Here is a 72,089-nt window from a genome sequence, read left to right as displayed (position 1 = left end):
CGCACAGATACCTACAGCGGCGTCCTGAAGATGAGGGTGAAAGCCATCGAAAGATTAAAGACTGTGTGTCTGGTACCAACAACAGTTCCGTTTTATTTTATATCCCAATACAGTTGCCAGTTTCTAAACACAAGCGCAAATTTAAGAACAGAGTAAATCTACCAGTGCTACACTAAATGTTTAAAAGATGAAATGAAGTCACTGGATAGTAAGAAAAAAGTGCAGTTGCTTGTTTGGTTCGTCACGAACTTGCTCCCCACATCACGTCTCCCATCGTGCGCACGTTTGCACGAGACTCGGCCAGCGTGGTTTTATTTGCACTCGTACGCGCCAGCAGCATCATTTCAGCGGCCGTAATTTCCAGTAGCCGTTCCGGGTGCAAAAACACGGCGCGATCGGCGCCACTTTGTTCCGGCTAATCGCGGGCGTGAGACGTGGCGGCTTGCGGAGGCGTTTCCCGGTAAGCCGGCCGAGCTGCGAAGCCAATCACGCGCTGAGTGCTGCCGCCGCCGCCGCCGCCGCCGCCACCGCCGCGTTCTATTTGGACCAAGTCCGGCAGGCACATTTTTTTCTTTTTTTCCCTCTGTAACGTGCCTCGAGCTTGTCATTAGCGGAGTCGACGTTGCACGTGGACCACCTCGCGTCGACGCCCGCCACTACGGAGTGGCTTCGCGTAGCGGTACTTTTTGACCATGGACGCGCGCAAATGCGAATCCACAGGAGAGGGCGTCTCTAAGCTCGTGATACTCCCACCCCAACAACGTTTTGGCAGAAGCGCTTATGTTCCTACATACGTCAGTTTCCAAACTGCACAGCTTACTCTCGGAGAATGAAGCAGCATGAAAACTAAAGGGCATCGAAAATGAGCCGGCTGCGGTGGTCTAGCGGTTCTAGGCGCTCAGTCCGGAACCGCGCGACTGCTACGGTCGCAGGTTCGAATCCTGCCTCGGGCATGGATGTGTGTGATGTCCTTAGGTTAGTTAGGTTTAAGTAATTCTAAGTTCTAGGGGACTGATGACCACAGATGTTAAGTCCCATAGTGCTCAGAACCAGCCATCGAAAATGACCAGGAATTCTAGAAATTGGGGGGGGGGGGGGGGGGCTACATGTAACAAGGGATAATTTTCAGTGTTTGAGAAAAAGCCTACCCACGTGGATGTGCTTGCAGCCTGACTCGTAACATTTCCGCGAGGTAAAGGTGTGCATTCATGGGCTGTCTACAAGAAATCCAGCGCAGTTCGTTAGTCGACAAGTACAATCAGCCAACTGCGTGAACCACAGTGAGAGAAGACAGAAAGGAAAGACCTTCCGCCAGGGAAAAAAACAAACAAAATACATAAATACTAACTTCCCAAACGTAGGCGTAAACGACTCAAAAAACTATTGTTACCCACAATCGCAAGCTCGCAGAGCCCGCGTTTGCAGATCTTGGATACTAAGTTTTGTACTTAAAAAAATAATGATAATGATAAACATATGTTTCGATTTTATATTGTGTAAATTATAAGATAGTCAGACCTTTGATAGTTCGTTCATATAAGATTCTCTCGAAAAGTTTCCGTTTTTCAAAAATGGTTCAAATGGCTCTGAGCGCTATGGGACTTAACATCTGAGGTCATCAGTCCTCTAGAACTTATAACTACTTAAACCTAACTAAGCTAAGGACATCACTCACATCCATGCCCGAGGCAGGATTCGAACCTGCGACCGTAGCTGTCGCGCGGTTCCAGACTGAAGCGCCTAGAGCCGCTCGGCCACACCGGCTGGCTTTCCGTTTTTCCAAGCGCCACTCTGGTATATAAACACCGACATTTAAGCAAGGGTGTAGTGTGGCCTTGGCCTTCGAACGGAAAGTTTTCCATCATCCCATATATTGTAATTCTTAAATCAAATTTTCGGAAGGATTCCTCTCAAAAGCTCCGTTATTTTAAATCAATCTGTACACTGAGCAATCATTAAAAGAAATCAAGGTGAAATTTGCGAAAGAAACTAAATTTCTCTGTGAAAAAACAAAATCTTTGAGGTTTGCTGATGTCATTATAATTCTGTCAGAGGCGGCAAAGGACTCGGAAGAGCAGCTGACCGGATCGGGTCTTGAAAAGAGATTGTAAGAGATTGAAAAGAGAGTGTCAACAAAAGTAAAACAGAGATGATGGAATATACTCGAATTAAATCAAACGATGCTGAGGGTATTAGACAAGGAAATCAGACGCTAGAGGTTGTAGACGAGTTTTGCTATTTGGGCAGCAAATTATTGATCATGGCCGAAGTAGAGACGATATAAAAGCAGACTGGATGTAGCAACAGAAGCATTTCCGAAAAAGAGGAAATTGTTCACAGCTAATATAAATTTTGGCAGTAGGAAGTCTTTTCTGAAGAAGCTTGTATAGATCCTTACATTTGTGCGCTTAAAATGTATATATTGTCTGTACTACTTTTTCATTATGGTCTATGTGTTGCTTTAAAGCTGTAGACAATCTGCGAATGTATTTGTGTTTCTTCCCATTTTTGCTGCAGATCTGATGATCGTCATTAAAGACCGAAACCGGTAACCTGTTAACAAAATGTTTGTGACCATAAACGTAAATTAAAGGAAACTTATTGTATATACGGGTCACTGTGTTTTCGCGACAATGTCGCAGCTTGTGAAACCCTAATATTAGTTGTAGGAAGCCTACCTCGATGGCTAATGTACACAATTTTTAATAAGGTCAATGTAAACAAGTGTTTGATATCCTTAAAAACTGTGTAATATAAACAAATTCCAAACGACTTTCTTGTTTGCTCCGTAGTCCAGACTTTATGGCTTCGGCACCACGTTCTCCAGCTATGGGAATTTGAATCACTGATAAGTGGTTTTGGAATTTTTAGCCGACCCTGCAATTCCCTGTTTTTGGAGGAAAGTTCGCGTTGTTTTGCTGCTGACAGGGTTCGCGATTCCGACATTCAGTTATGCAGTAACTTTTGCAGCTGTCATCCTATTCGGCAAGCGGGATTATCCGAGCGGTCTAGGCGCTGCAGTCATGGATTGTGCGGCTGATCCCGGCGGAGGTTCGAGTCCTCCCTAGGGCATGGGTGTGTGTGTTTGTCCTTAGGATAATTTAGGTTAAGTAGCGTGTAAGCTTAGGGACTGATAACCTTAGCAGTTAAGCCCCATAAGATTTCACACACTTTTTTTGTCATCCTATTATTATTCGCCAAAATCCTATTAAAGGACTCAACACACACTTTCGTCATTTCACTTCCTTTGCATGGGGTATAATCTTCGGTGCGGTGCCTCTTGAAACACCACACACCATGGCCACCTTGGTTATGGAAGCATGCACCTCACGAGCACCAAAAATTTGCCCACGTTGGAATTTCCTTAACTCCGATACAGCGCTCTCACAACCACATTGACCACGACCAAGGATTGCAGCGTATTGCGCACGTAGCACAGGTGCCGTTCGTGGTCAAATACACACATAAAAAAAGTTTTGCGTCACCTCGGTTGCGAGAGATCCGGGACCTGTACAGAAAACTGGAACAGAGACCAACATAAACATCATTTTCGCCCTTTTTGTTGCTCGTGAAAACCATACATTGCATGTTGTACCACCATACAGCGAGACCGTCAGAGGTCGTGGTCTAGATTGCTGCACATACCGGTACCTCTAATACCCAGTAGCACGTCCTCTTGCATTGACGCATTTCTTTATTCGTGGTGGCGTACTATCCGCAAGTTCATCAAGGCACTGTTGGTACAGATTGTCCCACTCCTCAACGGCGATTCGGCGTAAAACCCTCCGAGTGGTTGGTGGGTACGTCGTCCATAAACATTCCTTTTCAATCTACCCCAGGCATGTTTGAGAGGGTTCATGTCTGGAGAACATGCTGGCCAGTCTAGTCGAGCGATGTCGTTATCTTCAAGGACGTCAGTCACAAGACGTGGACGATGAGGGTGTGAACTGTCTTCGGTGAAGATGAATACCTCGCCAATATGCTGCCGATGTGGTTGCACTATCGGTTGGTCGATGGCATTCACGTATCGTACAGTCGTTACGGTGCCTTTCATGACCACCAGCGGCGTACGTCGGCCGCGCAGAATGCCATCCGAAAACAGGAGGGAACCTCCACCTTGCTGCACTCGCTGGACAGTGTGTCTAAGGCGTTCTGTCTGACAGGTTTGCCTCCAATCACGTTTCCGACCATTGTCTATTTGAAGGCATATGCGACAGTCATCGGCGAAGAAAATGTTCAAATGTGTGTGAAATCTTAAGGGACTTAACTGCTGAGGTCATCAGTCCCTAAGCTTATACACTACTTAATCTAAATTATCCTAAGGACAAACACACACACCCATACCCAAGGAGGACTCGAACCTCCACCGGGACCAGCCGCACAGTCCATGAATGCAGCACCCTAGACCGCTCGGCTAATCCCACGCGGCCCATCGGTGAAGAGAACGTGATGCCAAACCTGAGAGGTTCATTCGGCAAGTTGTTGGGCGCATCTGTACCGCGCTGCATCATGTTGTGGTTGCAAAGATGGACCTAGCCATGGACGTTGGGAGTGAAGTTGCTCGTCATGCAGCCCAATGCGCACAGTTTGAGGCGTAACACGACGTTCTATGGCTGCACGAAAAGCATTACTCAACACGGTGGCGTTGCTGTCAGGGTTCCTCCGAGCCATAATCCGTACATAGCGGTGATCCAATGGAATAGTAGCCCTTGGGCGGCCTGAGCGAGGCATATCATCGACAGTTCCTGTCTCTCTGTATCTCCTCCATGTCCGAACAACATCGCTTTGGTTCACTCCGAGACGCCTGGACACTTCTCTTGTTGAGAGCCCTTCGTGGCACAAAGTAACAATGCAGACGCGATCGAACCGCGGTATTAACGGTCTAGGCATAGTTGAACTACAGACGACACGAGCCGTGTACCTCCTTTCTGGTTGAATGACTAGAACTGATCGGCCGTCGGATCCCCTCCGTCTAACACACGCTGCTCACGCATGGTTGTTTACAACTTTGGGCGGGTTTGGTGACATCTCTGAACAAAAAAAAAAATGGTTCAAATGGCTCTGAGCACTGTGGGACTTAACATCTGTGGTCATCAGTCCCCTAGAACTTAGAACTACTTAAACCTAACTAACCTAAGGACGTCACACACATCCATGCCCGAGGCAGGATTCGAACCTGCGACCGTAGCGGTCACGCGGTTCCAGACTGAAGCGCCTAGAACCGCTCGGCCACACCGGCCGGCCATCTCTGAACAGTCAAAGGAACTGTGTCTGAGATACAATATCCACAGTCACCGTCTATCTTCAGGAGTTCTGGGAACCGGGGTGATGGAAAACTTTTTTTGGTGTGTGTGAAACAGCGGAACTTGCGGGACTAGCCAGCATGTGCATTTATATTCGGGCGTGCATTTCTCGAGGTGTTTCCATGTATTTGTCCAACTCCAGTAGAGGCCGGCCTGCACTTGTCGGGAGAGCGTGCTGGACACGCTGTGTGCTGCCGTGTCGAACGGCGGCCGCGGGCGCGACGTGCCGCGTCCTTGGTGCAGCTGGCTGCGGCTGCCTGTCTGTCACGCTCGCCACGCCACAGCCAGCCGCGGAGCTGTTGGGTAAGAAGCGCGGCCGTCGTGGCGTGGCGTGGCGTGGCGTGGCGGGTCAGCCAGCCGGCCTCGTGCCGTGCGGAAAAACACGCGCGCGCCCGAAACCCAGCGTCTGCGTGCACGCGAGAGCACGCCACAGATAGGCCGCACAGCAACACCGCGACAGCTGCGCCCGCACGCACTCAGCAGGCTGTCTCTGCACCACGTTACCTACTCGTTCTCGTCCAGCGAAACTTAACAACGCTTCGAGTACTCTATTAGAATATATCGAATTCTTACAAAAAAAGGACTGAGAAAAGGCATTTATACATCTCAAAAAAAAAACATCTGTAAGCTTCGTATAGCCCGCCCGGTTGGCCGTGCAGTCTAACGCACGGTTTCCAGGCGGGAAGTAGTGTCTCGACCCCGGCACGAATCCGCCAGGCGCATTTCTGTCGAGGTCCGATGAACCGGCCAGTCTGTGGTTGGTTTTTATGCGGTTTTCCATGTGCCTCGGCGAATGCGGGCTGGTTCCCCTTATTCCGCCTCAGATACACTATGTCGGCGATTGCTGCGCAAACAAGTTCTCCACGCACGCGTACACCACCATTAGTCTAGCACGCAAGTAATGGAACCCAGTACGTTGTCCTCTATGGTGAGTGTTCATCGGAGGTGAGGGTATCATCTGGTGTGCCCCAGGGAAGCGTGGTAGGTCCGCTGTTGTTTTCTATCTACATAAATGATCTTTTGGATAGGGTGGATAGCAATGTGCGGCTGTTTGCTGATGATGCTGTGGTGTACGGGAAGGTGTCGTCGTGGAGTGACTGTAGGAGGATACAAGATTACTTGAACAGGATTTGTGATTGGTGTAAGGAATGGCAGCTAACTCTAAATATAGATAAATGTAAATTAATGCAGATGAATTGGAAAAAGAATCCCGTAATGTTTGAATACTCCATTAGTTGTGTAGCGCTTTACACAATCATCGATTAAATATTTGAGCGCAACATTGCAGAGCGATATGAAGTGGGACAAGCATGTAATGACAGTTGTGGGGGAGGCAGACAGTCGTCTTCGGTTCATTGGTAGAATTTTGGGAAGATGTGGTTCATCTGTAAAGGAGACCGCTTATAAAACACTAATACGACCTATTCTTGAGTACAGCTCGAGCGTTTGGTTTCCCTATCAGGTAGGATTGAGGGAGGACATAGAAGCAATTCAGAGGCGGGCTGCTAGATTTGTTACTGGTAGGTTTGATCATCACGCGAGTGTTACGGAAATGCTTCAGGAACTCGGGTGCGAGTCTCTAGAGGCGTTCTTTTCGTTAATCGCTACTGATGAAATTTAGAGAACCAGAGTTTGAAGCTACTGCAGTACAATTTTACTGCCGCCAACTTACATTTCGCGGAAAGACCACGAAGATAATATAAGAGAGATTAGGGCTCGTACAGAGGCATATAGGCAGTCACTTTTCCTTCGTTCTGTTAGGGAGTGGAGCAGGGAGAGAAGATGCTAGTTGTGGTACGAGGTACCCTCCGCCACGCACCGTATGATGGATTGCAGAGTATGTATGTAGATGTAGATGATACATAGGGGTTACACTCGTCTGGTGTGAGACGTTCCCTGTGGAGGGCGCGGGGGGGGGGGGGGGGGCTACTGGGGGCCAAACCGCACAATAACCGTGGGTTCGGTGTGGGGCGGAGGAGGGGTTAAGTGGACTGCGGTAATCGTCGTGGGGATGTGGACCACAGCGGCTGAGGCGGGGACGGAGCCTCTCCGTCGTTTCTAGGTCCCCGGTTATAGTGGCATCCGTATCTTATACACTACCCACAAGTACACTGCTGAAAAGAATTAGGTGATCATGAATAGGGACTTCTGCCGTACACCATTGTGCAATAATAGACGGCTGATTATGTTCGAAAATAGTTCAGATGGCTCCAAGCACTATGGGACTTATCATCTGAGGTCATCAGTCCCCTGGACTCAGAACTACTTAAACCTAAGTAACCTAAGAACATCACACACATCTATGCCCGTGGCAGGATTCGAACCAGCGACCGTAGCGGTCTCGCGGTTCCAGACTGAAGCACCTAGAACCGCTCGGCCACAACGGCCGGCGCTGAGTACGTTACCAAATTATATATTTACCTGTCTAAAATAAAATCGCAACAAAACATCATTACTGTCTCCATAGGTACTCCGCAAGCCATTACTAGTCACTTCGTTTCCTGCTCCACTCGCAAACCGAGCGAGGGAAAAACGAATGTCTGTATGCCACTGTACGAGCTTTAATTTCTCGTATCTTATCTTCGTGGTCCTTACGCGCACTGTATGTTGGCGGCAGTGCAATTCTTCTGCAGTCAGATTCAAACGCCGGTTCTCTAAATTTTCTCTATAGCGTTTCTCGAAAAGAACGTCGACTTCGCTCCAGGGATACCCATTTTAGTTCCCGAAGGATCTCCGTAACACTTGTGTGTTATTCGAACCCAGCGGTAACAAATCTAGCAGCCCACATCTGAATTGCTTCGACGTCTTCCTTTAATCCGAGCTACTACGGATCCCAAACACTCGAGTGGTACTCAAGAATAGGTCACAGCAGCTTCCTACATGTGCTCTCCTTTACAGGTGAACCACTCTTGCTTAAAATTCTCTCAATAAACAAAGTCAACCACAGTGGTCACATGCTCGTTCCGCCTCATATCGCGTTGCAGCGTTACGTCTAGATATTTAAACGACTTGACTGTGTCGAGAGGACACTAGTAATACTGTATCCGAACATTACAGGTTTGATATTCCTGCTCATCAGCCTTAGCTTACATTTTTCCACGTCTAGGGCTTCCTGCCATTTATCACACCAACTTGAAATTTTGTCTGTCTTCTTTACATGAAAAGAACTGAAATGTCCGACAGGTGTCGAAACAAAACGGAAACATTCATTCATCACGTCGTCCTGGGGCTTTTTCGTTTGACTTACAGAGCTTCAATTACGTGTGTGCCCTCCGTGAGCGTTTTTCACTGCCTGACACCTAAGTGACTTGCTCCATATAAGTCTGTGGAGGTCACCCTGTGGTATCCGTTGTCATTCTTCAACGCAAGCCCATGCGAGTTCTTAGAGAGTATGTGGTGGAACAGGACGATCCACCGAGCGAGGTGGCGCAGTGGTTGGCACACTGGACTCGCATTCGGGAGGACGATGGTTCAATCCCGCGTCCGGCCATCCCGATTTAGGTTTTCCGTGATATCCCTAAATCGCTCCAGGCAATCGCCGGGAAGGTTCCTTTGAAAGGGCACAGCCGACTTCCTTCCGTGTCCTTTCCTAATCAGATGAGACCGATGACCTCGCTGTCTGGTCTCTTCCCTCAAACAACCCCAACAGGACCACCACGAACATATCTGTCAAGCATGTCCCACGTATGCACAATCGGGTTTAGGTCAGTATTCATCGCTGGCCATTCCGTTATTTCAATGTCCAATTAGCCACATAGACCCTGGCATTAGAAGGAATTCAGTGCCACTACCGTATACAGCAGCCACCGCATGATCCAACAGGATCTGTGCAATGTACTGTTGGTGGTAAGGCGACCATGGACAACGACAAGTTCCGTAAGGCTGTGAAGATCGAACTCTTCACTTAGCATCACAGGACCTTACAAATCTGTCCATTTCCTGGACAACATCTGATAGGTACCACTCACCATGAGTCTCCGCACACGAGCAAAGCCATCACCTTGCGCCAGACGATATCTGGACTTGTTTTGCCAGTGAGGAAGTTACCAGTCGCTATGGGAACGACAGAATTGAAGGCTAGCTGCAAGATGCTCTCATCTCAAGCGGGGTAGTCGAACAGGGCGTCTCCATCAGTTAGGTCCTATGTCGTAACCTGTTCATTACAGTCTGATCGGACACAGCGGTTCCAGTGGCCCTTCTGAGATCGTCTTGCAGAGCTCTGGTGAATCCGTGCGACGCCGCAAAGCAGATACGGACAGATATCGGTCTTCAAGTGGGTGTGTAATGCGTCACCAACCATGTCCAACTCGCCTTTTGTACTGACCTGTCTCACTATCCACAACCAGTGGATGACACGTGGAGAGGCATTTACATCTGCAGCAACCCGACGGAAAGTCCATCCTTTTTGGAGCATACAAACTGCCCTTACAACCTGAACTGGATTAAGATCTCGAATTGCGTCCACAAATGACAACTGCTACCTGCGTACCTCACTAGAAAACACTGGAACGCCAGTATTTGCTTCCTTTTGAGGGGTCACCTGACCCTGTAATGCATAACACAGCCAGTAGGTGGCGACTGGTTTTAATTGTTGCCTAAAATGAAAGCGAAGTTCTCACGCTGTGTAGTAATACCACAGGCACCACCAATATGAAAACAGATTTAACATAACGGACGGTAATCCACGTGTTACACTAACAATATTCTTTTGATCGTTGTATATTCAGGTGTATTAAATGAGAGATTAAAGATTATTATACAAGTGTAACTTCTAGAGGAAGAAAGCAGCTTCATAAGAAGATGGTCATGTAACTATAACATATCTGTTGTGCGATAAGTAATACAAAAAGAAGACAGATTTATTTACCAACCGACGTGGCCATCATAGATTTGGAAAAAGCATTTGACAGTATGGATAGAGAGAGCCTGTGTGAAACTATGGGGAAACGTGGATACCCAAATCACTCGATAAACTGCATCAAGAATCTATAAATGGGCCTTATATTATACACGACATCCCGAGTTACACAGGGAATAAGACTGTAATGAACAAAAGTGTGACACGAGGTTGTACTTTTGTCATCTACTCTTTTTTTTTTTATTTATGTACACGATGCCACCCGAAAATGGAAGTAAAGAGCGCCAAAAGCGTGAATACATAAACGGTGGTGAGAAACAGTGTGAATAGCCTGTAAAAGTGTTGCAGGGTAAGTTGAACTGAATTGCAAATTGATGCGGCCGGCGAAAGACAGTGTCGCCAAACGAGTTCTTCGTCTAGTTACCTAAAATCGAACAAGAGAGTGATACAAAAACTTGACATGGGACGGCAGTAACCGAACCAAAGGCGGATCAGCCTCGAGCGTTAGCATCTACGGTATGAGAACAACTGACGCTAATTGTATCTGGCGGGGTACTTGAGTTTGTAAACGTCAAGGCCTGCTCGAATACTTCAGTGCTAATTAACTGGGAAACGGAGCAACGTATCGAATGTTTTTCTTAACAGTCATTCCTTAACCACAATCTAACGTGCAGCACCTTTACAAGTTTTTCAGACTGTTTCTGCCCACCCTGTAACTGACACACAATTATATGCTGACGACATTGTGTTAATGACAAATTCTGAAGACGAACTATAAATCCAATTCATCTTTTAAACTTGATTGGAAAGGATTATAATTTTAAGACAGCAGAAAATAAAAGTAATACAACGGAATTCCATGGGAAATACCCAGTATCAAACAAAACTGTAATTGAAGATCAAATTTTGAAACACTTCCAGTTCTCAGTTACAAAAGGGGCGTATTACTTTTCACTAAGATGTGGATGTAGATACTAAATTATAAAAGTATAGCCGAGTATGTTCAGATTGGCTCTTGGAAATCTTAGCGTACTAAGCGGTTTTCTTTTTTTTTTTTCTTTTTTTTTTTTGTCTCAGCTCATAGCATTCGCGGGAACACTTTCGGATACTTCTTTCTTCTTTAAACGCCACAGTTCTTTGGTAGTTTATTCACAGTCTTTTTCATCCAGCTTTTTGTATTAATTCAGGTAACATGGAAATTTTCACATTTTAACCCACACATTTTAAAATAAAATAAAGAAAAAGCAAAGAAAGCAAAGTACTTCTACAGACTTCCCTTAGGCGGGCATCATTACGATTTCAGACAGCTAATACGCAGGGGAACCTCGAAATATCACATCAATTATTATGTCATTAACATACAGTTCGAGCATGAATCTACGTCACCTCATTTTCAGTGATGCGAGTACATAGCGCTACCGATATGCAACATGTGATCTGAAAGCGCTCAGTGAAATGGGTTGTGTATTTCCTGCTAGCGTGAACTGAAGCATCAGTCTGCTAATGCGCTTCTAATAGAAGAGCGGATAACCAGTTGTACGTACCTCAGTCTCGCAGACAACTGGGCGATCTTTGCTGTGCTCTTACATGGGCTGCAGCTAATCTTCATTCTGTTCGTACAAACTGTTTCGAGCTGTAGAAAGTCGACCTGCCAAGAGACTCATCAGAATGGTTTCCGCTGTCACAAGTTGTAGCTGTAAACGGTTGCAATAAATTTCAGCGTGCCTATTTTCTGCCAATGTAAAATGTTCTCCGGAAACGAGCTCTATGACATGTAATTGCGTAGGCTTCCGCGGCCAGAGTCAGTCGACAAAAAAGTTTTCTGGGTGTAATACCGCGTCGTATTGTATAAAATTACTGCTGGAGAAAACCAACGTTTCGGCCACGGTTGCAGCGGCCTTCTTCTAGGTCTACTGGTCACAATAGTTTTATACTATAGTAGTTTTATACAATATGACTCGGTACCATAACCAGAAAACTTTTATGTCGTGCTGTATGACTTTAGTGCGTGATAGTAACTGCAAGCGTGGATGGGAAAATATACGCATGCTTGAAGCAGTTTCTTGATTCTATTGAAATATTTGTGTTAAATGTGCATGCTAATTATGTACTCGAATTTAAACTTCAACGAAAGTGTGCAACTTCAGAACAGAACATCTCTTTTGATAATAAGTCAAAAGCCCCGTTTTGTTAGTCGAATATATTACTTCAAAATGAAGTGGTACAGTAATTGGGTTCAAATCATCTCTCCACCATGATTTAGGTAGTTCAAGTAATCACAGTCAATGTTCAATACTGCCTGTCTCCATCCGTGCTCAATTTATTGTTGAAGTTCCACAGTAGCATTTTTCTTGCAGGCATCATCATATTTTACCCTTATTCTGCACGCGCCGATGAGGACTGAACAGTAATGTCGTTCTTTTATTGTTTTCAATTGTTTTATTGTGTTATCATTGCTATGTCGTTACCCTTTAGTGAGCTATCTTCTGTATCACTTCCAATTTATTCTGGCCTTATTCTTGGACTTGTATAATCTTCTGTATCTAAATATCAACATCTACATCTGTACTTACCAATCCACCTTGCCGTAAGTCGGAGACGGGACTCTGTGTATTGCTGTCACTTCCAATCCTTTCTGTTCCAGTCCCGAATGGTCCTCAGAAAAAAGTATTGTTCAAAAGTGTGGACTCGAATTTCTTTAATTTTGCCTTCAAGGAATTTTCGCGAGCTATACGCAGGAGGAAGCAATGAACTGCTTGACTCTTAAAGGAAAGTGCGATCACGAAATTTTAACAATAAACCACTACGTGATGCGTAACGCCTCTCCTGCACTGTCTTCCATAGGGGCTCTGTGAACACCTCCGCGATGCTCTCACGAATGCTAAATGAACCTGGGGCAAAATGCATTGCTGTTATAGGTCTTATCTGTTTGATCTGTCAATACATCTTACATGAATCCCAGACATACGAACAATACTCAGGTACTGGTCGAACGAGGGTTTTGTAAACTGTCTCCTTCATGGGTGGACTTCACATCCTTTCTTTCTTTGAATCTCAGTCTGGCTTCTGCCCTACCTACGATTAGTTTTGGTGGTCCACTTTAAACCGCTCGGTGCACACGTCCACAGACGTTTAATGAATGTGAATACTTCGAGTTATTGCTCTGCAATCATATAATCATACATGTTCTGTAGAACAAAGTACTGTGTCTGCGTAAAGGCTACCATATGCGTTTGTGTTTTCACTTAATTCGTTACGGAAGTTTGTAGTGACAATTGTTAGTAATTAGATCACCTACTTGTATGCCCACAGAGACTATTAAGTAACCGAATCGAACCAGATGGTGAGTCTAAAAACACGACACGATGAGCAACTGAGCGTTGTATTTCAAGAACGATGTCATTAATACTTGTGGAAAACTACGTCACGCAGAGAAGTGATAAGTGATCCACTCTCTGTTCACTATGACAGTCCAATGTGTGTAGTTTTTAAACAGCTGTTCTGAGATCGCTGAGTTCAATTTATGCAACTGTACGCGTTCGGAAAACGATTTATACTACCACTTAGCAAAACAGAAAAGACGGATATGAGGGTATATTACGAGAGGAAGCTGAAAAGCAATGCCTTCCGGTTTCTGAAAACTCCCACTGCTTTTTAAAATAAAACAAATGTTATTATTCTTCCTGTCTACATATTTATTTCTCAACATAGTCACCCTAGCTACGAACACTTTCCTTTCAACGAGAGACCAGTTTGTTGTTACTGTCACTGTAAAAAGTTTGACTTTGGTGACGAGGCCAGGACCTCACCTCTGTTTGCACCGCTTCATAACTATCAAAAAGTAGTGCTCGAAGGTGTTCCTTAACTTAGGAAACAGATGTTAATCGGATGGGGCGAAGTCGGGACTGTGTGGAATATGATCGATGACAGTGAACCCAAGGCGTCGGGTTGTTACAGATGAAGCAGGGCTCGTATGTAGCCTCACATTGTCATGCTGACGGAGAGGGTACCCCAAGTGTGGACGAACTCTTCGAACTAGAGACTTGATTGCAGGACGCTGTTTCTCACCCGTCGTCACAGGTACTATAGACGCCGATATGTTACACGCTATAATTCGGAACCCACCAGCGGCAGAATGTTGCAAAAATGCGCGCATAAAGGATATAGATGTAGAACGTTGCTAACGTTCGTTTTGTTTAAGAAAACTTATAAGTTTTCAGATAACAACTTTGGAGGAATTACTTTTCAGCACGCCCCCGTACTTCTAAGGCTACAAAAATTTAATCACATTGCAGACGCTGAGAATATGAAGTCTCCATCTGCCACAGATGGGGACCTGACAAACCCCACCTGCTTGTCGACGCACGCTTGCTGCCAGTCACGCACTGCTCTCGACTTCTGGTCGCGTCCCGCGAGATGAAGTGTCCGTCACTAACATTTGATTAGTTGATATGATCCTGAAATACATCCCCTAGAGTGGAAAACCACTTTCTAATTAATCGGTTTTTTCACATTAAGATCATTGTTTTCTGGAACATTACCTCAGAATTCCGGAGTTGTTTGTAAGTTCATAGCGTTATCATAAATCATTTACACTTATTCACAGCGATGATGATCCGAAAGAAAGTCCGTCGTAATTAGGTACACAAAATCATACAGCTGCGTGTCATCAAATTTTCCAAGCATAAAAATATGTTTCCGTGACATTGTTTCCCGGTTGTCAGCTCCTATTCTTTCTTTCGGTCCTGCCGCTGGTAAACATATTCGCAAATGTGTTAATTTTGGTGTCACTGCAACAACAGAGCTTCAAGTAAAAAACAATATGTACTGGTAATTCTTTCTTCCTGAGATTGATGATGAGGCAAAGGTTTGTTTGTGGAAAATGTCATCGAAGAAACCAAGACAAAGTTGCGGCGCCATCACGAAGTCCATCGCGCACTGATGAAGATTACCTCAATAATTTAAACCATAATAAGATCAGTCAATCGACGCATTTGCTGATGCAGTATATCATGGTCACTCAGCAATCGTGTTGTATTTTAGTGGTAAAGTTCAGAATTCAGGTATATAGCTGATGAAACCACAAAAACCCCTGGCGTACATTTCTACAACCCCTCTTGTCGTCTCGTAGCTTTTGTACAGTTTCGAACTTTCTTGTCGAAGTCTGAACGTCGAAAAATTATCATTGTTTGTCTACATTTAAGAACCTCAAGAACTACAGCAACATCTAAAAAATGTTTCAAATGGCTCTGAGCACTGTGGGACTTAATATCTGAGGTCATTAGTTCCCTAGAACTTAGAACTACTTAAACCTAATTATCCTAATGACATCACACACATCCATGCCCGAGGCAGGATTCGAACCTGCGACCGTAGCGGTCGCGTGGTTCGAGACTGTAGCGCCTTGAACCACTCGGCCACCCCAGCCGGCACAGCAACATCTAATAGATCTAGGAAAATCGAGGTTATGCGAGTACTTGCAAAAAAAGAAGGTATCATGTACTAATAAATACATAAATAAATAAAATGAAAAGCCCTCAGACAGTCCACCTTTGAAAATAAGAATTACGAGTGCTGAGAAGGACAAAACAGTTCCATTATTCAACAAGATCCCTCGGTAGCGGAGTTTGATTAATAAAAATTTGGGAAAATAACTTTCATCTTAAAAGAGGGTTGTATACATGGAAGAATCCTGGAGATACAAAAAGGTATAAGATAGATTATATAATGGTAAGACAGAGATTTAGGAACCAGGTTTTAAATTGTAGGACATTTCCAGCGGCAGATGTGGACTCTGACCACAATCTGTTGGTCATGAACTGTAGATTGAAACTGAAGAAACTGCAAAAAGGTGGGAATTTAAGGAGATGGGACCTGAATAAACTGAAAGAACCAGAGGTGGTACAGAGTTTGAAGGAGAGCGTAAGGGAACAATTGACAGGAATCTGGGAAAGAAATACAGTAGAAGACGAATGGGTAGCTCTGAGTGATGAAGTAGAGAAGGCAGCAGAGGATCAAGTAGGTAAAAAGACGAGGGCTAGTAGAAATCCTTGGGTAACAGAAGAAATATTGAATTTAATTGATGAAAGGAGAAAATATAAAAATGCAGTAAGTGAAACAGGCAAAAAGGAATACAAACGTCTCAAAAATGAGATCGACAGGAAGTGCAAAATGGCTAAGCAGGGATGGCTAGAGGACAAATGTAAGGATGTAGAGGCCTATCTCACTAGGGGTAAGATAGATACCGCCTACAGGAAAATTAAAGAGACCTTTGGAGATAAGAGAACGACTTGTATGAATATCAAGAGCTCAGACGGAAACCCAGTTCTAAGCAAAGAAGGGAAAGCAGAAAGGTGGAAGGAGTATATAGAGGGTCTATACAAGGGCGATGTACTTGAGGGCAATATTATGGAAATGGAAGAGGATGTAGATGAAGATGAAATGGGAGATACGATACTGCGTGAAGAGTTTGACAGAGCACTGAAAGACCTGAGTCGAAACAAGGCCCCGGGAGTAGACAACATTCCATTAGAACTACTGACGGCCTTGGGAGAGCCAGTCATGTCAAAACTCTACCATCTGGTGAGCAAGATGTACGAGACAGGCGAAATACCCTCAGACGTCAAGACGAATATAATAATTCCAATCCCAAAGAAAGTAGGTGTTGACAGATGTGAAAATTACCGAACTATCAGTTTAATAAGTCACAGCTGCAAAATACTAACGCGAATTATTTACAGACGAATGGAAAAACTGGTAGAAGCCGACCTCGGGGTAGATCAGTTTGGATTCCGTAGAAATGTTGGAACACGTGAGGCAATACTGACCTTACGACTTATCTTAGAAGGAAGACTAAGGAAAGGCAAACCTACGTTTCTAGCATTAGTAGACTTAGAGAAAGCTTTTGGCAATGTGGACTGGAATACTCTCTTTCAAATTCTAAAGGTGGCAGGGCTAAAATACAGGGAGCGAAAGGGTATTTACAATTTGTACAGAAACCAGATGGCAGTTATAAGAGTCGAGGGACATGAAAGGGAAGCAGTGGTTGGGAAGGGAGTGAGACAGGGTTGTAGCCTCTCCCCGATGTTATTCAGTCTGTATGGACAGTGTCTTGAAAGGAGGATATAAGATGAACATCAACAAAAACAAAACGAGGATAATGGAATGTAGTCGAATTAGTTCGGGTGATGCTGTGTGAATTAGATTAGGAAATGAGACACTTAAAGTAGTAAAGGAGTTTTGCTATTTGGGGAGCAAAATAACTGATGATTGTCGAAGTAGAGAGGATATAAAATGTAGACTGGCAATGGCAAGGAAAGCGTTTCTGAAGAAGAGAAATTTGTTAACATCGAGTATAGATTTGAGTGTCAGGAAGTCATTTCTGAAAGTATTTGTATGGGGTGTAGCCATGTATGGAAGTGAAACATGGACAATAAATGGTTTGGACAAGAAGAAAATAGAAGCTTTTGAAATGTGGTGCTACAAAAGAATGTTGAAGATTAGGTGGGTAGATCACGTAACTAATGAGGAGGTATTGAATAGGATTGGGGAGAAGAGATGTTTGTGGCACAACTTGGCTAGAAGAAGGGATCGGTTGGTAGGACATGTCCTAAGGCATCAAGGGATCACAAATTTAGCATTGGAGGGCAGTGTGGAGGGTAAAAATCGTAGAGGGAGACTAAGAGATGAATACACTAAGCAGATTCAGAAGAATGTAGGTTGCAGTAGGTACTGGGAGATGAAGGAGCTTGCACAGGATAGATTAGCTTGGAGAACTGCATCAAACCAGTCTCAGGACTGAAGACCACAACAACAACACATCAAATTTGAACCGATAATTTATCTAATTAACACGCATTTCACACGTTCACTTTCCTATAATGCAAATGAAATTCTTTTTTTATAAGAGGAAGTACACTATGAAAATTCTTGCAATTCTGTTGTTTAATTTCTCTAACTGACGTCTAAAAGCAGTTCAAATAATACATCAGTACATCACAAACAAATTTTTTTGCAAAGAAGTAGTTAAAATTTATGTGGGTATCTTTTCTGTTGAAATTTATGTTTCTGGATAGAAATATAAAGTCGTATTGCTTCCTTTTCTCTTGATTGTTTAATTTTTTTAAATTAATGTCTTGCTTAACGGAGTAATTTGAAAAATGTGTACGGGGCGCCTAAGTTTTGCATCAAAATTTGTAGAGCGTTGTATTTCAGCGCAATAATCGAGTTTTAGTAAAAATAGTGAGTAGCATATATACTCTGTAATAGGGAAGTCCTTGGTTCGATTGTCTCAAACAGCAACTTTCGTTTCCTTTTACTTAAATTCTGTATTTACTATTGCATATAAATGTTAATTAACAACTATTGAATTACAATTTGTAATTAAAATAGCATCTTTTTACTTTTATTTATTAATCACCTAAAGATAAATTAAAATTTGACCGAGATAAGCCAAATTCCATATTGTTAAAATTGTATACTTCAGAATGCTGTTCATTCTCTGGATATAAAAAAGTATTTAATTTTCTAATTGATTTTGGGCATTTTTATACCAAATTTTCATTTATTTCGAATACATTTTCATGCGGTTGTTGGTCTATATAATTAAAAACGAATGTTTCTTTGTATGTTTGTCCTCTCTTCTTGCCGCGTCAGGCAAGACGTTCTAATTTATTACTTCGTTACTACTAACTCTATTCGTGACATATTTTGCATACGGTATCCATATGTATCAGTAAACGTGTGGGTAAATGTATATCACTGTGCGACACATAGTCCAGGAGGTATGGCGTCGTAAACACTGGGATGCGTGAGAAACTGACGCGTCAGACACCACATTTCGTTTCATTACTTCTTTACCACTAAAGCTATTCTGGTCCCGGCGGACGTTCGAGTCCTCCCTCGGGCATGGGTGTGTGTGTTTGTCCTTAGGGTAATTTAGGTTAAGTAGTGTGTTTGTTTAGGGATTGATGACCTTAGCAGTTAAGTCCCATAAGATTTCACACACACTTGAAATTTTTTGAACTAAAGCTATTCGTAACACACTTCACAAACGTGTTAAAAAAAGTGTATAAAACCATGGCGTACTCCAATGCAACATTGTGTCAAAATTTCGAATCAATCGGTCAACAACTTTCCGAGTTTTTCCTTAAAAGACTAACGGATAGAAAATATAAATGTTCCTAATCGCATCCCTTTGATTCCAACAGATATGTCATTTAAGTTATAACGTTTGCTGTTTCCGGTGGGATTCACATTTACAATGGCCATTAAAAACGTGCAGGGACAATCACTATAAGTGTGAAGACAAAATTTGGAAAATCCGTGTTTCTCACATGGAAAACTGGATGTGGCTTGCTTACGCGTCGGGAAACCGTCTGACTTATTTTTGTGCGTAGCAGACGGAAAAACCAAAAATTCTGTGTATCCAAAAGCACTTCAGTGAACAAATTATAAAACCAGACACTTATTGTTTCTGTGTCATTGCAACGCAAACCATGTACGACTCGTTTGAAAAAAAAGGTATTAATTGTGTAAATTAATTATTTTCAACATATGCTAATGTACATTTCAATTAGAAAATATAGAATTTAAGTGAAAGTAAAAGTGCTTATGACATGCGAACTAGAGACCTCGAGATTGCTTCATTTATATGCTGACTTAGTTATTAGTGATTCCGATGAAATAAACGAATTTTTTTTTTTTTTTTTTTTTTTTTTTTTTTACATAGGAACCATCGGACACTTTCAGATTTTCGAGGGCAACATTTCAATTTTAATTTCTTTTCATTTTTTGAGAATAGTGTCGTAGAGCTTTAGGAAAATCGTGTCTTGGCGCTGACCTTCAACTCCTGTAAGTGTAAGGAACTTCGAAGAGGAATTGACTGGTACTGTGTTTCAACATTCTCTTCTGACAACAGGATGTCCCAGGGTACAAACAGTCCTTTGGCTGTTAAGTTACTCTGACCACTTCTCGCCTATGAGGTATTCTGGCGGTCACGCCAAAAGAGGGCACCGGTTATTACTACAGCGTGTTTTCATTCACTTGGCTTCTTTTCCTATTTGTTTTACCGATTTTATATTATTCTGTGAACTCCGTAGGCTTTTTATTATGTATGTCACTATGTTTTCATTTAGATTTCGCCACAAGAGCGAATCATATTTATTATTACTTAACTATTTCTTTTTTAACTGTCTAACATTGGTTGGGTTTTTAATTTATTGCATTTTATTACTGTAATGACTTATACACCTGGTAAGCCTATCACAGACATTACCAATTGTTTTCTTCTTTTTACTCCATATCGCCTGTAGTTATACGATTGAAGAATGTGTGTAGGCCTACAGCAGCGACATCTAGCGAGCTTCCGACACAAACATTTAGTGGCTGCTGTACGGTAGTTTGTTTTGGAAAATTTTGGAAATTTGTAGTAAGGTTTTATGGAACCAAACTGCTGAGGTCATCCGTCCCTAAGTTTACACACTATTGAAACTAACTTAAACTAACTTACACTAAGGACGACACACACACACACCGATGCCCGAGGGAGGACTCGAACATCCAACGGGGGGAGCCGCGCGGACAGTGGCAAGGCGTTCCAGACCGCATGGCTACCCCGCGCGGCAGTTTATTTTGAACAATAGCATTGTTAACAAGATGACTCTAGTATACAACGTATTTTATTTATATTCGACGATGCTGAGCTGATTTTGTGTTTATAATTTGACGATGCCACTACGGCTCTGTTACATTAGGACATATTTTTAAACAGGTATGTCTCATCATAGCCGGCCGGTGTGGCCGAGCGGTTCTAGGCGCTTCAGTCCGGAACCGAGCTGCTTCTATGGTCGCAGGTTCGAATGCTGCCTCAGGCATGGACGTGTGTGATGTCCTTAGGTTAGTTAGGTTTAAGTAGTTCTAAGTTCTAGGGGACTGATGGCCTCAGATATCAAGTCCCATAGTGCTCAGAGCCTTTTGAACTATTTTTTTTAGCCTCATCATATTTATATCCCATAATTTTCACATGTATATCAAAAATACTTTTCATGGTGGCCTTTTTTATTGTTTTAAGCTACAGACAACGCACTGGTTGTATTTGACTTTATCCCATGTTTTGCTACACATCTGAAGATGGTAACTTCTGACCGAAACATGCAGTCTGAAGACTTAAACAATTTTGTGATCATGGACGGAAATAAGGAAATATGTTCTCCACTTTCCGGATCACTGTTCTGTTTGTGACCATGTCGCAACTTGTGAAAGCGTTGTGAGTGTTTCACTGTCTCGGAGCCACGGCGGTGGCTCGGGCAGCCGTTCTACGTACTGGGCGGACCGCCCGCTCAGAGTCCGGCGTAGCCCAGTTCCAGCGCCGCTCCGTTTCCCATTAGCGTACGCGGCCGGGGCCCGGGTTCACTCACCTCCAGCCATTCGACACGGCCGCTCGCCGACAGGCAACGCCTCTCGCTCTCTGCCGGGTCACCGTTTTTGTCCAGCGTGATATTCTCGTTTCTGGTTTAAGCGACGACAACAGCTAGACGCGAACTTGCAGCGACTGGCCAACAGTTTACTCCAGCGTTAGTCACCAAAACAAAACGAAGACTTTCCGAAAGTCAGATAATACATGTCACATGTCGAAATATTCGCCGATACATAGCTTGCCATTAAAATTACAACACGAGAGAAGATCAAAAGTAAAGTAACGTAACTTATTCTCTATACAGGGTGGTCCACTGATAGTGACAGGGCCAAATATCCCACGAAATAAACGTCAAACGAAAAAACTACAAAGAACGAAACTTGTCTAGCTTGAAGGGGGATACCAGATGGCGCTATGGTTCGCCCGATAGATGGCGCTGCCATGGAACAAACGGATATCAACTGCGTTTTCTAAAATAGGAACCCCATTTTTTATTACATATTCGTGTAGTACGTATAGACATATACGACGCGATCAGAACACCTGAACTTTGGGACATACTGAACGCACTAACAGACAAAATTTCTGACGAATGCCACAAAGAGTACAGGAACAGAAGACCACACAGACAATAAACCTATATGCAGCACCCAGACAGACACCATAGTGTGGAAGAACTAAACTAAGTCTCAATATAAAACAACTGACATGCAATAGACTTACATAAGTAGAACTAAAACTGACAATAGATTAATGTATAAAATTAGACATAAACAGTGTCGGCGCACCGTCGCAATTGCCATCAGCTACCACGGCACTCTAAACCTGTATACAAGTAACCAGATAGAACATAAATAGAGATATCAAACGCCACAACTAGAATAGAATAGAACTTCCTAGGCTAAGGTTAGGGGACTGAGGATCAGAGGCTTGAAGATAAATCCCAAGACGCTCATCCTCAGTCCCCTACGGTGGTGGGACTATCATCTCTTCCTTTCCTATAGTCTTTTCTCCTCTTCAGACTAAACTATTCCTTGTATTTCCTTCTTCCAATTCAAAATTAATTTTTGTAATTTTTGTTAAATCGGTTTTGGGAAAGCTGCCAAAGTAAAGAAAAAAAAAAAGAAAAAAAAAAAGAAAAGCACAGACCCGCCTCCACGTGGCGGGACACGGGCAACGGTGCGACCGGATGCGGGAACTGGTGTGAGTTTCATCAACCGGTCGTAGCGGCCAAGTGGTCAAAATAGACCCACCTTAAGCACTTAGGTGGTGGGTCGTAAAATCAGGGCGGCAAGTGAAAAAAAAAAAAAAGTACGTATAGAAATATGAATGTTTTCGTTGGACCACTTTTTTCGCTTTGTGGCAGATACCGCTGTAATAGTCACAAACATATGGCTCACAATTTTAGACGAACAGTTGGTAAAAGGTAGGTATTTTTAAATTAAAATACAGAACGTAGGTACGTTTGAAGATTTTATTTCGGTTGTTCCAATGTGATACATGTACCTTTGTGAAATTAATAATTCTGAGAACGCATGCTGTTACAGCGTGATTACATGTGAATACCACATTAATGCAATAAATGCTCAAAATGATATCCGTCGACCTCAATGCATTTGGTAATACGTGTAACGACATTCTTCTCAACAGCGAGTAGTTTGCCTTCCGTAATGTTCGCACATGCATTGACAATGTGCTGACGCATGTTGTCAGGCGTTGTCGGTGGATCAACTTTCCCCGCAGAAAGAAATCCGGGGACATCAGATCCGGTGAACGTGCGGGCCATGGTATGGCGCATCGACGACCAATCCACCTGTCATGAAATGTGCTATTCAATACCGCTTCAACCGCACGCGAGACATGTGCCGGACATCCATCATGTTGGAAGTACATGGCCATTCTGTCATGCAGTGAAACATCTTGTAGTAACTTTGGCAGAACATTACGTAGGAAATCAGCATACATTGCACCATTTAGATTGCCATCGATAAAATGGGGGCCAATTATCCTTCCTCCCATAATGTCGCACCATCGGCCTACATTAACCCGCCAAGGTCACTCATGTTCCACTTCTCCCAGCCATCGTGGATTTTCCGTTGCTCAATAGTGCATATTATGCCGGTTTATGTTACCGCTGTTGGTGAATGACGCTTCGTCGCTAAATAGGACGCGTGCAAAAAATCTGCCATCGTCCCGTAATTTCTCTTGTGCCCAGTGGCAGAACTGTACATGACGTCAAAGTCGTCGCCTTGCAATTCCTGGTGCATAGAAATATGGTACGGGTGCAGTCGATGTTGATGTAGCATCCTCAACACCGACGTTTTTGAGATTTCCGATTCTCGCGTACTTTGTCTGCTACTGATGTGCGGATTAGCCGCGACAGCAGCTAAAACACCTACTTGGGCTTCATCATTTGTTGCAGGGCATGGTTGACGTTTCACATGTGGCTGAACACTTCCTGTTTCCTTAAATAATTAACTGTCCGGCGAACGGTCCGCACACTTGGATGATGTCGTCCAGGATACCGCCGATATCGACCTTTTCCGCAATTGGTAAACAGTCCATTTTAACGCGTAATGTATCACGAAGCAAATACCATCCGCACTGGCGGAGTGTTACTTGACACCACGTACTTGTAACTTTGTGACTATTATAGCGCCATCTGTCACAAAGCGAAAAAAGTCGTCCAACTAAAACATTCATATTTCTTTACGTACTACACGAATATGTAATAAAAAATGGGGTTCCTAATAAGAAAAACGCAGTTGATATCCGTTTGACCTATGGCACTGCCACCTAGCGGGCAATTGTAGCACCATCTGGTTTCCCCCTTCAAGCTAGAGGAGTTTCATTCTTTGTAGTTTTTTGATTTGGTGCTTATTTCGTGAGATATTTGGCCCGGTCACTATCAATGGACCACCCTGTATACAACATAATTGGAAGTATACATACTGCTACGGAGCAACTGACACTCCCTAAGGGACAACCGCCAATTGCTACGTAACAATCGACAGTTGCTACGGAACACCCAACCAATGACAGTAGAAGGAAATGTAAAGCGCGGGACATGTTAACTGCAGCGAAGCCTGTGCACTATCGTTCTGTGTGCATTCGACAGCGAGTGCAGTACGTGTTGGACAATGGGTGCTGTGGAATCGATTAGTGCGACGTTACGTGTGGTACGGCAACGTGTCTGCAAGACGTCATTTGACTCCTTACAATCGTGGACGAGCAGTTGGACAGCTCGAAGCCTGTCACAGTGTCACTACGGTGGTCATAGTAATGCGTGTGTCCGAAAGTGTTATCTCGTTATTAAGGGGGGTAGGACGTCAAACGGGCCGACTTGAAGCGGGAGAGGCATCACAGGACATTTTAATTTCCAGTGTCTGTACTTTTATAAATAAAGTCATAAAACTTTGTCAGCATTACCAAGAAGTATTCAGGATTCACACTCATTGCAGTGGAACTTGGAAAACATGACAATTTTTTTTTACATGTGAAATTTCATCATTTGTTCACTTACTAATGGCTGCATTTGTTGCTATAGGTACACTTTTCTTCATAAGTTAGAGAGATTCTTCGATGAATTTTGCGCAGCATACACACCATACTTACAGGTGTATGAAACTCTAGAATTTATTTAACTTATGAAAAAACGAATGAGTTGCTATATTTTAAATTTCATGTTTAGAAAAAACACAAATTTTTAGTTAATTACCTCAATTTTGACCACAGTTTTTAATAGATTTGGAAAATTCTAGAGTTTCATACACCTTTAAGTATGGTTTGTATGCTGTGCAAAAGTCATCGAAGAATCTCTCTTACTTATGAAGGAAAGTGTACCTATAGCAACAAATGCTGCCATTAGTAAGTGAAAAAAATGATGAAATTTCAGATGTAAAAAAAATTACTTCGTTATGTTTCCGAAATTCCATTGCTATGAGTGTGAATTCTGAATCCTTCCTGGTCATTCTGGCAAAGTTTTATGAATTTATTTGTAAAAGTATAGACAGTGGAAATTTAAATGTCCTGTGGTGCCTCTCCTGCTCCAAGTCGGCCCGTTTGACGTCCTACCCCCCTTAAAAGAAATCGCTCAAGATGGAAATGCTATGCGATAACATGCCGATGGCCATAGAGGGACCACCATATTTGCAGGAGGGTCGATACTTAGCCCCAGTGGCGAAAATGTACAGAAATTTCACTCCTAATCAGATCGCTGCAGACGTTGTAGCCGCTACCGGTATACGTCTCTCTGTCAGAACCATTTCACGGCGATTAAATCAGGCAGGTTTGTGTGCTCGGAAACCTCTTAAATGCATCCCATTTTAACCACGCCATCTTCGAGAAAGAGTTCATTGGCATAGGGAGTATGTTGGTTGGGGTCAGCAACAATGGTCTAGAGTGATGTTATCCGATGAATCCCGCCTCACGGTGGGCGCCTATAGCGAAAGAGGGGAGCATGTTACCCACCACAGAATGTCCACCCCAAGGTCGTCGGTATGTTCTAGGCCTTATGATACGGCGAGCAACCCAGCAGACACACACTTTTGTGTACCCCAACTGGTGGTCGAGTGTGTGAGCACAATCAATAGAAACGGCCAGTTGCGCAGAAAGGTGTTTGCTTGTGGTCCGGAGATCAGCTCGACTGAGAGTGTCCACATGTTCCTGCAGGCGTCACAGGTGTGTGACACTGGCCGGCACGCAGGGGATGGGACAGGTTTGCGCGGCCTTGTTGGGATAATGACACACGCTTCACCCAACGACTTAACGAGCTTTTGTTCACTGCCAGGTCTCCGTAGACATTCTACAAGTGCCTATGGATATCTGCATTGCTTTGGTTTTCCACCAAAAGAAACTCGATGACAGCTCTCTGCTTCGAACACACCTCGGTTACATACGCTTTTTTGAAGGGTACGTACAGCGTCGCCACAATGAAGTTATGGAGGCTGAAGCGGGAATATTCCACCATGTCGCACAACAAATCTACATCTACATCTATACTCGGCAAGGCACCTGACGGTGTGTGGCGGAGTGTACCTTGAGTACCTCTATCGGTTCTCCCTTCTATTGCAGTCTCGTATTGTTCGTGGAAAGAAAGATTGTCGGTATGCCTCTGTGTGGCCACTAATCTCTCTGATTTTATCCTCATGGTCTCTTCGCGAGATGTACGTAGGAGGGAGCAATATACTGCTTGACTCCTCGGTGAAGGTATGTTCTCGAAACATCAACAAAAGCCTGTACCGAGCTACTGAGCTTCTCTCTTGCAGAGCCTTCCACTGGAGTTTATCTGTCATCTCCGTAACACTTTCGCGATTACTAAATGATCCTGTAACGAAGCGTGCTGCTCTCCGTTGGATCTTCTCTATCTCTTCTATCAACCCTATCTGGTACGGATCCCACACCGGTGAACAGTATTCAAGCAGTGGGCGAACAAGCGTACTGTAACCTACTTCCTTTGTTTTCGGACTTCTTTTCCTTAGGATTCTTCCAATGAATCTCAGTCTGGCATCTGCTTTACCGACGATTAATTTTATATGGTCATTCCATTTTAAATCACTCCTAATGCCTACTCCCAGATAATTTATGGAATTAACTGCTTCCAGTTGCTGACCTGCTATATTGTAGCTGAATGGTAAGAGATATTTCTTTCTGTGTATTTGCAACACATTACACTTGTCTACATTGAGATTCAATTGTCATTCCCTGCACCATGCGTCAATTCGCTGCATATCCTCCTGCATTTCAGCACAATTTTCCATTGTTACATCTTCTCGATATACTACAGCATCATCCCCAGAAAGCCTCAGTGAACTTCCGATGTTATCCACAAGGTCATTTATATGTATTGTGAATAGCAACGGCCCTACGACACACCCCTGCGGCACAACTGAAATAACTCTTACTTTGGAAGACTTCTCTCCATTGTGAATGACATGCAGCGTTCTGTTATCTAGGAACTCTTCAATCCAACCACACAATTGGTCTGATAGTCCATATGCTCTTACTTTGTTCATTAAAAGACTGTGGGGAACTGTATCAAACACCCTGCGGAAGTCAAGAAACACGGCATCTACCTGGGAACCTGGGTCTATGGCCCTATGAGTCTCGTGGACGAATAGCGCGAGCTGGGTTTCACACGATCGTCTTTTTCAAAACCCATGCTGATTCCTCCAGTAGATTTCTAGTCTCCAGAAAAGTCATTATACTCGAACATAATACATGTTCCAAAATTCTACAACTGATCGACGTTAGAGATATAGGTCTATAGTGCACATCTGATCGACGTCCCTTCTTGAAACCGGGGATGACCTGTATCCTTTTCCAGTCTTTTGGAACGCTACGCTCTCTAGAGACCTACCGTACACCCACATTTTTAAATCTAAACTGGCCGAGAAAAAAATGTGTAGCAAACTAAGAACGCAAAATAATAAAAAATTCAACATTGTATTAAATAAAGTAGTATTTTAAGCTGTTATTCATTTTAGATGCGCATTAAGTGTTTCCACCTTAGTATTCCTTCTTTCTTTTGTATTTCCTGTGATTTGGTTCTGTTGATGATATGAGTTGAATGTTTCTGGAAACTTACATTGTCTCTGGCACAGAGAAACCTATACAGTGAAGGTTGCCTGGGATGGATTAATTAGTCAATAGCAATCTACAGAAAAGGCTGAAATTGCAACTTTTGTTTAAAAAACAAGACAGAAAACTTTTCAGTAAAACACATAGTGTACATTGTGTCGTACTAAAAGGCATCATACAGTAGAAATCGTGTTTCTTCTGTGAAAGTGCTTTTTGGAAGCAGTTCTTGATTGGTTCTGTCAGTTTCGATGCCTCTCTGCCTATGTGTTCACCCAGTCTTCAGGAAGCGACTTCATCATGTCGATATTATTAGGAAAATGATTGCCTTTAGTGCAGGATTCTGCACATTTCCAACATAAGTAAATCAGGGGACTTAATTGTTCTTTGCTGTTTGGGACTGTTGTGCAGGATAACATAATACAATTTGTAGCAGTATTCTTATTATCACTGTCCTGTTGGAAGATAAAATTGTTTCCATCTACATCTCTCTCTGCAGTCCATAAATCAATGTGTGGCGGAAGGTCCTTCCATGTACCACTGTTTGCTGTCCAAATTTTGATTTTTTGGATTGGCGCACGTTTGTCTTTGGTATATCAATCTGTCATTTTTCCGATTATTTCTGCAATCAAATCAGTGTCCTTCACTCCAACTGTCTTATTATGTACGCCCAAACACGCAGTCTTACCTCCGTACTTGATGGTTTAAATTACTCTGAAATGTATGGGCTGCAGTTGAGTGTTGGGTATTAAGTTCAAATCTGAAAGAAATCAGTCCATTGTGATACTGAAAAAATAATGAAGTTTACGCTAATTGCTGCAGTTGAGTGTTGGGTATTAAGTTCAAATCTGAAAGAAATCAGTGCATTGTGATACTGAAAAAATAATGAAGTTTACGCTAATAGCTCAATAAAACATATTCTTAATATGTATTTTTAGGGACGTTCGTGTTGATGACTGTGCCTCAATGTGTCAATTTTCAGACATTTCCAAAGGTCCATGCATCCAGTCCGCACCCAAAATTTTTCACTTATTGACTCCTTCGTCAGTCACAAACACTAGCATATATTAAAAATGCCTAGTTGGACCGTGGTTTGAGGTCCAGTTAAATTGTATGTCCTCTTTTACGACAGTTAAAAAGAGAGGGGGAAAAATTACGCGTTTCACAGGACTGTGGTGTTAACATCAACCTTCAGATTGGAAAAAGTTTCACTTTTTCTTAGAGAAAATAGTGCCATGAACGACAGTGTGCTGTTTCTTTCCTGGGACGGAGTCTTTAAATAGAGCTAACCAAGACAAGTATTTCTCGCTGTCGTCAGTTTTCTGTAGCAAACAAGAGTTAACTTACGCTTCTATTGGCTTCTGCGCGCCACGTGGACAAGCTGGGTGATAGGATGAGGATATAAATGCCTACACAGTGGATTATCAGAGGTTACAAGGAGCATATTAGGTGGTTGGTTAATACTATATATATATATATAGTGTTATCCCTAAGTTAAACGCGAAACATGTGGTCACAGAACAGCATCAAGAAATCTGCACGTAGCATCGGTATAATTGCTCTTTTAGTCTGAGGAATTAAGTGCCAGCAACAAACATATAAATTTAGTGAGGAATCTACATTTTTTCAGTATAAATCGTCAGGTATGACTGGATTAGTCCTTAAGTCTAGGACATGTGAATTCACAGTCTGTAGCCTTGATCCTTCCCTAATAATTATACATGTAATGAAGAAAGATTGGATGGGAATATGAGCGAATAAACTGAATCTGCTTTCTGTGTGATTCTTCCCAGCACATAATATACAATGGTCCTGCATGCTGGCTGCGAATGATCCAATCAACTCCGCCAACCAATAGGACTAAACTCACTCACCACGTCACCCAAATCGCTAACGGCTGGAAGTCACAATACCCACAAGCACTTCACAAACACGACAGGCTGTCAGATCAAATATTTTGGTGCAACTGCGCACCACTGATCTAGTTGCAACAAGCTTAGAGAGGTAGAAACTCGAGTTTGAATTTGTACATGATAGCTGAATGGATATCAGCAATTTTAAGTTTTTTGACAATGTAAACAGGGGAAGCAGCTATTACACAGGGTGATTCAGCTGCAACACCTCCAAATATCGTGTGTAAGTTTTTCATATTCTCTTTCTTGCTACAAGCAAACTATTAATCCTACAGAAAAATGAACAAGGCCTTTTTATAGGAAAATTAATGTATTTAACTTCTGTACTGGATTACGTTTTCGTTGGAGGTCACGACTTTTTATTCAAGCAAATCGCGTTTGAAGGTCAGTTTTGTACATTTTGTTGAATAATTCGAAAACTATAGTCTCTTGCGAAAATGCGTCCCCATACAAAATCTAACTACGATATATTTCCTACAGAAAGACCCTGATCGCTTTTTCCTGTAGGACTAATGGTTTGCACGTAGCAAATGAGAGAATATAAAAATCTTGTGCGTGTTATTTGAAATTGGGGGTTGCATAACACCCAAGGATAGGAGCAGGTGAATCACCGTGTGAAACATATTTGCCCTAAATCGTATTTTTATAGCTCGATGCGGAGGTACAACCTAGTTTCTAAAGGTAATCACGCATGAAAAGTATTAAATGCACTTTTCGTAAAAGTTTAGGTGGAGGTAGTTACAATTGTACGTCAATACATGGTTCAGTTGGTTTGTTACGTCAAAAGCTTCATTAAATCTAATGGAGCTTTTACTTATCGCCCTAATGGAATGTGGAGTTGAACAGCGTCTATTCCTGTCACATCACTCTATGGCCGATATCCAATAGGGAAGGACCAAGATAATTAGGAACTCAGAGTTGACAAAGCACTGAAACCAGATAAACTACCAGACGGCATTAGACGAAGGAGACCGCAAACACACACAAAAACCTTTAGACAAGGATGTTCCTAGCCTGATAAACTACTTCAAATTACTTTAATCAATTGCTTTATAGCTTCTGTAATACTGAGGGGAAACTCGCATTACGATCTCCATTCTTCCGAAGTGCCTTACGTGCGTGCCAAATTAATTTCACGGTCCAAAAAGGCTGCGTGTTAGCGCATAATCACTCCTAAATCGAGAAACCAGTGTATCTACGGCAGCGTGTTGTGTTTTGTTTCTGGCGCATCGGATGCGTGAGTTACGAGCATTACATCCCCTCGGAACTAAAAAAAATCAATTTAGATGCTGATGCAGTTTTTTGCGTCCGAAGTAGCAGCGCTACTTCTTCAGGAGTGTTAAGCCCTTCCTCTGTAATTACAGCGTAACATTTGATTTATTTCATTACTGGTGAACCTTCTTCCCTATGCTTCAGTGACACAAGCCTGAATTTTCAGCAATGCTAACATTTATGGTTTACTGACGTTATTTCCGAATTTAGGATAGCTCTAGCAATTACAATGTTATTGGTTATTGAGAGAGACAGCTGGCGCTTTATGCGCATGAAGTAAAGAGTGCTACCGACAGTGGATCTCAAATTGATACCGTATTTCTACATAGCCGGAAGCATGGAGGGGGGAGGGGTAAATATCGTAAGGGGAACCCATGAGATGAATACAGTAAGCAGAATGAGAAGAATGTAGGTTCTAGTACCTATTCGGAAGCGAAGAGTAGCATGGAGAGCTCCAGCAAACCAGTCTTCATACTGAAGACCACTACGACAATAACAACAACAAAAACAACTGTGAGAGAAGATGTAGGAAGTAGCATTCATGAACCGAAGTCGACTTCACAATTCGAAACATTTATTTAAATTAAAAACGAACGTGGAATCTTGTTGCAATGCCAACTCTCGAAAATCAAATGCATAGAAAACTGACATGAAACTCTGACATTAATTATGTGGGACTTTGATTGGCATCTTTAAGAAGACTGAAAGAAGAACGAAATCAGTCCCTCATGTGCAAAGCAAACACGTTCAAATAAAAGAGGGAAAATAAGCCAATGAATTTCGTATCCAAGATGCTCAAGTAACCAGATAAATACGAACTGCTCAGGGTACGAACTCAAACCTATGTAACTAACACCACTCGCTACAGCAAGAAGCGACACTTGCATCTCCAGACTGCACAGTCAGCATGGGACGTCAGCCAGAAAGGGAATGATAGTCGGAAGGGGGGACTCCCACGAAACGAACGCCAAGAATGACAAGTTCTGTGTTCTCAGCCCAAACTCTATTTGCAGAGGCAGAAGCAAGCTGACGGCCAATGTGACGAACATAGGTGTACGCTGAAGCATGAAAGTAGATGGGAACGCTCCGAAGTTTTCTTGATACGGCGTACAAATACACATAGAAAATTTCTAAGATTGATTCCGAGTTGAATCTAAGCTAATCTAATTTCTGAGGGGTCTTCCACTATTGGAGGATGCAGCACACACAATGTCTAGAAGGTGAAGCAATACACATAATTGGCGGAAAAGAAATACTAACGAGATGGAGCTAAATTTCTCACATTTCATGGTAGGGAAATGGCAGGATTCTTGATGATATCCATGCTCAATACAAACTTCCTAAATCTCAAATGGGCACTTGAGGGCTAAGAGTCGTTGCGGCCGCGCTTCAGGGATTAACTTCCGCAAACCGCAACTTCAGAATACGCCGAACACGTCCTGCGAACCACCTCGGAATTGACATCCACTTTGAGCAACAAATAAGCAGACAGTAAGCAACAAATTGCACACAATGGTTTATAACAACAAAGACATACACAGGGTGGGTCGTCTAGTAAAGAGAAAAGGATTCAACATAGCAGAACCAGAAATACAAGACAGAAGAGAATTGGAACTATACAGCCAGTCTAGAGTACCAGTATATTTACTAACTTGCAAATGCTGTCATTCTGTATATGTGAGTCAAACAAACTTGATGGATATACATCACTGTGCAGTAAAACCCTCTTTGCACACTAGAAGAACTACATAAACAACGAAACTTCCTGGCAGATTAAAACTGTGTGCCCGACCGAGACTCGAACTCGGGACCTTTGCCTTTCGCGGGCAAGTGCTCTACCATCTGAGCTACCGAAGCACGACTCACGCCCGGTACTAACAGCTTTACTTCTGCCAGTATCTCGTCTCCTACCTTCCAAACTTTACAGAAGCTCTCCTGCGAAACTTGCAGAACTAGCACTCCTGAAAGATAGGATACTGTGGAGACATGGCTTAGCCACAGCCTGGGGGATGTTTCCAGAATGAGATTTTCACTCTGCAGCGGAGTGTGCGCTGATATGAAACTTCCTGGCAGATTAAAACTGTGTGCCCGACCGAGACTCGAACTCGGGACCTTTGCCTTTCGCAGGAGAGCTTGTGTAAAGTTTGGAAGGTAGGAGACGAGACACTGGCAGAAGTAAAGCTGTGAGTACCGGGCGTGAGTCGTGCTTCGGTAGCTCAGATGGTAGAGCACTTGCCCGCGAAAGGCAAAGGTCCCGAGTTCGAGTCTCGGTCGGGCACACAGTTTTAATCTGCCAGGAAGTTTCATATCAGCGCACACTCCGCTGCAGAGCGAAAATCTCATTCTGGAAACATCCCCCAGGCTGTGGCTAAGCCGTGTCTCCAAAGTATCCTTTCTTTCAGGAGTGCTAGTTCTGCAAGTTTCGCAGGAGAGCTTCTGTAAAGTTTGGAAGGTAGGAGACGAGATACTGGCAGAAGTAAAGCAGTGAGTGTGGTGTCACCGCCAGACACCACACTTACTAGGTGGTAGCCTTTAAATGGCCGCGGTCCGTTAGTATACGTCGGACCCGCGTGTCACCACTATCAGTGATTGCAGACCGAGCGCCGCCACACGGCAGGTCTAGAGAGACTTCCTAGCACTCGCCCCAGTTGTACAACCGACTTTGCTAGCGATGGTTCACTGGCAAAATACGCTCTCATTTGCCGAGACGATAGTTAGCATAGCCTTCAGCTACGTCATTTGCTACGACCTAGCAAGTCGCCATTACCAGTTACTATTGATACTGTAATAATGTACCGTCAAGACCGACGTTCACCATTAATGGATTAAAGTTAAGTATTCCACCAGCTACGTCCGTTTTTTCTAAATTCTAATTTCTTTGTCCTGTTCCAGGCCTCACGCCAGCCTGCGTGAGCTAAAACGCGTGCGTTTCGGCTTCCTCTAGTAACCCGGTGTTGGCTCTCCTGCCAACCCACAACAGTGAGTACCAGGCGTGAGTCGTGCTTCGGTAGCTCAGATGGTAGAGCACTTGCCCGCGAAAGGCAAAGGTCCCGAGTTCGAGTCTCGGTCGGGGACACAGTTTTAATCTGCCAGGAAGTTTCATATCAGCGCACACTCCGCTGCAGAGTGAAAATCTCATTCTGGATACATAAATAACACACAGCCCAGAACTGCATATGATCAGCCTCTAACATTAAATTATCTTCTCCCCATACTGTACACCATTTACTGTACCTGCCTATCCAATACACTGCTCTCTGACTCCAGCCGACATCCTCCCTCGTCCTCCTCCTCCTCCTCCTCCTCTCTCTCTCTCTCTCTCTCTCTCTCTCTCTCTCTCCTCCCTTTCTTGGAAACACACACACACACACACACACACACACACACACACACACACACACACACATACACGTACGCTCGTACACACGCACACACATAAACTAAACACCACAAACGTCTACAACACATCACATCCGAGCGTCACAGTCCAACCAAACATGCTACGAGATAAATGAACACTACACAGCCAAAAACAATTAGGAATGCTGGCGCAAACTCTTTGTTTGGAAAACAAATCGAGAAAAAGCATGTGTAACGTCAAAATCGAAAGAAATAAACGTGTTATCTCCACACAAACGAAGTGAAAACATCACAACATCAAACACTGTAAGTAACACGGCAAATAACACGTTAACTATTGATTCTCGCTCGGAACTGCATAATAAACAGAAAAATAAGATAACGTATTGCGGATTGCGTATGACTGACTGTAGATTGCGTAGTTGATCTAAAAGTATGCATAAACATCTCATAGCTTATTGTGAAGTATGTAAACCAATGCATACATCCATTTTATTTCCAAATGTACTAAGAACTAGTACCTATAGACAAACCGTAAATGCTGACCGCGGTGGCCGAGCGGTTCTAGGCGCTTAAGTCCGGAACCGCGCGACTGCTATGGTCGCAGGTTCGAATCCTGCCTCGGGCATGGATGTGTGTGATGTTCTTAGGTTAGTTAGGTTTAAGTAATTTTAAGTTCTAGGGGACTGATGACCTCAGATGTTAAGTCACATAGTGCTCAGAGCCATTTGAACCATACCGCAAATAACCAACATAGCCTCTTCACAGGGACACGTGTCTCTAGTCGGTACTGCAGGAAACCAATATAAAATATTTGACAATAGTTGAACATTTCACAAATGTAAAAATTTTCTACCAAAAATTTCCTTAAAGGCTAACATGTAACAGTCATTTTGCAGAATGAAAATAAACAAATAAATCCACTGAAGGTGACACAAAAGGTGAGGAAACATGTGTGGGTGAAAACAGATCTAAAGAGGCGTCTTGCATAAGTTTTTTGAGCAAAGCCTTCTTCACTGCAAGTCCACAGTAGACACGGGATGCCCCACAATCGCCGGCCGCTGTGGACGAGCGGTTCTAGGCGCTTCAGTCTGGAACCGCGCGACTGCTACGGTCCCAGGTTCGAATCCTACCTCGGGCATGGATGTGTGTGACGTCCTTAGGTTAGTTAGGTTTAAGTAGTTCGAAGTTCTAGGGGACTGATGACCTCAGATGGATGGCAGAGGTGCCGCCCACATGTGCAGAGCCTAAGCGAGCGTGCGGCGGCAGTGACGAGTTTGAGTTCCCCTGGCGGTCCCGGCCGGCCATCTGCAGCTCCTCGCGGGCGCTCACCCACCCACACACCCACGCACGCGCGTCCGCCGCTGATAGTTTTATTGTGGGAGTTCCTCCGGCCGGAGTTTGCGGCTGCCGCTCCAAGTTGGTCTTCCGGCTGGCGCCAAGTCGACCCCAACTGGCGCCAACTCCGTGCGCGCTCCTCGGAGCTTGCCGCCGCGCCGGTTCCGGGAATCTCTCGACAGCCGCCGCTTTCTTGCCGCGTCTGTTGCTCCGCGCGCCGTAAGAGGAAGGCTCTCCATCCGACGCATGACGGCTCTCCCAACTACGGCCGCGTCACGCCGTCATATAAACAGCTTACACAGCGATTCCATGCCGCTTTAAAACATGAGGCGTGTCAGAGGTCAGTTGAATATTGTAAACACGACGGAAGAATTCCGCATTGTCGTTTAGAGAACAAAATAAGAGCTTCCCGTGTATCGGACCACAATCGTAACTGGATACAGAATTTTCTCGCAGGTATAATTTAACCTGTCGTTCTCAACGGAACTGGATCGACTAAATGAAAGAAGCTTTTGGGAGTACGCCAAGAGTGCTATAGGGCCACGACTACACTGAAGCGCCAAAGAAACGGGTATAGGCATGCGTATTCAAATGCGGGGCAGAATAGGACGCTGCGGTTGGCAAAGCCTATACAAGACAACAAGTGTCTGGAGCAGTTGTTAGATCGGCATCTAGAAATATCACTCCAACGTCCAAAATTGCTACAGAGTGGCTCCAGGAACACTCTTCTGTTTACTGTGTATATCTGGGATGCCTTGCAACGTGCTGAACAGAAAAGATCTTCTTCCCCTCGTACTCTTACGAATTTATGGACAGCCCTGCAGGATTCTTGGTGTAAATTCCTTCCAGCACTATTTCAGACATTATTGTGCCCGCGGGGTCCCTATACGATATTAGGCACGTGTACCAGTTTCTTTGGCTCTTCGGTGTATAAATTGTAGGCTGAACGTACTGAGGAATGAATAAATGTTGTGCACTGAAATTGTAAATAATGAAAATGCTTAAGTACTTCGTCGAAGCTCTTAAAAATTGGGTGAGCCTGTTTCACCGTCGTTTAGTCTTCAGTGTCAATAATGCTGCTATACACCTGTAAACAACACTCAATAATCGGTCGAACGAGTATTTTGTAAGCCACCTCCTTCGTGGATGAGTTACATTCTTCTAACAAATCTCAGACAAGCATCTGCTTTTAGTAACTACAGTTGGTTTTATCTGGTAATTTCGCTTTAGGTCGCTCCTGAAGGCTACTTCTAGATAGTTTACGTTAGTTACTGTGACCAGCGGTTTCTCGCCAATAGTGTAATTCAGAAGAAGTGGTTCTCTTTGCATACATATGCCCAATACACTAAATTTATTTATGTCCGGGACCAACTACCCGTTCCTGCACCAATCGTCGCTTCCCAGCTGGCTTCCTGTATTTCGCTACAGCTTTCTGCCGTTGCAACCCTCCTACGGGTAACAGTATACACCACGAATATCGTCTCGGAACCGCCAACGTTATCGAATGGCGATATACACATACAGAGATGGTGGTAGTGTCGCGTACAGAAGGTATGAAAGGGCAGTGCATTGGCGGAACTGCCATTCGTACCCAGGTGATTTATGTGAAAAGGTCACCGACGTGATAATGGCCGCACGACGGGAATCAACAGACGCTAAACGCAGAATGGTAGTTGAAACTAACGCGCGGGATTTTCCATTTCCGAAATCTTTTGCCAATTCAGTATTCCGAGATCCAAATTGTCAAAAGTGTGCCCAGAATGTCAAATTTCGGGCATTAGCTCTCACCACAGAGAATGCTGTGGTCGACGGCTTTCACTTAACGAACGAGAACAGCGGCATTTGCCGAGATCTGTCAGTGCTAACAGACAAGCAACGCTGTGTGAAATAAACGCAGAAATCAATGTGGGATGTATGACGAACGTATCCGTTACGGCAGCGCGGGGAAATATGGAGTTAGTGGACTATGGCTGGAGAACTCTGAAGCGAGTGCTGTTGCCAACAGCATGATGTAGCCAGCAGCACCTCTTCTGGGCTCGTGACCATATCGCTTGGGCTCTAGACGGCTGGAAAGCTGTGGCCTGGTCAGATGAATCACGATTTCATGTAGTAAGAGCTGATCGTAGGGTTCGAGTGTGGCGGAATGCCCACAAAGCCATGGACCCAAGTTGTCAACAAGGCACTGTGTGAGCTGATGGTACCTCCGCAATGGTGTGGCCTGTATTTACATAGACTGGACTGGTTCGTCTGGCCCAGCTGAACCACTCATTGACTGGAAAAGTTTATTCATGGACTTCATGTTCCCAAACAACGATGGAATTTTTATTGGTGTCAATATGCCATGTCTCCGGGCCACCATTGTTCGCGATTGGTTTCAAGAACATTCTGGACAATTCGAGAGAATGATTTGGCGTCCCATATCAACTGACATGAATCCCATCGAACATTTATGGGATATAATCAAGAAATCAGTTCATGCACATACCCTGCACGTGGAATACTTCCGCAATTGTGGACGCCCGTAGAGGCAGCATAGCTCAGTATTTCTGTAGGGGACTTCCAACAACTTGTTCAGCCCATGCTTCATTGAGTAGCTGCACTAAACTGGGAAAAAGGACGTTCGACACGATATTAGGAGATATCCCACGACATTTAAACACCTCTTTGTGTGTGGTAAATACACTGAAGAGCCAAATAAACTGGTACATCTGCGTAATATCGTGTAGGGCCCCCGCGAGCACGCAAAAGTGCTGCAACAGGACATGACATGGACTCGACTAACGTGTGAAGTAGTGCTGGAGGGAAATGATACCATGAATCCTGGCTGGCTGGTTCAAATGGCTCTGAGCACTATGGGTCTTAACATCTATGGTCATCAGTCCCCTAGAACTTAGAACTACTTAAACCTAACTAACCTAAGGACATCACACAACACCCAGCCATCACGAGGCAGAGAAAATCCCTGACCCCGCCGGGAATCGAACCCGGGAACCCGGGCGTGGGAAGCGTGAACGCTACCGCACGACCACGAGATGCGGGCATGAATCCTGGAAGCTATCCATAAATCAGTAAGAGTACGAGGGGGTAGAGATCTCTTCTGAACAACACGTTGCAATGCATCTCAGATGTGCTCATGTTCAAGTCTGGGGAGCTTGGCGGCCAGTAGAAGTATTTAAACTAAGAAGAGTGTTCGTGGAGCCACTCTGTAGCAATTCTGAATGTGCGGGGTGTCGCATTGTCCTGCTGGAATTGCCCACGTCTGCACAATGGACATGAATGGGTGCAGGTGGTCAGACAGGATGCATACGTACGTGCCACCTGTCAGAGTCGTATCTAGACGTATCAGAGGTCCCATATCACTCCAACTGCACACTTCCAACACCATTGCAGACCCTCCACCAGTTTGAACAGTCTCCTTCTGACAGGCATGGTCCATGGATTCATGAGGTTGTCTCTAGAAGGGTACATGTCCAACCTCTCGATACAATTTGAAACGAGACTCGTCCAACTAGGCAATATTTTTCCAGTCATCAACAGCCCAATGTCGGTGTTGGCGGGCCCAGGCGAGACCTAAAGCTCTGTGTCGTGCAGTCATCAAGGGTACACGAGTGGGCCTTCGGCTCCGAAAGTCCATATCGATGATGATTCGTTGAATGGTTCGCACGCTGACACTTGTTGATGGCCCAGCGTTGAAATCTGCAGCGATTTGCCTAAGGGTTACACCTCTGTCACGTTGAACGATCCTCTTCAGTCGTCGTTGGTCCTGTTCTTGCAGGATATTTTTCCGGCCGCAGCGATGTCTGAGATTTGATGTTTTACCGGATTCCTGATATTGAAGGTACACTCGTGAAATGGTCGTACGGAAAAATCCCCACTTCATCACTACCTCGTTGATACTGTGTCCCATCGCTCGTGACCCGACTATAACAATACCTTCCAACTCACTTAAATCGTGATAACCTGCCATTGCAGCAGCAGTAACCGCTCTAACGACTGAGCCAAACAATTGTTGTCTTAAATAGACGTTTCTGACTGCATAGCCGTATTCTGCTTGTTTACATACCTCTGCATTGAATACGCATGCCTATATCAGTTTCTTTGGCGCTTCAGTGTATGCGTAAACTTTTGTAGTCATTATTATAATAGTGAAAACCAAATGAATTGTATACATGTCCATATTCTGTTTTAGCCCATTCACATTTTTAAAATACTCATATATATACACATTTATATTTCTAAAATATGAAAAACTTATTTATGTATAGATATATAACCACCCAATATAGTAATTGAATTTTACATATGTGCTTATTATGGTGCAGCCCATTCATATAAAATGAAAGAAAATCATATTTACTCATATAACCTTTTGATATAATAAGTGAATTGTGATGTAAAGCAACGAATAAACACGCCCCGGCTATTACAGATTTCAGTTTCATTTGTATTCAATGCAAGCAAGCATACAACGTCTCTGACGTGACACTGTAAACATATTGTACAGTGGAGAGGATGTAGAACAAGTAGCAATATGAGACTTTTACTGCTCTTCTGCCCCTACAACTACAATTTTCTGTCACGGATTCGTGCCTTTTCTAAAAAATCAGTTTTAATCATCAGCAAAGAAGCCCCATAATCTCCATTGCCTTTGCTCTGCTGCTGCTGTGACACGACGTTTGTGCTCCTCGCTGATATCAGCTATGTAAATAAACAAATATTCACCTGAAGATCGTAGTGTGGATCATCGAATCGCGTAGTGTCAAAATAAGTTAGCGACTGATGCAGAAAACTGTTTTATTTGTATCTTTGTCATTCAAGCCCTATGTAACCACTCTCTATTCTTTTTCGTAATTTATGAGTCAAAAAATGTTGTAATTTGTTTTGTGACACAGTAAAAGTGCATAATAATGAATATGATTTATGGATAAAAACCTGCCCTATACCACAAGCCCATAGCGTAATCATCATTACCATACTTTTGAAACGGTGAATTATTGCCCAGGGGCAGACCCTATCAACCAAAGTAGCATGTGTTTCGATGAAATGATGAAAGCGGTCTGATGACGAATTGTATCACTTCGGATAGGGCAACGGCATGGCTTCAGTAATGTGTTAAAACCAGTTGTTGTTGGTTGTATTCGTACACCTTCAATAATCTGTATACTATACATTAAGATGAAATTACGGAAAACTTCCGCAAACGTATAAATTAGTCGAAATTGGATCAGCATACGGTTTCTCAAAATGTAATTTGTTTTATATATGCCAGCCGCTGTGACTGAGCGCTTGTAGGCGCTTCAGTCTGGAACTGCGCGATAGCTACGGTCGCAGGTTCGAATCCTGCCTCGGGTATGGCTGTGTGTGATGTCCTTAGTTAGTTAGGTTTAAGTAGTTCTGAGTTCTAGTGACTGATGACCTCAGATGTTAAGTCTCATAGTGCTCAGAGGCATTTGAAGCATTTTTTTTTTATATATACACTCCTGGAAATTGAAATAAGAACACCGTGAATTCATTGTCCCAGGAAGGGGAAACTTTATTGACACATTCCTGGGGTCAGATACATCACATGATCACGCTGACAGAACCACAGGCACATAGACACAGGCAACAGAGCATGCATAATGTCGGCACTAGTACAGTGTACATCCACCTTTCGCGGCAATGCAGGCTGCTATTCTCCCATGGAGACGATCGTAGAGATGCTGGATGTAGTCCTGTGGAACGGCTTGCCATGCCATTTCCACCTGGCGCCTCAGTTGGACCAGCGTTCGTGCTGGACGTGCAGACCGCGTGAGACGACACTTCATCCAGTCCCAAACATGCTCAATGGGGGACAGATCCGGAGATCTTGCTGGCCAGGGTAGTTGACTTACACCTTCTAGAGCACGTTGGGTGGCACGGGATACATGCGGACGTGCATTGTCCTGTCGGAACAGCAAGTTCCCTTGCCGGTCTAGGAATGGTAGAACGATGGGTTCGATGACGGTTTGGATGTACCGTGCACTATTCAGTGTCCCCTCGACGATCACCAGTGGTGTACGGCCAGTGTAGGAGATCGCTCCCCACACCATGATGCCGGGTGTTGGCCCTGTGTGCCTCGGTCGTATGCAGTCCTGATTGTGGCGCTCACCTGCACGGCGCCAAACACGCATACGACCATCATTGGCACCAAGGCAGAAGCGACTCTCATCGCTGAAGACGACACGTCTCCATTCGTCCCTCCATTCACGCCTGTCGCGACACCACTGGAGGCGGGCTGCACGATGTTGGGGCGTGAGCGGAAGACGGCCTAACGGTGTGCGGGACCGTAGCCCAGCTTCATGGAGACGGTTGCGAATGGTCCTCGCCGATACCCCAGGAGCAACAGTGTCCGTAATTTGCTGGGAAGTGGCGGTGCGGTCCCCTACGGCACTGCGTAGGATCCTACGGTCTTGGCGTGCATCCGTGCGTCGCTGCGGTCCGGTCCCAGGTCGACGGGCACGTGCACCTTCCGCCGACCACTGGCGACAACATCGATGTACTGTGGAGACCTCACGCCCCACGTGTTGAGCAATTCGGCGGTACGTCCACCCGGCCTCCCGCATGCCCACTATACGCCCTCGCTCAAAGTCCGTCAACTGCACATACGGTTCACGTCCACGCTGTCGTGGCATGCTACCAGTGTTAAAGACTGCGATGGAGCTCCGTATGCCACGGCAAACTGGCTGACACTGACGGCGGCGGTGCACAAATGCTGCGCAGCTAGCGCCATTCGACGGCCAACACCGCGGTTCCTGGTGTGTCCGCTGTGCCGTGCGTGTGATCATTGCTTGTACAGCCCTCTCACAGTGTCCGGAGCAAGTATGGTGGGTCTGACACACCGGTGTCAATGTGTTCTTTTTTCCATTTCCAGGAGTGTATTTATCGCTTGGTCGAAGACTACAAACGAATTAAGCGTTAAACTTGTGACCGATACGATACATTGTAGTGCAACTGATACCACGAGCGTTAATTTTTCTGATTTCTGACAAACGATTTTTATCACTTTATTATGGAACGGTAACAGAAATGAGTGGATTTTGTACACCTATGTTTCGTTCCTGAGTGCCAGCGTGCTAAGCTTTTACTAATTCATAATTAGTCAACCACAGAACAAAGTTTAAGTGCACAACACCTGAACGTCCTGAGTCGGTGTGAGCGAGAGAACTTGATGGGTGAGAATAATACCACGAAGTTTGTGACTCCTCGAAAATCCAAGTACAGTAGTCCTTCAAAATAGTAATGTAACACATTTTTTTCCGAAAGCAGGTTAATTTTATTCAGGATCCCAGTACTCCATATTTGTCCGCACTCTACGGACTACAAAACCCTGTTTCTCAACGTAAACTCCGTTCAATGAGACGGGCTTAGTCCACTTCACTGGTAGGGAATGTTTGGCAGCATGGTACCACACGACTGCCGATGTCGGAGCCAACGTCTTGCTGCATTAATAACCTCCCTCGGCCCCGTACATATACTGCTTCCCTCGGATTAGATGTAAGTCGGAAGGTGCGAGATCCGGGTTGTGTGGACGAGGAAGAACAGTCCAGTGAATTTTTGTGAGCTCTTCTTTGGTGCGGAGACTTCTGAGAGGCCTTCCGTTGACATGGTGATGCATTTTTGTGGCGACGAACACGCTGAAGTCTTTTCTTTTTCTGAGGGTAGCGTAATACACCGTAAGATGTCATGGTCTCCTGACCTTCATTGCTTAGATATTCTGCCCTCACAATCATACTCTGCACATCAAGACGCTTCATTTGAACCCAAACTCGATAAGATAAAGTCAATGTTGTATGAATTCATGTAAACAATATGCAAATAACAAGCAAATCACAAGTGCACACTGAGGTTGAAATACTCGAGGCTGGCTTACACACACACATTCAAGACACGACAGTCACAAAAGCTTTTAGTTCAGGAGAGGCAAACGGCACGCCAGGAGGCCGGTCCCTTCAGAGGACGAGTCAGCCTATCTACATCGGCCGGCTACCGCTCGTAGAGCAGACAGCGTTTGCCCGAGTGAAAGAGAGAACAACCCCGTGTTCAGCTTAAAAGCAAATTCCGCTACATTGTGTGGGAGCGCCCAGTCTATGCATTCTTTACAAACATAGCACGCAGTTTCAGAGGTTTTTACAGGGAGACAGCAAACGCCAAATGCCGATGCTACAGATTTCCGGATTGGTCGCCTTAAACGAAACGTCATTCTCCGGTTTTAGAAGAGCAATGCTGATTGGCAGATGATATTCCTGACACCTTGAGCTGAAGGAGAAATGGAAGAGACTGAAAGATATGCCCCTTCACATCTGGCGTGGAGAGGGGCCGTTTCGATGTCGCTCTTGGAGCGAGAACACGTAACAAGAGCGTGTGCACTCGTACGTGTACTCAAAGAGCGAGGAACAAGTCTCTCCTCAGTACTTCACTGGGAGAGCACCTCTGTCGAGAGCGAATTGGAGTGCGACTCTATATTGAGTCCTTGTGATTAAGTGTTGTTCACTGTGGTGGCCGCCATACTTATTGTGCGGTGTGAACGGACAGAGTTATAGTTAAACATCTGCGAGCGAATTTTTGAGTTGCATCGCGGTGGACTGGTTATCTGACCGGTGTACCACGCCAATAGTTAGACTAGGTGCGGATAGGAGTCCTTGACTTCATCAAGGCATAGGGAGAGTTTGATTGGCAAAGGTCAATCCAGATAGAACGAGAGTTATCTTATTTGTCAGCAGCGAGCGGCGCAGACAGCAGTCATCACAGCTTACGCTATTGTACGCTACAGCTCTTGCAACCCCCATATTTCCTCCACAACAGTACACTTCACTGCATTTCACGTGCAACAGCCTTGGCCATACCTAACAACATTCTAACAGATAATTATTCAAGTTAACTAGGCGCGGCTCTCAGCCATTCTGCCAAGGCAATAACAATCTTAAACTTTGTATATAAATTTCATTAGCGAATCCTATCCTTAAGAGGTAACTTCATATTCCGAAAAGAACCCGGAAATAACTTGTTCAGTTCATAACTAAAAGTGCCATTGTGATTTCTCAGAATTTTTGCAAAAAAATTATAATTTTCGTTAGTTTCATGTCTTTTTTACACTAACTAGCACTACTCCAGTACCCAAGTATCCCACTAGTTACGTAAGAAATTTTATGAATTTTTGTGTCATTTACTTACAGCGGACGACTCCAGAAGATATTTATTGCTGAAAGTTTTTCAGGCATTTCTCTTTAGAACGTTAGGAGCATCTGTCTGACTTCTGTCGTAGTGTGGGTGTGGAAACTGCATCTTGCAGGAGCCACAGGGTAAACGGTACATCTCAGGTTAATCCGTTGCGGAGAATGACAGAATAGCACCCACACGCTCACAACACTTCCAGGTCGATCATTGCACCATGTTAGGACACCGAACAGAATAACCCCTGCACGACGTTAGACAAAGAATCGTCACGATCAGCCTCGCAACGCACAAGCAGTTCCGCACAGGTGGTCCTTAGTTTCTCTTTGTGTTCCGTTAGGCGGCGAGGAACTAAGCAGGCACACACCTTTGAGTACCGCAACTGGCGGATGAGTGTGTCACCACTACCGATAGAGTCGTCGAGCTGTGCTGCGTGGTGTTTGATTGTGATCCGTCGATCATCTCGAATGAGAGTGTCCTCACATCCCAACAGTGCAGGAGTCACAGTTGCGTGCGGCCGGGCGGCGCGCGAGAGATCGGACAGGTTTGCAGGACCTTGTTGCTACATTGACAGGCACCTCGCCCAACTACTCACCGTGCTTTTGTTCACTACCAGGACTCCGTAGACTTTTGCAAGCGCCTATGGGTATCTGAGACGCTCTATTTTTCCGCCAAAAGAAACTCTATGACAGCTGTCTGTTCGGAACGCACGTCGATTAGACACGCCATTTTGAAGGCTACGTATAGCACCGGCACCTATCGAGATTTCTTTAAAGTATAGAGGCTGAATCAGGAATATTCCGCTATGTCCCGCAACAAATTCTGCACTTTTTTAGCCGAAACTGGTCAAGAAAATAAATGTGTTGACTTTACTGAACGTCCCGCGTTAATGACCAGCAGTGTGTCGGGGACAACCTGTATGTTCATAGGTGTCTAAAAATCCTCTGTTCTCTCACTGGACCTCCCCTGTCAACTCGGTAGAGCCCGATGGCCTAATACGTAGACGGGAGAGAGGGAGAATTACGTTTTCCGAGTTGTGGGCGCCGGGGCAGGCGCAGGCAGCGGCTGCAGCGGGAGGAAAGAAGAGCGCCCGCTGCCCGCTGACAGGACATAAATCAGCGGCGCGCCGGCCGGCCCAGAACAACCGACAAATTACGGCGGCCACGCCCCGCCCCGCCCCCTCCTGCAAAACGGTATCCATCAGGGCGGCCCGGACCACCTCCACTCGTCACGCCGCATTTGCCAGAGGCCGCCGGCCTGTTCATTCCACCAGCTCTGGGATAAGCCGCCAGATAACTTCAATTCCGCCAGCGCTTTTTCACAGGGAGTTACGCCTCGTTTTATTGCGCTAAAAAGGAACAATTCTCTAATGTGACTCCGTCTGTAGCAACTGAGGCCTCATTCACTAACATAAAGTGTTACACAGAGAACACCTTCACCGACTGCCACTAAACTCACGATCTAGTACCTCCATTACATCTAAATCTACATACATACTCCGCGATCCACCATACGGTGCGTGGCGGAAGGTGCCTCGTACCACAACTAGCATCTTCTCTCCCTGCTCCACTCCCAAACCGAGCGAGGGAAAAATGACTGCCTATATGCCTCTCTACGAGCCCTAATCTCTCTTATCTTTGTGGTCTTTCCGCGAAATGTAAGTACAATTTTACTGCCGCCAGCTTCAAATGCTGGTTCTCTAAATTTCCTCTAGAGACTCCCACCCGCGTTCCTGAAGCATTTCTGTAACACTCGCGTAATGATCACACCTACAAGTAACAAATCTAGCAGCCCGCTTCTGAATTGCTTCTATGTCCTCCCTCAATCCGACCTGATAGGGATCCCAAACGCTAGAGCAGTACTCAAGAATAGGTCATATTAGTGTCTTATAAGCGGTCTCCTTTACTGATGAACCACATCTTCGCAAAATTCTACCAATGAACCGAAAACGACTATCCGCCTTCCTCACAACTGCCATTACATGCTTGACCCACTTCATACCGCTCTGCAATGTTACGCCCAAATATTTAATCGCCCGCATCTCGTGGTCGTGCGGTAGCTTTCTCGCTTCCCACGCCCGGGTTCCCGGGTTCGATTCCCGGCGGGGTCAGGGATTTTCTCTGCCTCGTGATGGCTGGGTGTTATGTGCTGTCCTTAGGTTAGTTAGGTTTAAGTAGTTCTAAGTTCTAGGGGACTGATGACCATAGATGTTAAGTCCCATAGTGCTCAGAGCCATTTGAACTATTTGAACCAAATATTTAATCGACGTGACTGTGTCAAGCGCTACACTACTAATGGAGTATTCAAACATTACGGGATTCTTTTTCCTATTCATCTCCATTAATTTACATTTATCTATATTTAGAATTAGCCGGCCCATGTGGCCGAGCGGTTCTAGGCGCTACAGTCTGGAACCACCCGACCACTACGGTCGCAGGTTCGAATCCTACCTCGGGCATGGATGTGTGTGATGTCCTTAGGTTAGTTAGGTTCAAGTTGTTCTAAGTTCTAGGGGACTGATTACCTCAGATGTTAAGTCCCATACTGCTCAGAGCCATTTGAACCATTTGAGCCATTTAGAGTTAGCTGCCATTCTTTACACCAATCACAAATCCTGTCCAAGTCATCTTGTATCCTCCTACAGTCACTCAACGACGACACTTTCCCGTACACCACAGCATCATCAGCAAACAGCCGCACATTGCTATCCACCCCATGCAAAAGATCATTTATGTAGATAGAAAATAACAGCGGACCTACCACACTTCCCTGGGGCACTCCAGATGATACCCTCACCTCCGATGACCACTCACCATCGAGGACAAACTACTGTGAAATACGTTCATTAAATTTCATGCTGCTGACTTTTAAAGAAGGAGCACGCATATGGAATAGGCTCCCAGGTATTTGAGTGGCTCGAAGACTTCTCAAGTACAAATGTGCAAATAGTTTCCAAACGTATTTAAACTTTAAATGAAAATACTTTCTTATTTTTTCTGTTTCAAATCTATATACAGAGGGGTCCAAAAAACGTATTCACTGTTTAAAAGTCCATAACTTGCAAACTAATTGACGGAGTTGTCTAATTTTTGCTGAAAGTGTAGCGTAAAGTCCAACTTAAAGATATGACTATAGGTGTTCGAAATGGACACCATTAACATCCACACACAAACGATGCCGCTGAACTGCGGCACAAACTACTGACTGCAACGTGTTCAGTTGGATATTTGCACATGAATGTACGATGGAGTCTCGAAGTTCATCCAGTGTGCGTGGCTTTTGTGTCCTTTAGTGCTCCCCATAGGTAAAAGTCCAGAGGAGTTAGGTCTGGGTAACGTGGTGGATACTCCACAGCACCTCTACGGCCTGTCCATCTTCCTGGTACATTTTCGTCGAGATACGCCCTAACACGATTTTGGTCGTGGGCTGGGGCACCAATTGTTGAAAGTAAACACTTCCGTCTCCATACAAGTCTCGAATGGGAGGTGAAATGGATGTCTGAAGCTTCTGAAGGTGCACATCACCGGTAACTGTCCCGTCAAAGAAGAATGGCCCAATCAAGCTCCGGTAATACAACCTACACCACACATTTACTCCTGGCAAATTCATGGTTTTGTCTACATGGACGTTCGGATTTTCGGCGGCCCAGTAGATGCAATTGTTGCGATTTACTGTACCATTGAGTTTGAACTGTGCCTCATCAGACCACTCAATCATCTCTGCAAACTCTTCATCGTTGCGCACCATGTTAGTAAACCACTCGCAGTACTCCATTCTACGATCTGGGTCGTCCTCGGTCATTGCGTGTAGCAATCGTGGGAGTAGCACTTCCACTTTGCTGTCTTCAAAATTCGCCGAAGACTTGAGTGACTCATTCCAGTTTCACGGGCACACTGTCTCACAGACTTCTGTACTTCTGAAGCGAGCGAGTGAATTGTTGTAACGCACGACGGGAGTAAGCTGGACTCGTTACTATTGCAGGTCGTCCAGATCGTTGTTTGTGTATGGAGTATTTGAAAAATATGTTTGTAAGCACTTTGTATGTATCAAAACATATGGTGCGTGTTAGGAATCTATCCTGTGACAAATCTAAAGTGTTCGGTGAGAAAAATTTACGTGTGCAACGATAAGAATACCGTGGGCATGTATTCACATCTCTTGGACTATGAAAACAAACACTATAAACCGACATTTCACGACAATTAATCTGTAAAAAAACGCACCACATGTAATGAAAGCATAATAACCGTCTGAAGATGAATCTTAATGATTCGAAACCGGTAACGGTACCTTCTGAATAAAGTAACTGAAAATAAAAGTGTGGCTTGTTGCTGCCTCAACACCATCAACATATGTCTATAAATAACAGCCACAGTCTCCAACCATGTCATCATATGAAAAAATTGCATTTAAAAATTGTTTTCCTTTTCCTCGGGTCGATTAGTATTGACAGTTTTTAACTAAACATCAACTTTTTAAACATCATAGTACAGCTATTTCTAGTAATTTAATATAAAATAAAATTCCCACGTTATCGATCTTCGCTTGGTAACGTGTAAAACTGTATTCGAAATTTTTAGTTTACACTAGTTGAGTACACAGGGTTGCACGGAGTGTACGTTTTATGGACTTCATAATGTACCCTAATGTACCTGAAGCACGATATTACAGCACTCTTAGGTATTGTCTGTCTACAGATCGTACGCGACAAGAGGTCGACTTGAACAGTAGTTGTTTTCGTGACACGTCGACACAATTACCTCATGTGAAACAGACAGACTCACAGGTTTTTCCTGTGATGCCTGGCTATTTGACATGAGATATGACTGTCAGCATTCTAAGACAAGTTATGTCACGTGATAGTACAATTCCACTGGATAATTTCGACATTGTTCAACTTCAAGGAAATGTACGGTGCTTTTACCAAATCTGTTGTACACTACATGCTCGATGATGGTTAATAACCGAAACTGGGAGATGACTAATGGGACAAATAAACAGCTGATGTTTAAATTGTATTTCACAAAATTCTTTCGCCTGTGAGCATATGCAGAGAACTACCGCCGTTATCTGCCATGATTTATTCGAGAGGTATTCAAATATGGGATATAGACGTGTTTTTTACTGTTAACGGTCCTGTTACATTTGCCTCGAAATAGGCCTTATGCTTTCGCCCTAACTGTGTGTAAATTTGTTATTAGCGAACACAGCAGTGCTTCACAATTATTAAATGTGAATGAGAACTGGATACATATCCTGATCTCCTTCTCCCTCTTCGCTCTGTCAATCTTCTCCACTCCCCTCCCCTTTCCTCGTCCATCTCCTCAACCTCTCCTCTCCTCTCTCTGACCAACAGCTCCTCACCCCTCACTCTTTCCAACTCATCTTCCTCCTTCTCTCTCCATCTCTTCCTCGACCTCCGCTCTCTGTCCCTTTCTTCTCCCTTTCTATCTGTCCGTTTTCCCTTTCCACCTCTCTATGTCCGTTTCCTACCCCCCTCAATTTTCTCTGTTCATCTACTCCTCCTCCGTCTCTGATTGATCCTTGTTTATTGTTACTGCGGATTCAGATTCCATAGTACTGTTCTAGTCGTAAGAAGATAAGCCATAAATACAGTTCTTCTCTGTAAAAATTGACTGCGAGGAAGCAACAGCATATTCTAGTGTATACGATTTTCCTTTAAAATATATGTAATGAGAAAGAATACATTTGGGAGAAACACTTTTTCTAATTTATTTAATACCCTCCTAACAAAATTAAAACTGAATACGAGAAAGAAAACGCAGTGGAGATCTCTTCTGAACAACACATTTGCAAAGCATCCCAGATATGCTCAATAATGTTCACGTCTGGGTAGTTTGGCGGCCAGCGGAAGTATTTAATCTCAGAAGAGTGTTCTTGGAGCCGCTCTGTAGCAATTCTGGACGTGTGAGGTGTCACATTGTCCTGTTGGAATTGCCGAAGTCCGTCGGAATCACAATGGACATGAATGAGAGCACGTGATCAGACAGGATGCTTAAGCACTTGTTACCTATCAAAGTCGTATCTAGACGTATCAGGGGTCCCATATCAATCCAACTGCACACGCCCTACACCATTACAGAGCCTCCACCATCTTGAACAGTCCCCTGCTGACATGCAGGCTCCATGGACTCATGAGGTTGTCTTCATACTCCGCTCATTACAATATGCAACGAGACTAGTCCGACCATGCAACATGTTTCCAGTCATCAACAGTCCAGTGTTGATGTTGACGGGTCCAAGCGGGGTGTGAAGCTTTGTGTCGTGCAGTCATCATGGGTACAGGAGTGGGCCTTCGGCCCCGAAAGCCCATATCGAAGATGTTTCGTTGAATGGTTCGCACGCTGACACTTGTTGATGGCCCAGCACTGAAATCTTTAGGAATTTGCTGAAGGGGTATGCTTCAGTCACGTTGAACGATTCTCTTTAGTCTTCCTGGTCCCGTTCTTGCAGGATCTTTTTCCGGCCGCAGTGATATCGTAGATTTGCTGTTTTTCCTGAGTCCTGATATTCGTACTGCGGAGATGCTGTGTCCCATCGCTCGTGCGCCGACTGAAACGCCACCTTCAAACGCACTTAAATCTTGATAACCTGCCAATGTAGCAGCAATAACTGATCTAACAACTGAGCCAGACACTTGTTGTCTTATATAGGCGTTGACGATCGCAGCGCCGTGTTCTGCCTGTTTACATATCTCAGTATTTGAAAGCGCATGCCTATGCCAGTTTCTTTGGCGACTCCAGTAGGTATTCAGAGACACACGCGTATTGGAATGTAACTTTGTGCCAGAATTTCAAAGCAATATGCCACCATTTCAAAGCAATCGGTAAAAATCTTTCGGAGATTTAAGATTTTTTTTTTATTTATATACACGGTACAGTCTCATTAATGCGCCACGTGCCAAAAGCTCGAAAAACCACCTTTTGTAGCGTGAACGTACGGGAAGAGATTGAATAAGGTTCTGGCAGGTATCGACACGGATATGGGGCCATATCGACTCTAGTGCCGCGACAAGCTTCGCTATGTTTCCCGGTTGAGGATCCATTGCGCGAACAGCTCTATCGAGATGGTTCCACACATTCTGGATCGGGTTTAAATTCGAGGAGTTTGGTGAGCAATGGAGTACGTAAAGTCATTCTGGTGCTTTTCTAACCACGCACATTCACAGTGAGCTGCTTGACACGCAGGACTGTCCTGCTGGTAGATGCCATTGTGCCAAGGAAAAACAGATTGCATGTAGAGTCCCCAAATATAGATGCACACTCGTATTGATCCATTGTGTCTTCCAGAATGACGAGATCACCCAGGGAAAGCGAGGATAATATTTCGCAGATCATACCGATCCCTCCTTGTTTACTTTCAGGCTTTTAACCCCTTACAAGCCAATGACCCTCAAACCAGTGCGGCAAAAAGAAAAAAAAAACAAAAAAAAAAAAATCTGGACGTCCAGTTGCGGTATTAGCGTGAAAATTGCAGACTTCGTCGCCGGTGAACAGAAGTCAGCATAGTTGCATAAACCAGGCGCCACCACAACAGTGTTTGCTGGACGGTCTTTGAGGATAAACTGCCGGCCGGTGTGGCCGAGCGGTTCTACGCGCTTCAGTGCGGAACCGCGCGACCACTACGGTCGCAGGTTCGAATCCTACTTCCGGCATGGATGTGTGTGATGTCCTTAGGTTAGTTAGGTTTAAGTAGTTCTAAGTTCTAGGGAACTGATGACGTCAGATGTTAAGTCCCATAGTGCTCAGAGCCATTTGAACCATTTTGAGGATACACTGTTCGTAGCCCGTTGGTTCCTCTGGGCCCTCAGTTGCTCAACAGTTGCACGTCTATTCGCCCTTACACATTTCTGCAGCCGTCGTTTACCGCTGTCATATACTGCCCACGTCCGCCCCGACAGCTGAGTGGTCAGCGTGACGGATTGCCGTCCTATAGACCCGGGTTCGATTACCGGCTGGGTCGGTGATTTTCTCCGCCCAGGGATTGGGTGTTGTGTTGTCTTCATCATCATTTCATAGCCCGTCCGGCACGCAGGTCACCCAATGTGGCGTCGAATGTAATAAGACCTGCACCTAGGCGGCCGTACCTGCCCCGCAAGGGGCCTCCCGGCCAATGACGCCAAACGCTCATTCCCATCTTCCATCTTTGGCCCATGGTACACCGCACTTCCCTCGGCGCCAGTCTTGGATAGCACCATTTTGCCGAGCGTGGTATATTTTAACGAAGGCGGCATATGAACAATTTGCAAAGAGCCGTTTCGAAAATGCTACCACCCTTCGTCCAAAAGCCAATGATCGTGCCCTCTTGGATGCAAGATGAATAGCTCCGTTTCCGCATTACAACGACTGCACGTTTCTTCGTGTTGCCCTGACACGCTTTATACTCCCTCAACTGCTAGTGCTGCCACCCACCGTTTAAGAGGGGTTATTACACGTTGACGTCAACATAGCAGACCGTCACATTAATGTGACTGGACAGTATATATTATATGTCTGGCATTCAGACATCATCTCATTAACCAGCTTTCAGATACTTACTGTTTGAGTGCATTCTACTGTATGAATTACATTCTGATGTATTTAGAGAACACATGCAGCAGCCATGTACTTAAAATCCAGATTAATTCTCAAATAATGACTCTAACCACTGTTCTACATTTAGCAGCAATGGCACCTTACCGATTAAGAACGAAATTCGAAGTTATTTTGGCCAGCACGTCAACAACTGCGTAGAGTACGTACAAAATATGATCGGTCCGTAGACCGCGCAGTTGGAGAACGGACGTCCCCTGTGAACGGGCGCCTTACCATAGGGGAGGTACAGTCCGAGAGCTGAAGTGCACCTACAAACGCATATCTTGCATAATTTGTAAGCTAGATCTAGTACGTTCCCTTGTTATGTCGTAAAGACTAATATTCGAGGGCAGTTCAATAAGTAATGCAACAGTTTTTCTCAAAACAAGTAGATTTCATTCAGGATTCCAGTACACCACATTGTGACTCAATCTTTGGCTACAAAACCCTATTTTTCAGCATAATCTCCGAACAATGCGACGGCCTTACGCCACCGTACTGGGAGGGCCTGTGTGCCCACATGGTACCACTCTACTGGTCGACGTCATGCTGCATCAACAACCTCCCGATCACTGAAATATTGCTTAGTGCGTCCGTTGCTGTTTATGGTCTTCTATTAGGTGGCGAGAATCCCAACGGGCACACAGCTGGGAGTACCCTAACTGGTGGACGAGTGTGTCAGCACTACCAACAGAGACGTCGAGTTGAGAAGCGAGGAGTTTGATTGTGACGCATCGATCACCACGAATGAGAGTGTCCGCACGTTCCAGCACTGCAGAAGTCACAGCTGTTTGCGGCCGGCCGGTACGCGGGACATCGTACAGGTTTACGTGACTTTGTTGCGATGGTGACAGACGTCTCGCTCGAAACCTCACCGCGCTTTTTCTCATTGCCAGGACTCCGTAGACATTCTGCAAGTGCCTATAAAAATCTGTGATGCTCTGGTTTTCCGCGAAAAGGAACTCAGTGACCGCTTGAAGCGCACTTCAGTTAAAGACGTCATGTTGTATGCCATGTACAGCGACCCCAACTTTCAGAACTTCACAAATCTACAGGGGACCAATTGGGAATATTCTCATATGCCCCACAACGAATTCCGCGGTTTTGCAACTGAAACTGGCCTAGATAAAATGTGTTGCATTGCTTATTAAAGCACCTCGTAGATATCCGACGTCAGTAGTTTCTCACTAGACCACGAAAAATAAGTGGTCGCATAAACAAAGGATTAGCCAAAGAAGAACAAGAAAGGCCACTATTTCCCAGAAATAAATCTCATAAAACAAAAAATGAATGAAAAATATAGCATTATGTACAACGTCGCTTATTACGATTCTGAAGTTCTAAAACAAGGAACATGTGCCTTCTGGATACAACACGTCAGTTTTCTGATAAACTGTTCGGCAATGTTACGTAAAAGTGAAATTTTATTCTCATTCCGTCGCATCTTTCCGAAGTAGTGAAGCCTTAGAAAGTGCTTGCAGCTGCTTCTACCCCTCTTCTTTGCTCTCTTTATCGTGCGATTGGAATAGCTGGTGCTCCTGCAGCCGTCTCAGACACACGCTTAGTGATATTTGTTGGTCACTTTTTCATCTTCCTACATAAATGTAGTGGTATTATGGTTAATGATCATGCGTAACTGAGAAGATTTTACCGTGCACTTTTAATGTATCATGTTAGAATCCGGACAACTTGATTTTAATTTTCAGAAAAGTACTAAGTGCGCATTTTCAAAACCCACAAACGTAGTATTTCATGACAACAATATCAACGAATCACAATTGGAATCAGTTAACTCACACAAATACTTCAATGAAAAAATTTGTGGGGGGCTCAGTCAGTGGTAAAATGGGTGTCAGATTTCGTTTCTCTGGTAAAGATAATTGCAAAAGGTGGTCCACAGAGACTATTGCTCACAAATCGCATGTGCGGCCCATCTTAGAATATTTCGCACTTGTGTGGAACCCATACTAAAAATAACGAAAACGTGATATGAAACGTATACGAAGGAGGGTACGCGATGGTTGCGTATTTGGTTTAACTCAGTGCAGAGAGTCAAGAAGATACAGAAGATCCTGAATTGTCAGACGCATGAAGATAGGCACAAGCTGTACCGAGTAAGCATGCTTACACAGTTTTAAGCGCCGGTAGGTCCCAATAACACAAAAAAATTTACCATCGTCGTAAGCAGGGAATAGCATTATAAGTTGGCAAAAAGTTAACAGTCAACTATTTTAACGAGGTTATTTAACTTTTGAAGGACTGGGACATCATGACATCATGAGATATATTTAAAAGTAATTTCATTCTTTTTCCAAGACACAGTCCTACATCTCGAAACTTCCATGAATTCCTAATGCCTAAAACAAATTGTAGTCATAAATAACAATCAAAATGGGCCCAAAATTTAATAAATTTATATCAAAAGTACATACAAGGTTTCATTTCAAATCCACTCATGAAAACAGTAGCAGATACTCAAATTTCCCTTACAGTAACTTTAGACATACGTTCTTTCACTGTCAATGGTCTCCTTAAAGTGGTCACTTTAAAAAAATAAAGGAAAATCGTCGTCGTCGTGGTCTTCAGTCCTGAGACTGGTTTGATGCAGCTATCCATGCTGCTCTATCCTGTGCAAGCTTCATCATCTCCCAGTACCTACTGCAGCCTACATCCTTCTGAATCTGCTTAGTGTATTCATCTCTTGGTCTCCCTCTACGATTTTTACCCTCCACGCTGCCCTCTAATACTGAACTGGTGATCGATGTCTCAGCGAATGTCCTACCAACTTCTTCTAGTCAAATTGTGCCACAAGCTCCTATTCTCCCCAATTCTATTCAATACCTCCTCATTAGTTATGTGATCTACCCATCTATTTTTCAGCATTCTTCTGTAGCACCACATTTCGAAAGCTTCTATTCTCTTCTTGTCTAAACTATTTATCGTCCACGTTTCACTCCCATACAAATACTTTCAGAAACGACTTCCTGACATTTAAATCTATACTCAATGTTAACAAATTTTTCTTCTTCAGAAACGCTTTCATTGCCATTGCCAGTCTACATTTTATATCCGCTCTACTTCGACCATCATCAGTTATTTTGCTCCCCAAATAGCAAAACTCCTTTACTACTTTAAGTGTCTCATTTCCTAATCTAATTCCCTCACCATCACCCGACTTAATTCGACTACATTCCATTATCCTCGTTTTGTTTTTGTTGATGTTCATCTTGTACCCTCCTTTCAAGACACTGTCCATTCCGTTCAACTGCTCTTCGAAGTCCTTTGCTGTCTCTGACAGAATTACAATGTCATTGGCGAACCTAAAAGTTTTTGTTTTTTAATACCTACTCCAAGCTTTTCTTTTATTTCCTTTATTGCTTGTTCAGTATACAGATTGAACAACATCGGGGATAGGCTACAGTCCTGTCTCAATCCATTCCCAACCACTGCTTCCCTTTCGTACCCCTTGAGTCTTATAACTGCCATCTGCTTTCTGTACAAATTGTAAATAGCCTTTCGCTCCCTGTATTTTACCCCTGCCACCTTCAGAATTTGAAAGAGAGTATTCCAATCAACATTGTCAAAAGCTTTCTCTAAGTCTACAAATGCTAGAAACGTAGGTTTGCCTTTCCTTAATCTTTCTTCTAAGATAAGTCGTAGGATCGGTATTGCCTGACGTGTTCCAACATTTCTACGGAATCCAAACTGATCTTCCCCGAGGTCGGTTTCTATCAGTTTTTCCATTCGTCTGTAAAGAATTCGCGTTAGTATTTTCCAGCTGTGACTTATTAAACTGATAGTTCGGTAATTTTCACATCTGTCAACACCTGCTTTCTTTTGGATTGGAATTATTATATTCTTCTTGAAGTCTGACGGTATTTCGCTTGTCTCATGCATCTTGCTCACCAGATGGTACAGTTTTGTCAGGACTGGCTCTCCCAAGGCCGTCAGTAGTTCTAATAGAATGTTGTCTACTCCGGGGGCCTTGTTTCGACTCAGGTCTTTCAGTGCTCTGTCAAACTCTTCACGCAGTATCATATCTCCAATTTCATCTTCATCTACATCCTCTTCCATTTCCATAATATTGTCCTCAAGTACATCGCCCTTGTATAGACCCTCTATATACTCCTTCCACCTTTCTGCTTTCCCTTCTTTGCTTAGAACTGCGTTTCCATCTGAGCTCTTGATATTCATACAAGTGGTTCTCCTTTTTCCAAAGGTCTCCTTAATTTTCCTGTAGGCAGTATCTATCTTACCCCTAGTGAGATAAGCCTCTACATCCTTACATTTGTCCTCTAGCCGTCCCTCCTTAGCCATATTGCACTTCCTGTCGATATCATTTTTGAGACGTTTGTATTCCTTTTTGCCTGCTCCATTTACTGCATTTTTATATTTTCTCCTTTCATCAATCAAACGCAATATTTCTTCTGTTACCCAGGTGTTTCTACTAGCCCTCGTCTTTTTACCTATTTGATCCTCTGCTGCCTGCACTATTTCATCCCTCAAAGCTACCCATTCTTCTTCTACTGTATTTCTTTCCCCCATTCCTGTCAATTGTTCCCTTATGCTCTCCCTGAAACTCTGTACAACCTCTGGTTCTTTCAGTTTATCCAGGTCCCATATCCTTAAATTCCCACCTTTTTGCAGTTTCTTCAGTTTTAATTTACAGTTCATAACCAATAGATCGTGGTCAGAGTCCACATCTTCCCCTGGAAATGTCTTACAATTTAAAATCTGGTTCCTAAATCTCTGTCTTACCATTATATAACCTATCTGATACCTTCTTGTATCTGCAGGGTTTTTCCATGTATACAACGTTCTTTCATGATTCTTGAACCAAGTGTTAGCTATGATTAAGTTATCCTCTGCGCAAAATTCTACCAGGCGGCTTCCTCTTTCATTTCTTTCCCCAATCCATATTCACCTACTATGTTTCCTTCTCTCCCTTTTCCTACTCTCGAATTCCAGTCACCCATGACTATTAAATTTTCGTCTCCCTTCACTACCTGAATAATTTCTTTTATCTCATCATACATTTCATCAATTTCTTCGTCATCTGCAGAGCTAGTTGGCATAAAAACCTGTACTACTGTAGAAGGCGTGGGCTTCGTGTCTATCTTGGCCACAATAATGCGTTCACTATGCTATTTGCAGTAGCTTACCCGTACTCCTATTTTCTTATTCATTATTAAACCTACTCCAGCGTTACCCCTATTTGTGTTTGTATTTACAACCCTGTATTCACCTGACCAAATGTCTTGTTCCTCCTGCCACCGAGGAAAAAAAAAAATTAAAAAAAAAAAACAAGCTGCAACCTCCTACAATCACGTAGTACAATTTTGGCGCCAACCTTTCCGTGCTGCTGCATTGCACTGCATTCGTAGAAGTATCTCTGTGTAGTACTAAGCATGTCTGTGCTTCATAATAGCGTCGGTGGTTTCTTGCGGAAGGCAGTGGTACTTAAAAAATTAATAAAATGGTGCTTTCAGGCAGAAACCAATGGTAGTCGAAGAGTTAAGTGACGAATCTAGGATTATACTACAATGCGCTACGTATCACTCCCGTATGTGCCACGAAAACAAGATGTGGCTAATTTGGACCGCGAAGAGGCATTTAAGCAGTCCTTCTTCCCATGCTCCCCACTAGAATGGAGTGGAAAACAACTCAAATAGCGCTATTCTCAGAAATATGAACTGCCATGCATTTCAGATTGGTTTGTAGAATACAGTTGCAGCTGTAAAACCATGGCCATATTAGTATATAGGAGTGTTGATTGCTGAGGCGATTCTAACGGTTGTCCTGCAGCGGGCTCATATAAAATAAATAAAATAAATAAAAAAATATATATTGTTATTTAAATATTAATTATTCTATCTGTATGATGGTGATTGTAATTGTAATTGATATTTGCTTATCTGGAACGTGGACGATTAATTATTCGTTATCAGACGCTTGACAATGGCTTTTTCGTAAAGGCAATGTTACTCGTAGTTGACCGTGAAATAAAACTGAATAATCGGACTTCGTAATTAAATCGTTTCCAAAGACTGCTGCGGTAGGTGCGGACTCTTAATCTAAATCTCAATATTTCAATAATTTTCCAGCCATGCCAATACGTCGTACAGAGGTGATTGTCTACTAAACATAAAAAAGTTACACAGTTAGTTAAATCAGATATATTCAATGAATAAGCCTACAGTTCATAATCCTACTTACTTTTATAAATATAAATTCTTTACAGAATCGAATGCCTAGTGTGGTTGCAACTCGCAGTATTCTTCTATAACATGAAATATGGCGGTGTGCCAGACAATAAAATAAAATACGTGCTTCTCGCACCACTTCAACCAGAGCTCTCTCTTTCTTAATCAAACATAAGAGTAACGTAATTGTATTTTTGTTTTATCAGCGACACAGCGCTGCAGTTGTGTGCCATAGGCTTTATTTATTTGTCACTGATTATTTATTTAATTAGTATTTCGCGTTTCCGCGGAAACTCACGCTCGGCATGCAAATGTGCCTTTATATTGCCCCCTGAATTTCGAGGCGAAAGGACACACCTGCAGGCGAGCAATTCACCTATAGGCACAAGAAAATCTAAGTTATCTACAACTATTTACATGACTTACATTACACATTATACACATTATATACAAAATTTGAATGACGCGGGTGCGCCGTAAAAGTCCTTATGTTGGCAGATAGAGTGCGCGCATGCGCAGAAGCGTCTGTGTAACTGCGGCACTGCCGTTATATCGTACAGTTAGATCACGCGGCACAGTATTGCAGATCATATTGTTCGTGTGCGCGCGTTTTTCAGTCGTTGCACAAAGAAAATATTCAACCAAGATTACATATGAAGACTACATTCTATGACAGGTAACTTAGTTTTAAATTTACAATATTTGTTATAACACAATACAACTTAGATAGTTGAATGTTCTTAGTTACATGGTATTGTTTTGAAATACTTCAAAGAAAAATGTCCGTATTTTTCAGGTGCGTTGACCTATACACATCGTGTCGTTATTACAGTTCATATTCATCCACTGCACAATAATTTTTTACAGGTTAGTATCGTCGTGGTAAAGTTTTTTGATCACAGTAACATCGTTGTATAACAACGTGATTAATACATAAGCGTGTCCATTTCTCATTTCCATTATAGTCGTAGTGATGCAGTTCGTTGTGACTAAAAGCATTGCTTATTACAGATCAGACGTGACCCGTCGAGTAATTGGTCCACGTGCAGTTCGTTTTTTTTACATTCCGTGGAAGCTTGGTTGCAGAACCTCGGACGGCACACAGCTGGCGTCGATCCTTGGACAGTCCAGGTAAGAGTGTCCGTCACATTTCGAGAACATTTCATTCCCTGAAGTTCCAACCAAAATTCTTCCACCCGTCGTGTTGTTTTCTGGACAGGCACTTTGTGTCCATTTAATCCAGTTAACATCTTGAAGTTGGGTACTGTAGTAATGTCACTAGACGATGCACGAATTATGCACTTCACATTTTCAGTTTTTTGCTGAATATAGCTCACCTAAATGTTCGTAGTTATTAATCAAGGAAATCGTTCATCGCGTTTACATAGATACGCTGCATAATGAATGGCATTAACAGTTTCTTTCACATAGGTTTCCGCGTAGTTGCAGAGTTAGTAATGTTCGTTAATGTCCGTGAACAGTGGTTCACTATGCAATGTCGTTTTGGCACTCGTTTTGTTCAAATTTTTACATAGTAACAGTTACACTATACATCAGTTAAAAAAATAAGTAATTATACATACACACATCACATATTTTCTTAGCATAAACATAATATAGTTGCACATAAACATGTTTACATCATCATTACATCGCTATAGGTTATTACATTGTGTCACATTTGATTACATGAATTGCAGATATTTACATCCTCTTTAGCGGTTTTGCTGGGATATTATCGATGTTTTTTGTGATGTCATCTGAAAATAAGATAGGTTAGACACAACATTCATTACATCAGTAGGCAAGACCAGGCGTTTTCACTACTCAATAAATATTCAAAATAGTAAGAGAGAGAAAATGTTCGATTCCTCGCGTTTTGTGCGTGTGTGTAGAGTGTCTGTGTGGCCTTGACTACTGATAGATGCTTTTCGTGTTGAGAGATGTGCGTCTAATCTATTTCTCAACGTAAAAGATCGCTTCACAGATGACGTCTGTCAGTTCGTCAGGTGTCACACCAAGTCAGTGGTACCTTCAGTAACAAATGTTCCGTGAAAAATTAATATGTCATCCACTGCTACGTAATCATAAATTTTACTTTAATATTCCGTCTTTCAGGTGGAGGTGCGCGCTGAAAGAAGAGTTCTTCTGTCTTCAACTGCGTCACTGGAACCGCTGAAATGAAAATTTCTATACTACTTATTATCTGTGTTGTAACAACAGAGTTTTTCGAGTTGCTTAGCAATATTTTGATGGGTATGACTTTGACATTATTCAGCATGAAATGCTCTAAGATCTCGGTGTGCGTATAGCCCAATAATTTTGTTAGTTCTGGGATGTTGTAACAGATACGCACCAGGATGCGGTATGTTAACAATTATATAAGGTCCTTCATATAGCAGACGCCACTTAGCGTTGCGTCGTTTGAGTGCTACAGATTTATGATGAGTACGAAGTAGTACAAGCATTCCTACCTCGAATTTTTGTTTTCTTTTTATTATGTTTCTGTGATGTTTGTTTCGTATTTGTGCGTGATGTGTCAATGTAGTCAATACTTCTTTTATTTTCTGTTCAGGTGTGATTTCCTTGTCTGACAACTTAGGTAATGGTTCTATCCACTGATCGTTCTGTTTGCAATTGAACATGATCTCGTTAGGTGTGTAATTCGTATCGTAAATATTTAAGTTATTGTGTACGTCTTCGAAAAGACTTAGGTAGGACACCCAGTTAGTATGTTTTGATGAAATATAGGTCCTCATGAAACGGTTTAATTCTCGGAAAAGTCTCTCAGTCGCGTTACATTGTGGACTAAACCTCGAAATAAATATACTTTTGATGTTATTGTCCTTCAAGAAATTTCTCCATTTGTACCCAGAGTAGTATGCTGCATTATCTGATAGAATTGCTTTAGGTTTTCCCACATGCGTCAGGTAATCACTTGAGAATCTTCGTATTATAGCATTTGCAGTGGCGGATTTTAAAGCATAAAGTTTTACATGTTTAGAAAATATATCGTAAAAAGCTAAGATATATTTGACGCCTCCAGAGCTTGCTGGATGCGGTCCACTGATGTCAGTACACAGAATTTCCAGGGGTTTACTAGGTAAAATAGAATGTAAATCTGTTTTTGTGGATAAATTCTGAGGTTTTGGTTTTTGACATATGACACATGTTTTTAGTTCCCTGTAAATTTTTCTTCTCATATTGCTAAAATAACAGTATGTGCTGAGCTTTGCCAAACACTTTTTCGTCCCATAATGACCCCAAACTAAGTGTGTGTGCCAAATTAGATTACGTTCAGACTCTTTGGGAATGCATGCACACCAGTTAGTAGCATTTGGATGTCGGCGGTAAAATAACACATCATTGTGTAACTTGTAATACTTAGTCAAAGGATGATTGTGTTTTTCTACCAGTAATGTTATTATCTTATACCAGTGAGGATCAGATTTTTGTAATTCAGCCATGTTTCTGCACATATCAATATAATATTGGTGATACTGCTTGTCTTGCATTAAGAGAATCCTGTAGTCATTTATATTTTCTAAGTCACTGTTGGTATCATTCATACCTTGTGGAAGTCTAGACAAAGTGTCTGCAATGGTGTTGTCCTTACCTCTTATGTACTTAATTTCAAAAGAGTAGTTCTAAAGTGTAACTGCCCATCGTGATAGTCTAGGATGTACAAGTTTACAAGTTAACAAAAATGTCAGGGCCTGGTGATCGGTGTAAATTACTGTATGTTTTCCAAATAAATAATAATTGAATTTCTTGAATGCCCATACTATGGAAAGTGTTTCTAACTCAGTAGTGGAGTATGTACGCTCACATTCAGTTAGAGTGCGACTCGCAAACCCAATAATTCTTATCTGTTCCTCCTCTTTATTCTTTACAACTTGAAATAAGCAACAGCCCAAGCCAGTACGTGAAGCGTCACAAGTCATACAAAAATCTAAATTGAAATCTGGATGGCTCAATATGTTAGCATTCACTAGAGCATGTTTAATTGTATTAAAGTCATTCTGGCACTGTTCCGACCAGATCCAAACTTGATTCTTTCTGAGTAGATTTAGCAGATGTTTACTGTTCAAAAGTGGTTGTGGCAAAAAACGTCTGAAAAATGAACATAGCCCAAGGAATGATTTTAACTGGTTTTTAGTTCGAGGGCTAGGAAAGTTTCTGATAGCATCTAATTTACTAGGATCCGGACGTATGCCCTGTGAATTAATGATATGTCCTAAATACTTTATCTCACTGCAACCAAATTTTGATTTTCTTAGGTTGGCTGTGACTCCAGCTTGTGCAAATTTTTCTAAAATTCTTTGAAGAGTGTCAACGTGTTCATTCCAAGATTGTGTAGCTATCAGTATATCATTTACATAGTGTGTGACTGTCTCAACTAAATCGTCGCCAAGCACGGTATCCAGGGCTGTAATGAGTACCCCAGAGCTGACATTCAGTCCGAAGGGTAGAACACAAAACTGATAGGTTCGCCCCCCGAACATAAATGCAGTATATTTCCGAGAATCAGGAGTGATACCTACCTGCCAAAACGAATTAGCGAGATCTATTGTGGAAAAATATTTTGCATCTAGAAATTTCTGTAATTGCTCTTCTAAATTTTCAGGTTTTGTGTGAACCAGTAAAATTATTTCATTAATAGCTCGTGCGTCTAACACTAACCTAATGCTTCCATTTGATTTTTTGACAACAAGTAGAGGACTACAATAAGGTGAGGTGGATGGTTCAATGACCTTCCAGTCTAACATTTGTTTTAATTTTTGCACACAGCAGGTCGTTGAGATAACGGTACGTTATATGTCTTGTGGTAGAAGATCTTGTGAGGCTTAACTTCAATCTTGTACACATACGTGTTGATAACACCTAATCGTTTGGTAAAAACTTGTAAATATTTGGATAACACTTCCTGTAGTTTTATACGTTTATGTACACTGAGAGCTGTAGCTTCACTTATCTTATGATCAAGCAATGTTTTCAAGTCCATTATCTCTGTGTCAGATGAGTGTGTTTGCATGTCTTGAATGTCATTGTCAAGTACTAACTGAACCTTGTACCCTGTACAGTGTTTGTCATGCTTTAGAGTTCTCCTGTCCAAATCAATAATAATTACACTGCCTTTATCATTTAAAATACATTTACCTTTGGAGAAGTCTATAATGCAGTCCTTCTCGCTCATAATATCTATTCCTAATATGCAATTTGTCACAAGGTTTTGTACAACCAGGAATGGCCATTGTACGGTTCCATTACCTATTTTAACGTTTACAAAAACTTGCTTCGTAACCCTACATGACTTATTACCTAGTGCAGTAGTTATTTTACAGTTTTGGGCAGGAAACTCAGGCACAGGTTCCAATTCACACATCTTTTTATAGAAATTAAAAGACAAAACGCTCACAGCTGCACCTGTATCTAGGATAATAGTAGTTGGAATCCCACCTACTACACTAGTAGTAGATGCTAAAACAATTTCATTTGTGTTTAAACGACATTGTGTACTGTCTTGTAAAAGTTCATCTGATATATTGTTATTGTGGTTGTATCTTATAAATAAAACAGGTAGTTTTTGTTTAGAATTATTCGGCATATCATTATTCTGTTGTTCAAGTGTGGTGTCAAATAACTGATTAACATTGAAGTCGCCCCCCAAGAATTCTTCAGCCACGACTTGGGGCAAAGTAGTGACTGTTTCTAGTTTGTTGGATTAGCATTTGTACTAGGTACTGACACAGATTGAGGTTGTGCATCAGGTGTCATTTCTATTATATTCACATTCGGATATTGCCTATTATGATCTCCAAACTTTTGCGGTTGTTGTTGCTGTTGCGCATTATAACTTACCTGTCGGTCGTAAGGTATGCTCCAATTTTGACCTGGTGGCTGCTGTGGTAAAGCAGAGTTTGAATGAAAGTACTGATCGTTACGAGTCCTACCTTGATGCTGTCTTGGCTCGTAGTTATTATTATTTCTATTTCTGTTTGTGTTTTTGTTATTACCTTTGTATCCGTTGCTACCGTTGTAGTTATTACCGCGGTGCCATTTGTATGGATTGCCGCATGAAATGTTATTACTTTTGTAACTATTGTTTGTATTGGAATACGCGTGTTGATTTTGATTTCCGTACTGAGACGGCATGTGAGTTTGCTGGTTTTGTTGTACCGCGTATCCAACTGTGGGCGCGCCAGAATTGTGTTGGCAAGCCTGCATGTTTTGCATACCACTAGTGTAAACATTGTGGCTGCTGTTTTGCTGCGCGAACCGCTGATCTTCAAGTAACATGTCAACCGAATCTAAGGCTGTTAAAAAATAATCTGAATCGTCATCCGGGATATGTAGAAGTTTTTCCTTAATGTTGAAAGGCAATTTGGCCTTCAACGCTCGGAGTATATCACGCGTTGCGACTGGTTCGTCTAAAAAGTGTCCCATGTTCAAGTATTTTTCAAAATATCTGCGTAAGTTACCATTTTTACTGTTAAAAGTTTCAGGTTCTAAAATTTGTCTTCTGAGTCGCTCCTGGACAGATTGCGACCAGAATTTGTTCAGAAAAGCACGCTCAAACTCACTGTACGTGGTACATACGTCAGCTTGACTGTATGCCCAGACAGCTGCATCGCCTTGGGTGTAACCGACAATATATGAAATCTTTTTCCGGTCACCCCAAGTGCGTGGAAATGCGTTACTAAAAGATTTAAGAAAAATCACCGGATGAATGGTTCGTTTTTCTGGGATAAAAATCTGAAATTGCCTGTGTTTCATTAAGCTTTCATCTTCCTTCGCATTGTGATATGGATTTATTCCACTGTAATTACTGGTATGTTCAGCTGGCGAGTAATTACGATAATGTTGCTGTGGTTTACCATGATAATAGCTTGTGTTTGTGTTTCCACATCGTGGTATGTGTTGTAGTCGTGGTGTGTTTTGTTCTTGTGTATTTGTCGTGTGCGGAATGTGTGTATCATACTCGAATGTATATTGGTTTCTGAACTGTACATTTTGACTGATATTTTCGTTACATTCAGACTGTAGTTGATCGGTGAATTGTCTCATGGGTGCAGTGACGGATTGTGCTGCGTCACTGATCAGCTGTTTGTTATTAGTAATGTATTGCGCTACGGAGTCGTGCACAATTGTTGGTAAATTTTCACGTAAGCATCTATCAAAATGTTTGTCTTTGTTCTCAACCCAATCATGAAATTCTTTATTAATATTTTGAAAATGAGCTGTGGCATCTGATTGTAAGATGTCAGTCAGGTGTTGTTCAACATTGTCAAATTTATTCTGTACGTCAGTAATTCGTTTTTCAAGGTTGTCATGTACTGAAGGATATGTTTGAATTTGTTCAGTAAGAACTTCACACGTGACATTAAGGTTTTTTACTTGTGTCTGTAAAAGTGCTACGTCAGTTGTAGTCTTTTCTTGTCTCGTATTGAGCTGGGAAAATTTAGTACTGAGTTCGGCCATCTGTTTGGTCAGTGTTGCGTCTATAAGTTCCACACGTTTACACAAAGTGTCATTACCTATCTTGATTGCTATGAGATCAGATTTGATTTCGTCATTTTGTGTTTTTAACTGTTCATTTTGTGTCTCTAATTGTGCCTTTAAGGTTGCCATGTTTTCGGCGTTCTGTTTCCTTATGGTTGCCATATTTTCTGCGTTTTGTTTCATTAGCATTTGTAACATGTCGGCAATGTTTACCGTTTGCAAGGTCTCTGCCCCCGCCGCGTCATTAGACGTCACGTCATGCATTAACATGGGCTCTGATTGAGATTTTGAAATTTTTGTAGTGGACGGCCTGTTGTCAAAATTTTCGTCAACACTTGCGTCAATGTTTGATGAATCGTCACTACCGGTTGCTGTCGTAAAGTCATTTTCTAACACTTGTCTCACGTCCGAGTCGGATTGCGTCTGAATAGTACGTCCTTGCTGTTCCATTTTTGCGTATTGTTTTCTAGTTATTACCATGCCACACGTGATATATGTTTCAAGAAAATTTTTGACACTGATTTTAAAATAAAATGTAGTTGAGCATGAATCGCTCGTAGCAACAATGGCTGTCTGTTAATTTAAAAATATAAACTGAATTTGAGATTATTGGTAATGGCTGCTAGCCATGTTACATGATATCGTACAGAAGTCGGCCATATTGTACACTCGTGTATTGGTATTGTTGCATACGTTATTGTTTAGGGAAAAGTACTGAGAATGAAATTTATCACTGAAACTGTTATGCAGAAAAGAAACACTAAAGAATTTACTGAAAAGCTAATACACTGAATTATACGTCTGGTCAAGCCTACCAATGCAAAGATGCTGCGTCTTACCTTATTTTGCTGGAAGTTTCATTGCGTCTTCCCGCAAAATTTCAGAATTGGAAAATATCTTCAGATTTTGTTATCTCTCATACATTGACGTCCAGGTCCAGAAAGTTGATTTTTTACATGAAACAAAGAGAACAATGTAACAAATGACAAAATAACAAGTCCGACACGCAGTCGCCAATATAAAATAAATAAAATAAATAAAAAATGTTATTTTAAATATGTTAATCATTCTATCTGTATGATGGTGATTGTAATTGTAATTGATATTTGCTTATCTGGAACGTGGACGATTAATTATTCGTTATCAGACGCTTGACAATGGCTTTTTCGTAAAGGCAATGTTACTCGTAGTTGACCGTGAAATAAAACTGAATAATCGGACTTCGTAATTAAATCGTTTCCAAAGACTGCTGCGGTAGGTGCGGACTCTTAATCTAAATCTCAATATTTCAATAATTTGCCAGCCATGCCAATACGTCGTACAGAGGTGATTGTCTACTAAACATAAAAAAGTTACACAGTTAGTTAAATCAGATATATTCAATGAATAAGCCTACAGTTCATAATCCTACTTACTTTTATAAATATAAATTCTTTACAGAATCGAGTGCCTAGTGTGGTTGCAACTCGCAGAATTCTTCTATAACATGAAATATGGCGGTGTGCCAGACAATAAAATAAAATACGTGCTTCTCGCACCACTTCAACCAGAGCTCTCTCTTTCTTAATCAAACATAAGAGTAACGTAATTGTATTTTTGTTTTATCAGCGACACAGCGCTGCAGTTGTGTGCCATAGGCTTTATTTATTTGTCACTGATTATTTATTTAATTAGTATTTCGCGTTTCCGCGGAAACTCACGCTCGGCTTGCAAATGTGCCTTTATAAAATGTCTTACAATTTAAAATCTGGTTCCTAAATCTCTGTCTTACCATTATATAATCTATCTGATACCTTCTTGTATCTGCAGGGTTTTTCCATGTATACAACTTTCTTTCATGATTCTTGAACCAAGTGTTAGCTATGATTAAGTTATCCTCTGCGCAAAATTCTACCAGGCGGCTTCCTCTTTCATTTCTTTCCCCAATCCATATTCACCTACTATGTTTCCTTCTCTCCCTTTTCCTACTCTCGAATTCCAGTCACCCATGACTATTAAATTTTCGTCTCCCTTCACTACCTGAATAATTTCTTTTATCTCATCATACATTTCATCAATTTCTTCGTCATCTGCAGAGCTAGTTGGCATAAAAACCTGTACTACTGTAGAAGGCGTGGGCTTCGTGTCTATCTTGGCCACAATAATGCGTTCACTATGCTATTTGTAGTAGCTTACCCGTACTCCTATTTTCTTATTCATTATTAAACCTACTCCAGCGTTACCCCTATTTGTGTTTGTATTTACAACCCTGTATTCACCTGACCAAAAGTCTTGTTCCTCCTGCCACCGAGGAAAAAAAAAATTAAAAAAAAAAACAAGCTGCAACCTCCTACAATCACGTAGTACAATTTTGGCGCCAACCTTTCCGTGCTGCTGCATTGCACTGCATTCGTAGAAGTATCTCTGTGTAGTACTAAGCATGTCTGTGCTTCATAATAGCGTCGGTGGTTTCTTGCGGAAGGCAGTGGTACTTAAAAAATTAATAAAATGGTGCTTTCAGGCAGAAACCAATGGTAGTCGAAGAGTTAAGTGACGAATCTAGGATTATACTACAATGCGCTACGTATCACTCCCGTATGTGCCACGAAAACAAGATGTGGCTAATTTGGACCGCGAAGAGGCATTTAAGCAGTCCTTCTTCCCATGCTCCCCACTAGAATGGAGTGGAAAACAACTCAAATAGCGCTATTCTCAGAAATATGAACTGCCATGCATTTCAGATTGGTTTGTAGAATACAGTTGCAGCTGTAAAACCATGGCCATATTAGTATATAGGAGTGTTGATTGCTGAGGCGATTCTAACGGTTGTCCTGCAGCGGGCTCACGCCGCGTGATGCAGGCGGCAGTACCTGCTGGCGGCACACCCACACGCAGCCTCTAGGGGACGGCCTGCTACCTTGCAAGGCTGCGGCGCGTGTTGACACGGATGACGTCACATCCAGCACACTGTTTGCTCTGCGCGCCGTCAAAATAGCCTGTGCCCCCTGCTTCTGGTAGAGTAGCTTTCCGCAGGTGTGGCATCCTCGTGGCCTCTCCTCTTTTATGTTTTCCTTTTTCCCTCCTGACCCAAAAAGACCTATGCGTTATAAAATGACTGTCTCTCTCTCTCTCTCTCTCTCTCTCTCTCTCTCTAAGACACACTGTGTGTGTGTGTGTGTGTGTGTGTGTGTGTGTGTGTTAGTTTTGTGACGTACAGCCACCACCTCAACCTGATGGTGATGTCTTTATTATGCTAGATAATATATTATTGTAACTCTCAATGGGTGAAAATTATACAGGGTGAGTCACCTAACGTTACCGCTGGATATATTTCGTAAACCACATCAAATACTGACGAACCGATTCCACAGACCGAACGTGAGGAGAGGGGCTAGTGTAATTGGTTAATAAAAACCACACAAAAAGCACGGAAGTATGTTTTTTAACACAAACCTAGGTTTTTTTAAATGGAACCATGTTAGTTTTGTTAGAACATCTGAACATATAAACTAACAGGTAATCAGTGCCGTTTGTTGCATTGTAAAATGTTAATTACATCCGGACATATTGTAACCTAAAGTTGACGCTTGAGTACCACTCCTCCGCTGTTCGATCGTGTGTATCGGAGAGCACCGAATTACGTAGGGGTCCAAAGGGAACGGTGATGGACCTTAGGTACAGAAGAGACTGGAACAGCACAGTACGCCCACATGCTAACACCTTTTTATTGGAATTTTTCACTGACGCACATGTACGTTACCATGAGGGGTGAGGTACACGTACACACGTGGTTTCCGTTTTCAATTACAGAATGATCTGCCAACGCTGCTCGAAAATGTCCCACTGGAAACGCGTCGACGTATGTGGTATCAGCATTATGGTGCACCTGCACATTCCGCAATTAACACTAGGCTGACCCTTGACAGAATGTTCGACGGGCGTTTCATAGGACGTGGAGGACGCATAAATTGGCCAGCCCGTTCTCCTGATCTTACACCTCTGGACTTCTTTTTGTGGGGTACGTTAAAGGAGAATGTGTACCGTGATGTGCCTACAACCCCAGAGGATATGAAACAACGTATTGTGGCAGCATGCGGCGACATTACACCAGATGTACTGCGGCGTGTGCGACATTCATTACGCCAGAGATTGCAATCGTGTGCAGCAAATGATGGCCACCACATTGAACATCTATTGGCCTGACATGCCGGGACACACTCTATGCCACTCCGTAATTGAAAATGGAAACCACGTGTGTACGTGTACCTCACCCCTCATGGTAATGTACATGTGCGTCAGTGAAAAATTCCAATAAAAAGGTGTTAGCATCTGGACGTAATGTGCTGTTCCAGTCTCTTCTGTACCTAAGGTCCATCGCCGTTCCCTTTGGATCCCTGCGTAATTCGGTGCTCTCCGATACACACGATCGAACAGCGGAGGAGTGGTACTCAAACGTCAACTTTAGGTTACAATATCTCCGGATGTAACTAACATTTTACAATGCAACAAACGGCGCTGTTTACGTATTTGTTTATATGTGCTAACAAAACTAACGTGGTTCCATTTAATAAAACCTAGGTTT

The sequence above is a fragment of the Schistocerca piceifrons genome, chromosome 2, assembly GCF_021461385.2.
Source record: "Schistocerca piceifrons isolate TAMUIC-IGC-003096 chromosome 2, iqSchPice1.1, whole genome shotgun sequence".
Classification (NCBI taxonomy): Eukaryota; Metazoa; Arthropoda; class Insecta; order Orthoptera; family Acrididae; genus Schistocerca; species Schistocerca piceifrons.
This window is presented reverse-complemented; position numbering follows the sequence as displayed.